This window comes from Puma concolor, chromosome B2, assembly GCF_028749965.1.
Source record: "Puma concolor isolate L17-30 chromosome B2, mPumCon1.1.hap2, whole genome shotgun sequence".
Classification (NCBI taxonomy): domain Eukaryota; kingdom Metazoa; phylum Chordata; class Mammalia; order Carnivora; family Felidae; genus Puma; species Puma concolor.
In genome coordinates, this window is record NC_141671.1 from 42,631,056 (window position 1) to 42,700,800 (window position 69,745).

Here is a 69,745-nt window from a genome sequence, read left to right on the forward strand (position 1 = left end):
TCCTTCCTTTCCTTCCTTCTTACCTTCCTTCCTTTTCTTTTCCTTCCTTCCTCTCTCTCTTTCTTTCCTTCCTTCCTTCCTTCCTTCCTTCCTTCCTTCCTTCCTTCCTTCTCTCTCTGCCTCCTACTTCTCATTCTCCTCCTCCTTTTTTTTTTTTAAGTTTATTTATTTATTTTTTTGAGACAGAGAAAGAGAGCACAAGAGGAGTGGTAGAAAGAATCCCAAGCAGGCTCCACACTGTCAGCACAGAGCCCGATGCAGGACTTGAACCCATGAACCGTGAGATCATGATCGGAGCTGAAATCAAGAGTCAGATGCTTAACTGACTGAGCCACCCAGGCGCCCTTTCTTCTTTACAGGGAGATGGGATAAACCCATTTCCCTAATTTTTTCTGTTTGACTTTAGTCAGATGATAGTGAGTTTGTGTTCTCTGAGTTTGCTCACTCATGGGGGTAGGGACAGAGAAAGGGAAGGGAAGTAACATGTATGTGATACTTGCTTTAGACCAGGAGCTTTGCTTATATTCACAGTCTCCATTTATTTTCTTACTACCCTGGGAGGTACAGCACCACAACTCCCATTTCACAGATGAGGAAACCAAGGCTCAGGCAGATGATGTGACTTGTTCAAAGTCTCCAGGCTTGGATGGGTGAACCAAGATTGAGTCCAGCCTGTGTGGCTTTTTCCATTACATGCCATGGGGGTGTAGGGGTGGGGCAGGGTAGCTGGTGGGGGCTTTTCACAGTGAGGGTTCACCAAGCCAGTGTCTTTTAAAAAAGGACAGAGATTCTAGTGTCCCAGGTAGGAGAGGAAGCAGTTCCCTACCTGCTGGGATTGGAGACGTTCCCTGGAACCACATCTCCTCTCCACCACTTGGTACTGTGCCCCAGATTTCACCCATCTTTGAATTAAGCATTGTCCTCTCCAAGGGAAGCCTTTCAAAATACACAGCCCCCTGGAAGATGTGACATTTTATATAAGTGATCTCAGTTGGAGTGTTTGATGGAGCTGTAACAGAGCCTTAAAGCTTAGGGAGTATAACCTCATGCTTTTACCTAGGAGGATCTTGAGGTCCAAAAAGGGACTGACTTGGCCAAGGTCACATGGCATGCAGCAGACTTGACTTCTCCTGGTGCTGTTTCCAGGTCTCTGCATGTCTGTGACAGGCAGACAGGAGACCTCTGGGCACCTGTTGGGGGGTAGGGAGGGGACAAAGCTGGAGAAAACCTCTTTCTGCTTTGTGCCCTGCCCCAGCTGAGTGGCCCTGTGCTTGTCATGGGCTGGTGTCCTCTGCCCTCTTCCTCTCACTCCTGGGCAAACAACAACAGTGCTAAATGTGCAAGCTGGACCTACCTCTAGTGTCTCCTTGTTTGTTTAAATTCTCTGGCAGAGACATCCTGTCCCAGAGGGCGGGGAAATCAGTGTGGGGCTCACCCCCTGAGGGAGCTGCATTGTCCCGGTGGGCTTTGGCTGGGAATGTTTCTGAAGAAGCCCTAATCCCCTGCCCTACCTAGCCTCAAAGTCTCTATCACCCCCAGAGGAGTACTGGGAGAGCCTTGTGAGCCATCAGAATCCTCCAGACCTCACTTCCCCTGCCTGCTCTTTATCCCTGTCCACTCAGCGGGCCAAACGCTGCTCTTCTATCTACACTCAAGTGTCCCCTCCTCCAGGAAGCCTTCTCCTACTCCCAGCAGTTACAGTGGCCCCCTCAGAGAGTTTTTATTTTCAGTTTACCCTGTGGTTCTTCCAGACAGAAAGCCCCTTCCACATTGTTGTAGCCCCAGGGCCCAGCCAACTCTGCCTTCATAGCACCTTGTGCCTCTCTCTTAGGGCCTCTTTCCTAATCCACCTGCCAGTGTAGCTGTGTGGATACCTGTCCGCATACAGCGACTCTCCAAGGCAGGCATTTGCCCTCCTGTCTTACAGACCAGGGGAACTGTGGGTCAGAGAGGCTGAGTAACTCGCCTAAGGTCACTCAGCTAAAGAATGGCAGCCAGGAGTGCCACTTGTGTCCATTTGGATCCAAAGGCCCTGCACTTTCCACTGCCTACTCCGGTGTCCCTGTATCTCCTATAGTCAGCACGGTGTCTGATGCCTGGTCGGCCTTGGGAAAGAGCCACGATGGGACAAGGCTCCGCTCCCAGGCAGGGCCCAGGTCTCAAGGGAGAGTACAGCTTTAGGACCTTAGTGGCCACCTCTTGCCACCACTCTTCCCAGCAGAGGGGCCCCCTCCAAGACTGAGTGGGGGTGTATGAACAGGAGCTGCAATGGGCAGGATGGGGGCCAGATTTTGAGGGGTAGCAAAGACTGGGTGTCAGGAAGTGAACATGTCTGGGGCTGGCAGGGAGAAGCCATCCAGGGGCTGTGAAACTGAGGCCTGTAAAGGACAGGCATAGACTTGGCTGATAGGGACGAGGACTGGCGTGGGCCGGCGTGCTCCCCACCCCCCCCACCCCCCCCCCCACCCCCCCCCCCGGTGACCCTGCCCCACGCCTCTGCCCCTTCTCCTGCTTGCTCGCCATCCCTCTTCCCTCCCCTTTTTCAGACTGACTTCTCTGGGGGAGTTACCCTCTTGGGCTTTCTCCGCTCCAATCTCGTTACCAGTCAGTATCCTTGCCTATCATGACCCCACGTCAAACCTCCAGCTCCAGAATGGGGCGCGAAGTTGGGAGAGAAAGGGGCCCTTCTTCCTTGCTTTTGCTTTGTCTTTCCATTGCTTTGTTGCCAAGACATAGTGGTAGAGAGAGGAGAGGGGTGGGGGGAGAAAGAGACAGAGACAGAGAGATTGACTTACCAACGGAGAGAGGGAATTGAAGGGAACCACTCCAATTCTCTCTCCTTCAATCCAACACGTTGGTATTCCTGCCCTTCCAGTGGATCCGATCTGTGTCCGGTTAGGTGTCTGGGAGTCAGGGGATGGTGTGAGGGAGGAGACCTTTCTTCCATCACAGCGGAACCACCTGGAGAAATGTTTGGGCAACAGCAAGAATCAGCAACTCTCTCCTCTCCTTGTTTCCTCACTTCGGAGGGGCTCTGTCCCTCCATCCGAGGGTTTGGAGGTTAATCGCCCACACCCACACAGGCAAGAGCTTCCCTGAACATCAGAGTAACAGGACGTTAGGACAAAGTACAACTATTGTGCCTTGGGCCTCATCACTACTTCTTTTGTCTGGGGCCACTGTTGGCTCCTGGCCACCTTTCACGCTCTTCTCTACCCCCACCCCCACCCCTCTCCTCACTTCCCCCTCACCTGGAACACCTTCCCCTTCCTCTTTGGCTCCTTTTGAACTGTCTCAGAGCCATAAGCTGAGACTGCCCTGGTCCTGAGGTGGGGCCCTGAGTGGGGCAGAGGATGCCCTTGGAGGGGACCCAGCACAACCTCTGTCTGGGCTGCTCTCTGCTCCGTGCCTCACGCCCCCCCCCCCCATGTTGTTAGGTGACCTTGGGTCCTTCTGTGTGCTTGGGATTCTCTGGGGGTTCAGTGTGTCCTGGGACTCCCAGCCCTTCAGCGACCTGTGGAGGGAGCATGTTGGGGGGATTAAGTCTGCCAGAGGAGATGGTGCTGGAGGGACACGATGTGGTCTACCGATTGTTGATTTGCATTCCTGATTCTGTGTCCTTCGTCCCCTTTTTTGGCGACCCAGGTGTGTCGGGCTCTCAATGCGATGCTCACGTGGGCACTGGCCGGGTATTGTACATCATTACAGCGTATTGTCGGGAAAGCTGGTGACACCGCCCTGGGGGATAGCATCCAGAGTTGACCCTCCTCTGAGTCACCACCAGGCTGTGTCTCTGAAATGAAGGGCGGGGCTGGGAGACCCCTCCCCACCCCAATGAAGCCTGCTCAAAAGCTCCTCAGGTCAGGGTGCAGTTCGGCCCCCTCATTCCCTTGGTTCCCTGGGCCAAGCCCACAGAGGGAATCTCACATAGGTAGCTGAAACACACCTTGCTGAATACCACCAAGGGGGATGTTTGGGTCAGTTTGGGGAGAGCCCTGGGATTATTATGACAATGACACCCACCTCCACCTTGGAACCCCTCCATTCTCCTCTCCAATTCAGGGTCTTTTACTATGACCCCTTCTTCTGGCCCCTGAGGGGCCAGGGAAGGCTGAGGTGAGAAGGATGCCGTGGAGGGGACCAGGGTGAGCCCCTGCTCGTGCTGCTGGGAGACTCTATCCTGGGCTCTGCCTGCTCCTTTGCTCTGCAGGGGTGAGGGAGGGGATCTCTGCCAAAGCCCCCACACATCTTGTGCTCTGGCTGCACTAGATGTAGACCAGGTTGGAAGGAGGATGTTTAAGGGCTTCGCTTCTATCTTCCATGCAGAGCTTGGAGCATGGAGCCTAGGTAAGGAGGGGGGCCCTGAGCCAGCAAATAAACATTTCCTAACTGGAAAGAGACCTCGTCCCTGTGCTGGGGAGCCTGCCAGGTGGTTGAGGCAGGACTGGAGGCATGAATGATGGAAAGGGTAGGATGGGATGGGGGTGGGCAGCCCTTCTGCTCATAGGGGCATCAGGACACCAGTCGTGTGGAATTGGGCTACTAAAAAGGGAACCTAGCACCATGTGCTGAGGCAGGGGGTTGGCTGAGTAACCTCCCTGGATCGTTTGGTCAATTTGGGGGATGCCGTCACAGCCCAGTTCTCAGCCCCGGCACTCACAGAGGCTACATCAGCCCTGGGCCTGGCACTGATCTGGATTCATAATGAGACTGGTTGGTCCCTCTCTCCCCTCAGGTATCAGAACCCCCTCTTTGTTCCCTGGGGGGAACCTGGGAGCTATTGGGTCAAAGCCCAACCAGGAATTTTTCCAGGCTGGTTCCTATATGTAAGGGTGGGGTGGGGGGCCTCGGGAGCACTCAGGGAAGACCGGGGGAGTTGGGGGAGAAGGGAGCTTTGAAGGAAGGGGGGGACTGGGGGAAAGAGGAGAGAGGCTGCCAGCTGGGAGAAGTAGGCAAGGGACCCTGGGGGTCTAGGGGTACCAAGGAGAAACCCCAATTCTGTTCAGAAGATGAGCTAAGAGCCTGGGCTGGGGCTGATAGAAGGCTTGGCCCCCAGCCTGGTGGGAGCTCCGGGCAGCTGGCCTACAGACGTTCCTTAGCGTTGGTGAGTAGGTTTGAATCATCACTTAGGCCCTGGCCTCCATCCGCCCCCACCAGCCCCCTGGCCTCAGTTCCCTGGCAACATCTGGGGTTGGGGGGGAGAGCAGGAACAAGGGCTTCTGTCTGCCCGGCTGCCTCTCCCTTTGGGCTCTGCCAGACTCCACAGTGCATACGTGGGCTCCAACAGGTCCTCTTTCCTCTGGGCCACTGACTAACCCCAGAACCACACGGCTTCCCATTTTCAGCCCCACAAACTTAGTGCCAAATAATTTTCCCCAGGAAAGTCTCCCTGGACACTTCCCAAAGGACCCCAGTCACCCCAGTCTGTTGGCTGTAGCTCACTCTGATGTCAGCAGGCCAGATGAGGTCTCCAGATGGGCACATTGTCCACATGGGTACATCATGTCTCCTGTGCCCAGCATTGGGCTCGCTGCACACGGGTCCATTCGAGTCCCAAACATGCCTCTGTTAGGGAGGGCAGAAACGAGGGAGTCAGGGGTAGTGTCCCTCCACCCTCTTCCTGAAGCCCATTCCCTCTTAAGCCAGAGCTGGGGTGTGCGGGCAGTAGTCACTAGGGGGCGCTCGGCCACCACAGGGAAGCTGGTGAACTTGGGAGAGCAGCGTCTGCGTGTGAGTGAGGACGCGTGTGTCAGTGTGAGTGTGTGTGTGTGTGGGGGGGGCGGGCTGAGAGTGCTGGAGTGGGAAGAAGGCCAGGGGTCACCCCAGGATTCCAATAGATCTGTATGTCCTTCTCCCCACCCGTCCCTATCCGACTCCCTGCCCGCCCCGACGCCCCTCCCTCCAATATTCCCAGCAAAGAAGGAATAGCTCTCGAGCCCTGTCCGCACATAACCTCACTTTCCTGTTCCCTTCCCCCCAATACCACGCGGGCGTGTGTGTGTCTGGGCAAAGGGGGGCGGATGGGTAATTTTCGGGCTGTGAACCTAGGTGGGGGTCGAGCTTCCCCTTTACGGGTAGGGGGGCAGGCTTTGCTACACGTCCCAGGGGAAGGCCCGAGGGGCACGCGGGGCAGCGGGAGAGGCGCCGAGACTGGGCCTGTCCCCGCCCCCAGGGCGTTCCAAGGGCGGGGTCCAGGCGGGGACAAGCCGGGTCTGATTTTTAAGCGGCCGCTAGTGGTGAGGAGCTCAGAGGCTTGGGGCAGCCGGGCTGCGAGGAGGCCGCGGCGCGGGGGGCGAGTGGAGCCGGCGGCAGCGGCGCTGGGTCGGGAGGCGCAGCGGCGAGGCGGACGAACCGGCGGGGTCACTAGCCAGAGGTCTCCGCACTGGAATTTGATATTCATTTATCCAGGGTTTACCCTCCTCTTTTTTTTTCTTAAGCAATTTAAAATATCCACATTTTTTCCCGTTTTAATTTATTTTTGCTTCCCATTCCCCGCTTAAATCGGGCCGACCGTTTGGGGAGATTGCTCCTTTACTTCTCCCAATCACTTCGGATTTTGGAAACCAGCAGAGAGAAGAAAGAGGTAGCAAGAGCTCCAGAGAGAAGTCGAGGAAGAGAGAGAGACGGGGTCAGAGAGCGCGCGCAGGCGAGCGAGCAACGACAGGGACAGGGGCAAAGTGAGTGACCTGCTTTTGGGGGTGACCGCCAGAGCGCGGCGTGAGCCCTCCCCCTTGGGATCCTGCATCGGACCAGCAGCGCTGACGGACAGACAGACAGACACCGCCCCCCGCCCCAGCGCCCACCTCCTCCCCGGCCGGCGGCCGAGGGTGGACGCGGCGGCGAGCCGCGGGCAAGAGCCGGAGCCCGCGCCTGGAGGCGGGGTGGAGGGGGTCGGGGCTCGCGGCATTGCAGTGAAACTTTTCGTCCAACTTCTGGGTTGTTCTCGCTCCGGAGGAGCCGTGGTCCGCGCCGGGGCAGCCGAGCCGAGCGGAACCGGGAGAAGTGCTAGCCCGGGCCGGGAGGAGCCGCAGTCGGAGGAGGGGGAGGAGGAAGAAGAGAAGGAAGAGGAGAGGGGGCCGCGGTGGCGACTCGGAGCTCGGAAGCCGGGCTCATGGACGGGTGAGGCGGCTGTGTGCGCAGACAGTGCCCCAGCCGCGCGCGCGACCCAGGCCCTGGCCCGGGCCTCGGCTCCGGGAGGAAGAGGAGCCCGCCTAGGCGCCGAGGAGAGCGGGCCGCCCCGCAGCCCGAGCCGGAGAGGGAGCGCTAGCCGCGCCGGCCCCGGCCGGGCCTCCGAAACCATGAACTTTCTGCTCTCTTGGGTGCATTGGAGCCTTGCCTTGCTGCTCTACCTCCACCATGCCAAGGTAAGCGGCCGTGCCCACCAGGCGTCGCGGGCCGCTTCGAGCGCCTCTCCCCGCTGGGGACGTGCGTGCGAGCGCGCGCGTGGGGGCTCCGTACCCCACGAGGGTCCTTGGGCACCGGGCGCGCGGCTACCCCCTCAATCCTCGTACGTGTAGGGGGAGGGGGCGCGCGCTAGGTGGGAGGGCACCAGGATAGAATCTCACCGCCCACGCGGGCCCTGCCCACCCACCAGAGTCACCGCACGTACGATCTGGGCCGACCAGCGGAGGGCGGGAGCCGGAGGAGGAGGCCGAGGGGGCTGGGCTTGCGCTGCCGCCGGCGGCTGAAGTTTGCTCCTGGCCGCTGGTCCCCGACGAACTGGAAGTCCAGGCAGCGGGGGCGGGAGCCGGAGCCCAACGGGCAGGGGGGTGCCCAGACCTTGGACCGAGGGAGGGCTGAGAGCGTGGAGGGGGCAGGGCGCGGGCGAGAGAGGGGGCTTGCTGTCACTGCAGCTCGATCTCTTCGGCCCTCGCCACGAGTTTGAGAAAAGTTTCGGGGTGGGTTGCCGAAGGGACCCCCGGTCTCCGCCGGGCCACCTGCGCCAAGGCACCCCCGCCCGTCCCCGCTCGCGTCCCGCTCGGTGCCCGCCCTCCCCCGCCCGGCCGGGCGCGCGCGGCGCGGAGCCGATTACATCAGCCCGGGCCTGGCCGGCCGCGTGTTCCCGGAGCCTCGGCGGCCCGAGCGGGGAGCCCCGGGCGGCGAGCGGCGCCCCTCCCCCCGCCGGCCCTCCACGGGAAGGTGACCTCTCGAGGTATCCCTAGCCAGAGGATCTGGAGAACCCCCCCCCCCGCCCCCCCCCACCGTCCCCAGCCCCTAGCCCTCTCCTGTGCTAGGAGGAAATTTCTTGACACCCCTTCCCCATTTCTTCCCTAAAGTGGAGAGAAGCCCCTGCCACCTTTCTACTTTTCACTACCCTCTGATGAGAAGACCCGTGTAACCCGCCTCTGACCCCAGAAGCCAGGGAAAGGATGATCACTGTCAGAGGTCGGGGTGCAAGGGCCCACCCTGGTGCTTTGTCAGACTACCTAAAGTCCGGACTCGGTGACAGTCTGCTTTGCTCCCCTCCCCCACACTTCCGAGCTGTGCCTTTAGCTTTTATAGGGATGGGCTAAGGGAGGAATTAAATAGTGTCATTATTCCACTTCACTTTACACTTTTTGGAAAGATGGCTTAAATTTTGCTGTGATACGGATAGTGTGGGACCAGCTTTCCCCGCACCTTTGGAAGGAGCTCCTGCCAGCCTTGCAAACACACTTTGTCCTGGTGAAATGGGGGGTGTTGGAGCAGGAGCAGGTGGTTTTTTGGAACTCCAAACTTGCCCACCCAACTTGCTTCTCGAAGTCACCGAAGGGGTCCTTTTATGCTCTTCTCTTGTACCTTCCCTCAGCCAGAGTCCCCTTGGAGAGAGGCAGAAGGAAGGAAATGGGCTGGGGTCCCTGCTGCCACTCTGAGTTCCTCAGACCCTGGCACAAAGGCCTTGGCTCCAGGCCTCCAAGGAGGGGGGGGGGGAGGGGGAGGAATGGCAGCCTGGCCACACTGTGACCTTCAGAGGCCCCCAGAGAAGGGCACCTGGCCTCTCCCTGCCTAGAGCCACCCCTCCCAGTGCCCCCTGGCCTTGGAGGGGGTTAAGAAGTTTCTGTCCCCTTTCCTCATTGGGGCCCAAGAGGAGTGGAGGACATAGAGAGAACATTGGCAGAAGGAAACCAGAGGGTATCGTTGGGATGGGTGAGAGGCAAAGTGGAGACTCCAGGGGGTCCCTGAGGGAGAGCTGCAATGGAAGTCTATCCAGCTGGGATCCTGGAAACTGTTACCTGACCTTGGCCCTAGGGACAAGGCTGGGGGATCTGGGGTGCCCTGGGGATGTGTGGGAAGGAGACAGACAGACAGACAGTGAGACTCTGTCAGGGGGGTCTGCAGTTCCGTGGGCTGGAGTACAGTTCTGCTGCTGGGGATCTGCCCCCAAAGAAGGGCAAGTGAGGTGGCCAGCTGGTGAGAACCAAAGGCCTCCTTGAAGGGCTGGGAGAAGCCTTTGCCTGCTCCTAGCTGTCAGGTCCACATGGTTGGGCTTGTTGACCTTCACAGCTTGTGGGGAGGGGAGGAATGATCTTGTGGGGGTGGGGAGGGATGGGGAGGATAGGGGAAGCCTCAGGCCTAGGAGGTGCAGGGGGCCCCCTAGGGGCTGGGTGGTGCTAAGGCATAGAAGGCTTTCCTGGTTGCCTTTGAGGAGAGTGCACAGCCAGGTGAGAGGGGCTTGAGACCCCCCTCAGTCTGGGAGGGAGAAGAAACCAGAGAGTGAGGTGGGAGTGTGAGGCTTGGGGCTCTGGAGATACATTCAGGCTCTGGGGAGATTTGTGTGCTGGGAGCAATGGGCTCTCCCCTCCTGCAGGGTTTCCTCCCTGGTTTTACCATCTAGACAACCTGTGGGTTTGCTGAATATACCTGAGGATATCTGCTGAATGTTCCCGAGGAAGGAGGAGTTTGGATGGGGGAGGGTGGTTGGCGCCCTTCGTTCCTCTGCACCCCCCCTCCCTCCCCAGCACCAGCTCACCCTGGTATTTGTCATGTCAGCAAGAGAAGGTCACCATGTTGTTTTTCTCGCCCCCAGTCTTTCCTTCCTGCCTCAGTCCAAATTTGTCCTCCTATTTGACCTTAATACTTACCGTGGCTTTGGACCAGGGAGTCAGGGGTCTGAGAAAATTAACTTAACTCAGCAATGGACCGTTGTGGCCAGGGGTGTGTGTGGGTGGGGGATGGGGAGTGGGGGGGAGCTGGGAGGGAGGTAATGTGGGGAAGGGGCGGGGACCTGGACAGCACAGCATTCTGGTGTTTTTCTCCTGTATTTTTAGTTTCCCACCCCCCAATATCTGCTTAGTTTCTTTCTTCCTTCAGAATTAGAGCAGCGCAGGGGTGGAGGGCATGCTCTGTGCTGTGGGGAGCCCTGCAGGTGCCTTGTTCCACTCAGCAGCCTTGGAGAAGCCAGAGGCTGCTGCCTGGGCGGGTGGCTGGGCCTTTGCATCCTGCTCATGCCCGTGTCTTGCTCTTTGTTTTGTCCTCAGTGGTCCCAGGCTGCACCCATGGCAGATGGAGAGCACAAACCCCACGAAGGTGAGTCCCTCTGGCTCTTGGGTGGGGTACCTGTCTCCCCAGGGGATGGGTGGGGAAGACCAATTCCTTTCTTTCAGGGCTATGGGGGCAGGAAGGGGTGCAGGGATGGGGATCAAGAAGGGAAGAGGGGAGCACCATGAGAGTAACCCTTTGTTCTGGAGGACTCTCTTTCCTAGTCAGGCCTCTGCTACAAATAGGACGTGTTGCCTTTTCCTTCTGCTCTTTCCAGTAAAATTTTACTTGGAGAGGCAGCCGTGAGCACAGACCAGGAAGGCAGTGTTCAAAGATCTCCGGTGTCAAGGGAGGTGTCCCTTGTCCCACCTGCCCTCAGGGGAGGATGGGTCTTCTCTGTCACATCCAACCCAGCTGCATCACACCTGTGGGGCCTCTGTGGAGGGGGCTGTGACCCTTGCTGTCCAGGAAACTAGCTGTGTGTGAGCTGGAGGTGCAGGGGGGCCCCACCTCGTGGGACCCCTCCCCACAGTCTGCATTCCTTAGCGGGTGGAGAGAAGGCCCTACAATCTCCTCTGCCCTCTGGGTGGGATAGGTTTAGGTGCTGTGAACTTCCCTCCTGGGCCAGCAGAGGGCTGGCTGTAGCTCCCAGGTGCCCCGCCCCCTGCCCAACTAGAGTCCGCCTGCCTTTTGTTCCTCTGTGGTTTGGAGCAGGGACCCTCCCATTTCTCCAGGGAAGCCCTGGCTCTCCCCCAACACTGAATGCGGCCTCTGCTTCAGCCTGGGGGAGGAATGCCTGATGCCACTCCCCCAGCTCCCCACCCCTGAGGAGAGAAGGCCCTGGGGTCTTCCTTGGGGTGCGTTTTCTGACCCAAATCCAGCGTGGCCCAGGGTAGTGGCCAGGGGCGGTGTTTGCACTCCCTGGGCCGGTGGTGATGCCCAGCCGGTTCTGCCTCCTTCCCTCAGGAGCTCTTTCCTTGGCCCGGGGCCTGGCTTCCCAGCCACTCCACAGCTTGTGCCACTGACAGCTCCTGGCTCCCAGTGTGTGCCCACCCGCCATCGGTCTCTCGGTGGTCTCTGTGGTCTGGGAGAGGCAAGCAAATGGTCTTTGTTTGCTTGGGGAAAAGATTGTCTTCAAGAAATAAGGAAAAGCAAGACAGCTTGATGTTGGAGTAGACGTATGTTTATGGCCTGTGCAGAAGTGGGACGGTTTTCCTTAGAGGCAGTGGCTGGGGCGTGAAGGGTTTAGGTGAGGTTCTCCCCTCTACCTTCCTCCGCCGCACGGCCCTTAGGGATTCCAGGGAGCTTTTCCAAGGAATTCCTCGCCTGTGTCTTTTTAGCTTCAGCAACCCACGGCCACGGCCCAGGCCAGACCTTTCTGCTTTCCTGTCTTGGGTGGGGCCCCAAACCTGGCCACCTGTGTCCCCAGCCATAACACAGTGTCAGGTCAAGAATTCTTCAGTCATCTTCGATATAGACTTGGATTAGAAAAGGGCTTCTTCAGATCCCTGGGCTTCATTCTTTTTGAAGGTGCTTTGCCTTAACCCCTCTGAGGGTGGAGGAGAGAATTCTATGCCTGTTGTCTGCATAGGGGAAGTAGATCTCAGGCAAGGCCAGGGACTATCCTGCTGTTGTCACAACTGTGGCCTTCCCCTCAGCTCCCAAATTTCGACCCACCTATTGTGTATATGCCCCCCAACCCTGCTCCCTGGGGCTCATCTTCCTTTACCCTCTGGAGGGAGGAGGAGGCTCAGCTTGTTTCTGGGAGAGGCAGGCTAGGGGGTGGCCCTTCACATGCCTTGGTGAGGTTCCAGACTGTTACCTGGGCTGAGAAAGAGTGCTTATTCACCGGGCTGGAAAGGGAAGACAAAACCCCACATTTCAGCCTCGCTCTCAGTGTCTTTAAACATGCCCCCCCCCCCCCCCCCCCACCGCCAACCCATTTACACAGATGTGCAGTCTGAGGCCCAGAGAGGGAGGAACTGGCCCAAGGTTACACCAAGTCATGGCCTGAGCTTGGACTACTTCGTGGCCTGGGTGCTGCTCCTTCTTCCTGTGCGGGGGAAATACATTTCAGGGACAGGATTACTGTGTGGTGTGTGTGTGTGTGTGTGTGTGTGTGTGTGTGTGTGTGTGTGTCAGAGAGAAAGGGAGAGAGGGAGAGTGGCAGTCTGGGCCACAATTTGGAGTCCTCAGTCCAGGTCCTGATTGCATCTATTCTCAAGGACCCCGCCCCTGTGGCCTAGAATTACCCCTTCATGCTCCAGTGCACCCCAGGCTCCACGGCCGGCCTGGGAAGCTGTCTTTACCCTGCTCTCCCTCCAGATCAGCTTCTAGAAACGCTCCGTGGCTGCAATGGCAGCACCGTTTTTTCCATGATGCAAGCAGTTTGCCCTCTTGGGCGGGGTTATCGGTGGCTGGCAGGGCCTGCATAGTGTGCCCACCCACTGCCACCTGCTGATTCCCGGCCGGCCCAGGCTCTGTGCTGATGCTTACCGCTTTCCCAGCCTGCGTCTGGGGAGGGGTCTGGCAGGTGGCACAGCGCCCCCTGCGGTGCTTCCCCTCTGTTTTCACACGATGTCGCCTGCCTTGGGAAGGCTTCCATGGCAGAACTGATTTGAACTCTAACACTTAGTGAAGTGTGGCCTTGGGGCAAGTTACTCAGCCTCTCTGAACCTCCAGTTCCCTCTTGGTAAAATGGGCCTCCTACTGGAACCCGATGGTGTTGTGCGGGGAGAATTGTTGGCCATGAAAACTATGGGCTACTGCACACCTTGCTCAGCATGTAATAAGTGCTCATTAATTGGCTGTTGGGGTGGAGGGTGGTGTGGCAGAGGTTGTAGGAAAACGGGGAGTAGGTTTGCCAAGCTGGCCGTTGCTCCTTTCACCGGCAACTTAGATCACCCCTCAACAAGTAAACTCGTGCTCGAACTATGTCCTGGCATCGAGGCTGACCCAAGAATGCGCTCGGCTGTCATGGCGAGGCAGCGGGATCACATGTGGCAGGTTATCTCTGGCAAAACCGGACAGCCTGGTGTGATCTTTGGAATAAAACCAGGCCTTCATCAGTGCTGATGGTGGAAAGCTTAGGGAAGGATGCCAACCACAGCCGGAGGGACTTAGGTTAGAGTTTTGGAAGGACCGGCCCGAAAGTGGGTACCTCTCACAGGCACTCTGAGGGGCGGCCTTCCCAAGCTGGGCGGAGTTAGGAGCCGGCCATCTCTCGTGTGACCTGCTGGGCTCACGTGTCACCCCATCCCACGCAGTGGTGAAGTTCATGGATGTCTACCAGCGCAGCTACTGCCGTCCCATCGAGACCCTGGTGGACATCTTCCAGGAGTACCCTGATGAGATCGAGTATATCTTCAAGCCATCCTGCGTGCCCCTGATGCGATGCGGGGGCTGTTGCAATGACGAGGGCCTGGAGTGTGTGCCCACGGAGGAGTTCAACATCACCATGCAGGTGAGCATCGGCAGGGAGTGGGGGTGGGAGGGGGGGTTAGACTTGGGGAACAGGTGGTCCCAGGCCCTTTGCTGGGCAGCTCTTGAGAGGAGGAGCCAGACGTGACTTGCTCCGCTCCTGCCCCTGAGTCCGTCGCAGGGACGTGTGGGGGAGTCTTGCTTTCTTTGGAGAAAAAGATGCCTACATTCCCCAGTCCCACAGGGGCTGACGCCTGTGACAGGAGGCCTTCTCTTCCTCTCTTGGAGGAAGAGGGCCCTTCCTCTTTGGGGGCTCTATCTGGGAAGCTAGATGAGCCTGGTCCATGGAGAGGTTTAAAAGCCAGTTGTTTGGTGCTTCGCAGCGACAGGGCACATCTCAGCTTGAACAGGGTGGGAGGGAGCTCTGAGACCCCAGGGAGGGTGGCTCTTGGGTAGCTACCAGGGATGAGGGTAAAGCCTAGAGGAAATAAAAGGAGGGGAGGGATTGGGACCGGTGAGAACCCAGGACCTGAATTCCCAGCCTGGCCAACCCGTGCAGCCATGTCTGCCCTCAAGAAGAACAGGGGCTCCTTGAGATCAGCAGGGTTGGGGACGTTGGGGTGGGCCCGAGGCTCTTTCTGGCGGAGCCCCTGGTCCCTCCTACCTCTGTCCCCCACCCCTGCTCTGTAGAACCCCTGGGTGCTGAGTGGCAAGAGCCATGGGGTGTCCCATCTGGGTATGGCTGGCTGGGTCACTAACCTCTGTGATCTGCTTCCTTTCCCTCTAGATTATGCGGATCAAACCTCATCAAGGCCAGCACATAGGGGAGATGAGCTTCCTACAGCATAGCAAATGTGAATGCAGGTGAGGATGGGGTCACGGGCTCATTCGTTCAGCACGTGGAGGCGGGGTTGAGCACGTGCCACGTGTTGGCCCATGTCCACCTTCCCACTGTGGCACCTTGGGCGACTTTAATTTTACCTCACTGTGCCTCAGTGTCTACATCTGGAAACGGGCATAATAACGCTAGGTACCCCATAGCATCGTTAGAAAGATTAAATGCGTTAGTTTGCGTCAAGAGATTAAAAGTGCGTTGATATGTCATAGTACTATGTGACTCTTCTTGTTGGTCTCATCACCATCTCAACCCTTCTCTGTTTTGTTCTTCTCTTTTTCTCTGCCCGCTGCAGACCAAAGAAAGATAGAGCGAAAGAAAAGTAAGTAGCCATGATTTTAGCTCCTCTCCCTCTCCTTGGCCCGTTATCTTGGTTTGGGGTTCTTGGCTTCCTCTGTTGGGCGGGGGGCGGTGTGGGGGGGGGTCTGATGGCTTCACTGGGTCAGGGAGTTGGTCTCCTGAGGACTTGTGGTGGTAGTAGTGGGATTGAGCAGACTCGAGGATTATGTCTCTAGAATTAGGGACAAAACCCAGCCTGGAGCCTGAAGCTTCCTTTGGAAGAGACAATGCATTCCAGGTCTCCGGGTCATTCCTGGCCGGGACTTGAAGTTTTGGTGTGTCAGGGGGCAGTGTGGACACTGGCTCCCTGGCTTGCTCTAGTCTCCCATCACCCACCGCAGGGAGAGGGAGTAGGTGACAGAGAGACCTTTCGTGTGCCAGGGGAAACGGCCTCTTACGGCGGCTGCTGTGATGGCGCAGTTGGACTTGGGTCCGGCTGAGATGTTTCCTTGGTGATGCCCTCCTGTAGCAGTAAGGCAGGCCAGAGACACTCAGCCCTCCTGGCCAGGGAGAAGTGAGTTGAATGTTGGTCATTTTCTGAGGCTTCCAGTTGCTCAGTGTGGAGGGTTGGGTCAGGATGGAGCAGGGGGGCATAGTCTGGGGGCAGTGAGGCTTCAAAACTGGGTGAGCAACTGGCAAGGGGGCAGGCCTGCAGGGAAAGAGAATGAGAGAGAGCACCTGTGCCCTTCCCTCCCCCACCTCACCATCCTGTCTGCCCCCAAAGCTCTAGGGACATAGAAACTCCTAGGCCCCAGCCCCTTACCTCTTCCCTAAGTCCCCAACTTCCAGAATTGCTGTGGCTACCAGAACAGTGGTTTGGGAGAGCAGGCTCAGAGAGAGAAAGCGAGAGAGAGTGAGTTTGTGTGTGTGTGTGTAGACCTTCCCCTTTCCCAGTGCTTTCTCCTGGAGGGAATAGTCTGGCCCTTCTTCTCAGTGCCTTCCCCTCATTGCTTCCCCATGTGGCAGACATTCTGGGCATCCTCTGGCCTGGCAGGTGTGGAGAGTGCTGGTTCCCTTGAGGGGGACAGGCTTCAGCCTGCCCCCCTTGCCGGTTTCCCAAATGCCTGCTTTGCCCACAGGGAGAGTGGGGGGCTCGCCTGGGCTCGGAAGAGAGTCTGGTGAGATGGTGTAGCAGGCTTTGACAGGCTGGGGAGAGAACTCCCTGCCAAGTAACGCCCAGGCTCCTCCTCCCATGCCTCCCTAACTCCCACCCCACCCTACCGCCTGCCTGGGGCTCTGAGGGCACCCGTCCCCGCCTCTCGGCCCAGGGTATGGCTGGGCAGGCTGGCGCCTTTCATGTGCCGCCCTTGGTCTTGTGCCAGCTCCCAATGTAGCTCCCCCCCCCCCCCCCGCCCCACGCTGGGATTTGCAGAGGCGGGGCCCCTGGAGGGACCCCTTTGCTGTTGCACTGGGAAATGAAGGCAGGTGTCTGAAGCACAGCCTGCCACCCCCCACCCCTGCTCCCATCACATCAAGTCTCTGCCCTCCCCAAACTCTGGCCTACCTTTTACAGTCCCCGACCTTCAGGGTCACACTTGCGCAGGGTTCTGGACAAAGATCCTGCCCAGGGGGCTTTGTGCCCTGCCAGGAGCTGCCAGGAGCATGCAGGCCTGTGGGTCCTGTGCCCTCCACCCAGCCTCTGCTTCCCATCCAAGCATTGCCGGAGGCTGGGTTGGCCACCCTAGGGTGGCCAAAACGAGAAGAAGGAGCCATTGAGTGTCTGCTACCCCAGCCTGTGCATGCGTGTTCGTGTGCAAGCTCTTTCCTGGAGTTCCCTAGCCTCCCGATGCCTCGTTCCGGGAAGTGTGCCCTCCTCACTGCTTCTTTTCCTCTCCCCTTCCCCCTCGCTCTCTCTTTGTCTGTCTCTGTTTTTTTATTTTCCAGAAAATCAGTTCGAGGAAAGGGAAAGGGGCAAAAAAGAAAGCGCAAGAAATCCCGGTATAAATCCTCGAGCGTGTACGTGGTGCCTCCGCTGTCTCATTGCCTGGAGCCTCCCTGGCCCCCAATCAAAGTCCCGCCTGCAGGACCCCCTAACCCTGCCCCTGCCTTCCTCTCCCAGCTTTCCTTCTCTTCTCCCCCCAGTGTCTCTCTCTCACTCTCGCTCCACTAATTGGCACCAGTGGCTAGACCTGGTGGTGGTGGTGCTGGTCCGGGGTCGGGGTGGGCAGGTGGGCAGAGCGGGCCTGGGGGATTCAAGGAGGGGACACCGGCTTGGCTGGGCACCACCTTTCTCTCACCCACTGGGCACTGGTGGCGGGCCCACGTTGGCACGGGTGCCAGGCACTGGTGCCTGCTCACCCAACTGGTTTCCACTGCTCCAGGCTTCTGCACTTGTCTGGAAGCTGAGGGTGGTGGGGAGGGCAGACGTGGCACGAGGAAGGGGCGCGAATGACGTGAGGCAGTGTATTGTCATCTGAGGGTGGGGTCAGGCACCATATGGCAGCCCCTTCTCGTGGATTTGGGGCCTCTGGAGGGGAGCCCCATATTCTGGTCGAACCCACGGCACCCAAAGAAACCTCCCTGTCGGTTTGGAGGCTCTTCCTCTGGGTCGGAGGCTGTGGTGGGCCCTTTGGTCACCAGTGGCCTGGCCGTGGGCGCTGCCTCCGGGCTTGGCCTGCCGACATATCCCACTTCGGCCCACCTTTGGTGGAGGGGCCTGGGTGTGAGTCCTTGCACGGGGAGAAGGCGGCTCAGATTGCTGTCGCCAGCAGGTGGAGAGTCAATGTGTGCTCCTTCTGGGGTGGTGGCTGTTGGGGGCCCTGTGGCTCAAGGCTTGTACTTGTCCCCAGGGGACAGCAGTCCCCTTATGGTGGCCCTCTCCTTGCACTCTCTGCCCATCTATGTCTGCCTCTTCCTGCAGGCAGGCTTCCTAGCCAGTGCTGCCTCTTTCCGCCGCTCTCTCTGTCTTCTGCTGCAGCACTTGGATCCTTCCAGGGCATGGAAGGGTATGGGGGCCAACAAGCTGGGTGGGGGCGTAGCTGCAGACTGTTAGGGGGTGTTGCATGGTTTTTTTTTTTTTTTTCTCTCTCTCTCTGCTGATGCTCTAGCTTAGATGTCTTTCCTTTTGCCTTTTTGCAGTCCCTGTGGGCCTTGCTCAGAGCGGAGAAAGCATTTGTTTGTACAAGATCCGCAGACGTGTAAATGTTCCTGCAAAAACACAGACTCGCGTTGCAAGGCGAGGCAGCTTGAGTTAAACGAACGTACTTGCAGGTTGGTTCCCAGAGGGGGAGCGAGTCAGAGAGGGGCTTCACACAGAGACCGGGAGAGAAAGGAAGAGAGAGAGAGTGCGCACGGGCGCATCTGAGAGGGGCCAGCTGCTTGCTCGGCTTCTAGCTGCCTGCCTGGTGACTGACCTCTGCCTTCTCTGCTCGCAAGGCCCCTGTGGTGGGCAGCAGGTGCTGGCCTGGCCTGGGAGGGCCTGTTCAGAGGTGGCCCTGGTTGCCTGAGGGGGCAGGCTGGTGTGGCTTAATGTGATGGTGTGGACGCAGGCTGAGTGTTGTGTCCTGTGGTCCTGAGGTGTCCTGTGGTGGCTGTTGGTCCTGACGTCGTTAGTACTACCTTTGCTGCTAGTATCGAGGGCCCTTCCTGGTGCGGGGGACGCTGCCGTCTACCAAGTGCAAACACTCTCGGGGGCCTTGCCACCACCCTCTGGAGTCCGCACCGCTGGGCATCTCATCCCCTCGGTGTCTCTCATAGGGGCAGGTCTGAGTCCCTCCTAGACTGGGGTCCCAGAGGGCACAGGCTCTGGCTGTTGGTTTAGGGTCGTTAAGATATTTAACATTTGGGGACACTAGATACCTTTAATACTCCAGTAGTCATGGTGACAGCCTCAAACAACCCACATATTTCCAGATGCCCCCAGGATGGGGTGGGGGGTGGGACGTGCCCACTTTCCTTTTTTTTTTTTTTTTATGTTTTTTTATTTATTTCTGAGAAAGAGAGAGTGCGAGCGGGGGAGGGGCAGAGAGAGAGGGAGACGCAGAATCGGAAGCAGGCTCCAGGCTCCGAGCTGTCAGCACAGAGCCCGAGGCAGGGCTCGAACTGGTGAGCCATGAGATCATGACCTGAGCCAAAGTTGGACGCTTTGACCGACTGAGCCACCCAGGCGCCCTGGCGTGCCCACTTTCCTGACATTAGATTGTGAACTCCTCATGGCAGGGCCTGGCTTTTATTCACCTGTGTAACCCTCCAGGCCTCTGTACCACTGTCCTTTGACCACAGTGAGGACCTAGAAAGTGGCAAGTGTGCAAGTGAATATATGACTGAGTTCAGGGGGGAAGGTCAGGAGCGCAGAGCCCTGACAGTTTGGCTGGCAATCTTGATGCCTTGAATGGAGCTTGTACCAGTCCGGCCTGGGCACAAAGGCTGGGAGCCCTCTGGGCCAGTGTAAACTTCACCTAGTGGGGAGCTTATGGGGACTCCTGGGCAGGGTCAGGGTACCCCCAGCTAGTCCAGATGTTCCATTTTCAAAGTTCTTTGAATGTGCTTGCCTCCCCCACCCCCATGTTCGTGTGGCTTGTGGATGTTCTGGGGGCGCTGGGGATGAGGCCCTGGGGTGTTTGTGCAGACTTCTGTCTGCCTTGGTAGTGGGTGAAGACAGGAAGTGTATATGAGTGCTGGGCTTGGGCTCTGCCCGCCTCCAGGGTCTGATGAGGGGTCTCCACATGCTCCAGGGACCTCAGGGTAGATAAGGGACTTGTCATTTTAGGATTTCTGTGGTGATGATTCTGCAGAGAGATGTCTGGGATGGGGTGTCTGAAGTGACCTGGGGGCTGACAGAAGTCACCCCAACCTCTAGAGCCCTCCCCTGTAAGGGGGAGCTTCAGTACCCCAAATTGGAGGCTTAGGATCCTCATTCCCAGGCTCTCAGAAGGGCAGGGCCAGTTGTGATCTCTCATAGTAGAGAAGGTAAAAGATAATCAGCCCCGGAGCCCGGGGCATGACGAGAAAGTTCTTGGCGTCCCCTCTGCTTAGACAGGAGCTTTCACAGTCGATGATCGTCTCTCCCCCACCATCAATTACACAGCACATGGGAAAGGAGGGGCACCCCGGTACCTGAGGCCTGCTGCTGCCAACATGCTCAAGAAAGATGGGGCCTGCAGCCGGAGCCTGGAGGGGAGGGCGTGGTGATGGGAGATGTGTCCCTCCCCACCTCTCTGGCTCCCGCTCCCGTGGGAGCCTCACTTTCCTGGGGGCAGCCCCACCCCTTGCTTGGGGTCCTCTCCCCACTCTGTTGTCCAAACCAGCCCCATAGAGGCAGAGCTGAAACCCCTCTTTCTGCGGGGACTCTTTGTTGACTAACTCGGTCCAACTTTGGTCACCACTAGCTCTGAAATGTCAAGTAGGGACTGTTCTTTAGTTCGTGCTCATTTGTTGCCTGTGATGAAATGTCCCCTCGTCCTTGTCTTGTCTCGACTAGACTGTAAGCTCTGGAGGGCAGATGGGAGTCTGGACGTAGCTACTGCTCCAGTGGGGCCTCCGTGGGCAGGGGCTGGCTCTCCCCTCAACGCTGGGCTCCTCCGGGCAGAACGATGCTTTCACCTTCCTCTCTGCTGCAGGGACTCGGGCTCCCAGGAAGGGGAGGCTGCCTGCCTCACCGCCGCGTCCCCTCGCCTGGCCCTAACCCCCGGGCTCTGTTTCCCATCTCCCGCAGATGTGACAAGCCCAGGCGGTGAGCCGGGCTGGAAGAAGGAGCCTCCCTCAGGGTTTCGGGAACCAGACCTCTCACCAGGAAAGACTGATACAGAACGACTGACACAGAAACCACGCCGCCGCCACGACCACCACCACACCGCCATCATCGTCAACAGAACAATCCTTAATCCAGAAACCTGAAATGAAGGAAGAGGAGACTCTGCGCAGAGCACTTTGGGTCCGGAGGCCGAGACTCCGGCAGAAGCATTCCCGGGCAGGTGACCAAGCACGGTCCCTCTTGGAATTGGATCGCCATTTTATTTTTCTTGCTGCTAAATCACCAAGCCCGGAAGATTAGAGAGTTTTATTTCTGGGATTCCTGTAGACACACCCACCCACATACATACATTTATATATATATATATTATATATATAAAAATAAATATATATATTTTATATATATATAAAATATATATATTCTTTTTTTAAATTAACATTGCTAATGTTATTGGTGTCTTCACTGGATGTATTTGACTGCTGTGGACTTGAGTTGGGAGGAGAATGTCCCCACCCAGATCCCAACAGGGAAGAGGATGGGAGGAGAGACTCTGGCATGATCTTTTGGTCCCTCTCGGGCAGGCCAGGGTCCCCTCCCCTGCCCAGAAGCGTGCATGGCCAGGGCATGGGGGCAAATTTGGCCTGCTTTTGGGAACACCGACAAACCCAGCCCTGGCCCTAAGCCTCTACCCCGAGTCACATGGACAGACGACAGGTACAGGGACGAGGACGCTGGCTCTGACCAGGAGTTTGGGGGAGCCTCAGGACACTGCTGTACTTTGGGGATCCTCTCCACATGCTGCACGGGCATCTTGCCCCCAGGGGCACTGCCTGCAAGATTCAGGAGACTGGGCAGCCTTCACCTCGTCTTCACTTGCTCTGAGATGCCCAGGAGGCTGCTGACAGATGTCTTGGCGAAGAGAAGAGAGACATTGATGGAGGAAGGGCCGCCTGGTGACAGCTTGTCCTCCAAGGGAAGGGCCTCCTGCCCTTCCCGGGTGCAGCCCAGGAGGGCCTGATGTCCTCAGACCATTGAAACCACTAGTTCTGTCCCCCCCCAGGAGACCTGGCTGTGTGTGTGTGAGTGGTTAACCTTCCTCTGTCCCCAGAACCGACCCTTCCCGCGGCACAGAGAGACAGGGCAGGATCCACGTGCCCACCGTGGAGGCAGAGAAAAGAGAAAGTGTTTTATATATGATACTTATTTAATACCCCTTTTTAATTAGAAATTAAAACAGTTAATTTAATTAAAGAGTAGGGTTTTTTTCAGTATTCTTGGTTAATATTTAATTTCAACTATTTATGAGATGTATCTCTTCTTGCTGTCTCTTGCACTCTTATTTGTACTGGTCTTTGTGTATAAAATTCATGTTTCCAATCTCTCTTTCCCTGATCGGGGACAGTCACTAGCTTGTCCTGAACAGATATTTAATTTTGCTAACACTCAGCTCTGCCCTCCCCTTTTCCCTGGTTCCCCACCACACATTCCTTTGAAATAAGGTTTCAATATACATCTACATACTATATATATATTTGGCAACTTGCGTTTTTGTGTATATATATATATATATATATATATGTTTATGTATATATGTGATTCTGATAAAATAGACATGGCTATTCTGTTTTTTATATGTAAAAACAAAACAAGAAAAAATAGAGAATTCTACATACTAAATCTCTCTCCTTTTTTAATTTTAATATTTGTTATCATTTATTTATTGGTGCTACTGTTTATCCGTAATAATTGTGGGAAAAAGATATTAACATCACATCTTTGTCTCTAGTACAGTTTTTCGAGATATTCCGTAGTACATATTTATTTTTAAACAACAACAAAGAAATACAGATATATCTTAAAAAAAGCATTTTGTATTAAAGAATTTAATTCTGATCTCAAAGCTCCTCCTGGTTTCTCCTTCTCCATTGGGTCCTTGTTCTGGACTCCCTCCTGCCCCCTTTCCCTCCTCCCTTGGGGAAAGTGGCATTTTGTCTTAGGTCTGGGAAAAGGGTCCCAGGTAGGTAGGCGATGGCGTGGCCCATCTTGTGCTGGGGGCCAGGGTGCTTCCATTCTGGCTGAGCTGGTCCTGGGGGACCCCGTTCACCCTCTGCCATGATGTGGGGGGGATGGGCTCTGAAATGGGGGACGGAGAGACAGCACCTTAGACAGGAGCAAGGGCCTACCGGGAGCAGTGCTGCCTTCAGGAATCACATGATCCAGGCCCGGTCCTTTGGTTGAGGGAGGAACCGGCCATGAGTCTGAGCTTACTGCCCCGGGGGACAGGAGAGGGCTGAGTTTGGCTATGTGGCCTTGGCTGCAGTAGGCTAGGGAGTGGTAAGGGGGTGCTCACGGGGGCCTGTGACTCCACGGTGTTGTTAAGTTTTACATAGAGTGTCCGGGAGTTCCTTAAGCCCTTGGGAAATGGACTCACAGCCCTGGTTGTTCCTGAGAGGACTCCCCACCCCGTCTTGCTGCATAGGCCCTTCTCTCCTGCGGTCCTGGCCAGGGCAGAAGCTGTCTGGGTCTTTGGCATTTATGAGCAATGCTACCAAATCCATTTCCTCCTGCCTCTCTTTTATTCCTTCAAATCGTATTTACTGGGCCAGCTACCACGCTAGGGGCACGGATGCTGTTACAAATAAGATGATTCTGCTCCTCAACGATCTGGTGAGGGTGGGTGGGCGAGGAGTCACAGAAACAGTCTATAAATCTGTCAGTAGAAAGATACGTAAAACGTGAGGGGGCATCTGATCCAGCTTGGCTGAATCTGGGGTCTTCTCTTGACCTGACCTCTTGGTAGCCCCATAAAGAATGGGCAGGAGAAGACAGAACAGGGACGGGGGGAGGTTGAAGTAGATGGTCCAGGCGGAAGGGATGGTATGAGCAAAGGTATGAGAGGGGACTCAGGTGCATAGGGGTGAGGGATATTGACAGGAGAGGGGCAGGGTTAGCTTACAGGGAGTCTGCAATGCCAAGAGGCTCTGGCCTGCCGGGGATGAGCAGCATTTGAGGGGTTTTAAAAGGAGCACCCCAGCAGTGTGTCAGGCAGGAGGCAGGGAGGCCCAAAGGAGGCTGTTGCACCCCTCTAGGGGGAGGTGCTGAGGGGGTGGTGGTGACTTCTGCCTCTCCTGGCTACATTGTGAGGAAGACAGAAGGCAAGGCCCCTGACCCACAGAGCTTTTGGTCTAGCAGCCACGCATCACACCTGCCGGCTTTTCCATTGGTTAACACAGAATCCACACCATAGCCCCGTGAGATAGAGGCTCTTGTCATCCCAAGTGAATATTTGCTGGAGCCTTCTAAACTGGCCTCCCAATTCTCCTCTCGCCACCGCCCCCCCCCCCCTTAAGTTGATTCTCACACAACAGCCAAAGTGAGCCTGTTAAACTGTGAGCCAAATCATGTCACCATTTGGCTCAAAACTCTGCAGAGACTCTATTTTACTCAGAGGAAAAAACAAAAGTTTACACAACAGCCTGAAAAGGCCCTGTACTCTCCGGGCAGCCTCTACCTCCCTGCCTCTCTGACTTCTGATCTGCCTTGGTCACTCAGCTCAACTACACTGGCCTCTCTGTTCCTCAGACTGCAGGCCCTCTCCCACCTCAGGGTCTTTGCACAGGCTGTCCCCTTTTCTTGGTGCACTCTTCTAGTTGGGGCAACGCGTGGCTCTCTTACTTTCAGTCTTGTTACCTTTTCAGTGAGGCTGCCTTGACCACTGCGTTTACAATCAACACCCCTTCCTCACTCTGCACTTGGATGCTCCTTTTCGCCATCCCTTCTTTTTTCTTACAGCGTGTGCCATCTTCTCGCTTACTCTAGAATTGAGAGGTCTAGTAGAACTGTAACGTGAGCCACATGTGTAATTTGAAATTTTCTAGGAGCCAGATTTAAAAAGTTAAAAAGAAACAGGTGAAATTAATTAAAAAAAACAAACCCTTTTTTTAGGGCATTTATTTTTTGAGAGAGAGAGAGAGAGAGAGAGAGAGCAGGGGAGGGGCAGAGAGAATCCTAAGCAGGCTCTGCACTGGCAGCTTAGAGCCCGATGTGGGGCTCGAACCCACGAGGACATGTCCTGAGCCGAAATCAAGAGTCAGACACTCAACTGACTGAGCCACAGGCACCCCCAGGAGAAATTAATTTTAATAATATATTTTACTTAACCCCAACATATCTAAAAATACCATTCCAACATTTAATCAATATAAAAATTATTAAGGAGAGATTTCACTTTTGTGTGGTACAAAATCTCTGAATCTGCTGTGTATTTTGTTCTTATCACACACCGCAGTTGGGAACAGCCGCATTTCAAGGGCTCAATATACACATGTGGCTAGTGGCTGCCATTTTGGACCACATGGCTCTAAAATTTACTTTCTCTTTTGTCTGCTTCCCCCCTGACCCCCCGCCACTCCCACTGGAATGCAGGCCACTCGAGGGCAGAGACTTTTGTCTGTTTTGTTCATCATTGTACCTCCAGCACCTAGAACAGTGCCTGGAACATAATTCATCCTCAGTTCACGTTTTTCAAGTGACTGCAAAACTGAGGCCTGGTGACTGAGGGTTTCATACCAAGGCTGTGGAGGTGAGTGAGGCCAGCAATGGTGGGGGTGGTTGGTGGAGGGGCTGACAGGTAGAGACGTGAACAGGGCTGGGCAAGGAGGGGACTCAGAATAGGTGGTAGGGATTAGGGACAAAGGCCTGTTGGTCAATGCCAGGCACTGTTTCCTCCTTTTAGCCACCCTGGAGATGGGGCTCATTATTTCTGCTTGGCAGATGGGAAGTAGGAGTCTCAGAGAAGGTAAATAACATGCCCGAATTTATGCACAGCCAGTAAATGGTCAAGCCAGAATTTAAACCAGCTTTCCTGACTCCAATTCTAGTGCTCTTTCCACCACACCATGGTTGCCCCAGGCTAAGGCAGAGCATCAACAAATAAAAATGAATCGTCTAGACTGAATACAAACAGCCAGAAGAAAAGTGGGACAGGGGGAGGATGTGGTGGTGGCCAAACCCAGGCTGAAATCCAGAGTTCCCCAAGTGTGGTAAGGCAAGGCAAGGCAAGAGATGTCTCTAGGGGCTGGGGCTTGTCATTGGAAGATCCGAAACCTAAGCACGAAAGAAATTGCAACATGCAGCCTTGGAGGAGAGAAGCAGTCTTTAAATAGACTATGGGGAAAAGAAGGATAAAATGAAAATACTGCATCCCTGGTTGTATAAGACCTGCTCATCCCCCACCCCAGAGGAAGGCCCAGTGCCAAGCTATCCCTGCTCATCTCCCCCTCGGGATTCACACCCTCCCCTCTGGCCTGACCACTTTTTTCCCTGGACATATACACTGCTCCTTCTCAACTCTGATCTGCCCAGCCTGAGTCCCTTTTCCTTTTTCCTAAGCAGTGACAGACCCTGGCCATAGCCCCAAAGGCCTTTGGAGTACTTGCTTCTCCAAGGAACCTCCAGCCTACCCACTTCCCTCCTGCAAGGAAGCTGGGTAGATTTATACAGACCTTGGTGATTCTGCATCAGTTTCATGTTAAGACCATTATGGTGGCCTGTGTGCAAACATGGCTGCCAACTGTTCTTCCCATCCCTGTGCACACGTGTCGCTCCTCCCATCAAGAAGTAGAGTCTATTTTCCTCCTTTGAATCTGGGCTGGCCGTATGACTTGCTTTGACTAGGAGGATGTGCCGAAAGAGCTGTTCTTGGACTTTTAGCCCTAGACTTTCAGGGACATTACAGTTTCCATTTTGTCCTCTTGGAAGGCAGCCGCCATGTTGTAAGGAAGCCCAACTACCATGTTGGAGAAAAAGGCCATGCAGGGAGACAGAGAGAGGCTGAGGCAGGAATGCTTCCCAGCTATTCCAACCACCCCAGGCTGAGGCACCAGACATATGAGCGAGGTCATTTTGGATTCTCTAGGCTTAAGGGAGCTGCTCTTGCCAACAACCATCTGTTGCCCAAATGTACACAGTTGTGAACAAATACATGGACTGTTGCTGTTTCAAGCTGTGAAGTTTTGGGATGGGTGTTACCTAGCGATTATAAATCATCCAACTAAACCATCACATCCTAGTGCTTGGACCTTTGTCCGTTCCTATCCATAGGGTTTTATTGGTATGTGTGATGGTCTCAGGGGGTAGAGCAAGGTTCAAGAAAGGAGGGATGTAGATATAACAGAATCAGAGACCAGGGGTCTGCCCTGGTAGGAAGTCTGGTGGGAAGAGTCAGGACAAGTGCTGCCCCAGGCAGGACAAAGTATTGTCCAATTTTGGGGGTGAGGAGAGCAAGTCAGTTCTAATGAGATCTCACCGGGAGAAAGTGGGCCTCATCTACAGCATGAGGGGAGAGGCTAGAGGATAAGAACAGGCTGAGAGAGAAGCATGAGGAATTTGAAGGAAAAACCTGTGGCATCTTTTCCTTCCCTTCCCTCCTTTCTCCCTCCCATCCTCAAGCATTTACGGAATACCAGGCATATGTGCTGTGCCTGGTATAGAATGACCTCTCTTTCACTAGGGGTGGCTTTAGCATAACACCAGCCTAGAGATTGGGGGTGGAGGAGGTGATCCTTGAGAGGCCCTGCAGGGCTGGACTCAGAATTGTTGGGAGAGAGACAACTCAGCCACATCCACGGGACATCATCCATCAGGACTCGGGAAATACGGGAGGGGAGGGAAGGAATCAGTAAATATTTATAATATTTATAATCTGCCTGGAAAGGGAAAATGCAAGGCAAAGATAGGACCTGGCTGAGCATCTGCAGAGGAAGGGATGGAAGCCAATCGGAAGGGGGAAGAGCTCGAATGGCGGGGAGCAGTCGTTCAACGGCAAAGGAACCATCAGGCCTTGGAGCCTATGGAAGGAGGGCGGGGCCTGGGTCTCCTCAGGACAAGAGGGCTGAGATCTGAAACAGATTTTAAAAAGTCGTTTTTGCCTTTTTTTTTTTTTTTGAAAGTTTATTTATTTATTTTGAGACAGAGAGGAAGGGAGGGAGGGAGAGCACAAATGGGCAGGGAGAGAGAGAGAGAGAGAGAGAGAGAGAGAGAATCCCAAGCAGGCTCCATGCTGTCAGTGCAGAACCCGACCCGGGCTCAAACTCACGAGACTGTGAGATCATGACCTGAGGTAAAATCAAGAGTTGGACACTCAACCGACTGAGCCATCCCGGTGCCCCAGTTGTATTTGCCTTTGATGGTGGCGGGGTGGAAGGGGGGTAGCCTATTAATGAAAGAAGTAAAGTACTGCCCTGAGGTAGCTCCCAGTCTGAGGGGGTGACATGGCCCTTGCCCTCAGGTTGTGCCCTGTCCTCACAGAGCTTCCGGTCTGAGGGAGGAGACAGAAGCCCTTCCAGCAGATGTTTCGTTGTCGATTAAGATGGAAACCACTCTCAAGAAGGCACTCCCTTGCCTTCATCTGGCCTGGTAGATGTTTGGAATCACCGGGTATCCGTGTCTGAGGAGCTCTTTTCAGGGCCTGAACCCTTCTCCTTCTCTCTTCTCCCAACACACATTTACAATCCCGCAAGGCTTCTCTTCCCATTTGTTAAGAGGCGAGCATAGCTCACCAGCCTGGGCCCTGACACACATCCCCTGTCAGCCTCTGGGTCTGGCTCCAAGTGGGACAGAAGCCAGCATGTGTCCTCCTCCTGGGGCCCTGCTTGTCTCCTCTGCTGGGGAGGTCTGAGAACCCCATTCACCACCTCCTCAGGCTGCAGGGAGACAGTGTCCCTGTTCCCCACCCTGTTTACAGCTATGCCATCATCGTAGGACTGGAAGTCTCTTGAGGCAACGGAGTGATGGTCTGTGAGGCCCTGCCTGGTGCCTCTGCAGAGCCCATCTGGGTTGCCCTGAGCCCCACCAAGACTTTGGACAGATCTAGGTTAGAATCCTGTGTCTGCCACTGGCTAAATTTCTTCTCTGGGCCTTAACTTTCTCTTCTCTAAGATGGGGACAATCACACCAGCATTGTGAGGTGGTGTTGATGTGTGAAAGCTAATATAGTGCTCAAGGTTGTGCTCAAAGCCGGTCTTTCTAATTATGCTGTTATGTCTAGTCCCCACGTCAATGCCCTTTTCTTCTCTGAGTTCCTACTTTGGTATAATTTGGTTGTTTTTCTCCCTCCTCACTTTTAAAATTTTAAACTGAAATCCCATAGCTGGGGTTTATACCGATCTTTGTTAAGTTTAGGGCCTTCCTGTCTCTCTGAGGAGTGAGGCAAGCCAGGGCAGATTCAGCCCAGAGCCCAGGAGTGGAGAAGCTGGGTTGTCCTGAGGGGAGGGAGGGTGTGGAGAGAGACCTTCTGGCCAGGGATGATGCCCTGTGGCTCCAAAACCAGGGCCAGGCACAAGGTGGGCATGCCATGAGTATTTGAGAAGTTAATGAGCCAATGAACAGGACCAGAGCACAAGGCCATTCTCGCCCTGTCCCCCCAAACACACCAAGAGCCTCCAGTCTGAAAGAGGACGCCTTGTGTCCACCCTTCTCTACACAGCTGGGCTTTGGGCAGAAAACCTGGAGGCCTGAGGCAGGGCTGCCTGGGCCGGCTTCTCTCAAACCGTTCCCAGCTTACATCTGAGGGGTCCACAGTGGAGGAGACTCTCGGGGGTCCATCTCAGAAGCACCCCAAGATTACAGTCCTGTTGTTCCAGGATCTTTGGGGGACAAGGTTTGTGGTACAGGTATGGGGAAAGATCTCTGGGATTGGGGCAGGGAGAGGAAGGCTTTCCCTGGGACTCTCAGAGCTGGAAGCTTCCATTTCCCAAGGAGGCCGCAGGAGGATGTCTTCTGGGGAAATATTCAGGGAGAGGGTTCGAGGCTCTTTTTGCCTCTGACAAGGAACCTGCATCCCCACTCTAGTTCCCTCTGCTCCCTTCCCTTAGGCTTCCCTCCCAGCGAATCCACCCTTACTCCCCTTCAGAAAGGGAGAGGGTGGCTGGGCCTGCCTTTAGGGCGTGCTGAGGCTAGGATCGGTGGGGGAAGGCCTTCCGCTGGCAGGACACCCTCGAGGCATCCTCTCACCCAGGGCTAGACAGGTCTTCCTCCACACAAGCACATCCACAAGCTCGCACACATGCAAGTGTGACAGGGGTCACCCCTCCCAGTCACGGGGCGGCCGCCTGGTTGGGTAAGGGCTCCCAGGGCAGGGGCTGTGAGGCCCAGCTGAGGGATCTGGCTTCTCAGGATGAGCCCCTGTGGGGCTGGGGGGTGGAGGGGGGGGGTGCTGACCTGGCTCTAATTCTGTGACCCAGAGCTGTCCTGTGGGAGCGACTGACTATTCTGCAATAGTCACCTCATGGATATTAATAACCCTCTATCTGGCAGCCACAGAATTGATAACGCCTGGTCACTTCTGGTCCTGCCTGGCCTGACCGCCTGGGTTCAAATCCCAGCTGCTAATTCTGGGTCCCCGCTGTCCAAAACCCAAACCTAAAACACAGCTCCAACCCTGACAGCCTCTAAATCGTGTCACAGGGCAAAATTACCTTTTTGAGCCTTAGTCGTTGTCTGTTAAACAGGTACCATGACTTGGGGCGCCTGGGTGGCTCAGTCGGTTGGGCTTCCGACTTCGGCCCAGGTCATGATCTCGCGGTTCGTGAGTTCGAGCCCCATGTCGGGCTCTGTGCTGACAGCTCAGAGCCTGGAGCCTGCTTTGGATTCTGTGTCTCCTCTCTCTCTGACCCTCCCCCATTCATGCTCTGTCTCAAAAATAAATAAACATTAAATAAAAATTAAAAAACAAAAACCGGTACCATTACACCTAAGGATCAGAGAACTGTGATCCCTGGGGGAAGGGTGAGTGACTGGCATGTTGTGAGTGCCCAGAAAAGGTCGTCAGTTGTCACTATCGTGACTGGGCACAGGGTGGTGGGAAGAGAGCATTGGGATCCAACAGAGCCTGGCTCCGCTTTTCCCATCAGTAGCATTTTCTGGCTATCTGACCCCGGGCAAGTCACTGACCTCTCTGGGCCTCATTGTCTCTACCTGTGAAATGGGCACGATACTACCTTTCTCCCAGCTGTTAATGTGGATTAAGTTAGATAAGGTAATATAAAGTGATTACCACTTAAGGGGGGGCTCAATAAATACAGTACTTGTTGAATGAAAGAATGAACATGAATCACACCGCTCTGTCAGGGTCCCAAAGGGGTGGGACAGATTCTCCGTCATCAGCCCGGGTGCTCCCTGAGGAAGGGGGTGCAACTTCTGGGCTTGCTTCCTTGAGGCTCATCTACAGAACCCAACGAGGCTCAGCATTTCAGATGATTTATTCCCTTGGTCCGTATGGAATGCGGAAACAGCCCGTGTAGAAACCCACAAGGGAAGACAGAAACAGCTTTTCCTTTCCTCTTAGTAACGGGGGACAAGCAGGGCCTGGGACCCAGCCCTTAGCTCTGCTCCCGGGCCTGGGAGAGGGGATGTTTGTGCCCGCAGAGGTTATGAGAGCATCAGGGCATGCCTTCCTGGTGAGGCCAGTGGGCTCACCCCCTTTCCTTCTGGCTGTGGCTGCTTCAGCCACACCCTTGGCACTGCCCAACTCTAGCGGCCATACTAAAAGCCCAAACTGTGGGGGAGGGAGGCGTGTTGGGGGCTGCAGGGAGGAAGGAGGGCAGAAGAGACATGAGCGGGGGGGGGGGGGGGGGGGGGTTGGGGGGGTGGGGAAGAGCTCAGCTTGATGCTGGTAAAACCCTCCCCCAGGCCCCATGACTTCAGAGAAACTGCCCACAGATGCCGGTGGTGTGCCTGGCCCAGCCGTTGGTTTGCCTGGCCCAGCCGTTGGTTTGTGCCTAAAAGGAAGTTTCCCCGAAGACTCTCTTATCTCAACCGGCCTGGTGCAGCTGCCGAGAAGGAACGAAGGAAACAATTTGCTCCCTGGCCCATCACCACATGCCCACTCCAAAGGCTCTTCCTGGCTTTCTGTGTCCCCGCCACACTTCTGAGGGAGGGAGGGGAGGCGGCTACTCAAGCTGGGGGTGTTTACGGGTCTGAGGGCTGCCGGGTCTGAGGGCTGCCTGCTGGCGGCTGAGAAGGTTCTAAGGGACTCTCGTTTCTGCCCCACCCCCCCTCCCGCCGAACAGTACCGGGTACCTGGAGACCTCAGCTTCTCCTGCTGTCCGTTAGTCCTACATGGGCCTCCTGGTCAGCCTGGCCCTTTCATGCCACGTCAGTCCTGGATGTGGGGTTGCCCGACACAGCAGATAAAAACACAGGACGCTCAGTTAAATCTTCATTGTCTGAAATTCAAATCCAACTGAGCATCCTGTACTTAGTCTGGCAACCCTACCTGAAAGGAGTGGCTGGAAACTTCCCCCTAGGTAATTCCTTCAGGTGCTTTGATGTTTCTCTCCTTCCTCCTCATCCTTCTTGTGGCTTTGCCAGTGAGGTTCCCGGTGTAGACACTGCATTTGGGTCCCTGTTCTGGAGATGTCCATAATTTCTACCTGCAGAAAGCCATGTGAAACAAATCAGGAGCTGTCTGAGGGCAGAGGCAGGGCCCTCCTCAGACTAGGGGCTCCCTGAGAGGGAGGGGCTTTGTGTCACCACTCCCCGCCCCCCCCCGCCCCCAGCCCCATCAGACTGGGAGCCTCTGTTTCTCCTCCCCATCATGATTGGGACCATTCTCTGGAGGAACTGAAACTGACCCCCAGGCCTGACCCTTTCCGTAGGCTCAATAGAGTCTTGAGTGCTGGGGCCTAGGGGAGTCCTAGCAGAGCCCGTTACTCAGCAAACCTCCATCTCCTCTCTTCTGATGGTCCGCCAGTGGTAATCCTCTCCCCCGGCCTTGTTTTTGCAGGCAGTGGTCTCAAGAAATCCCCAGGATCTGGAAGCTTACAGTGGAAATTCTGCTGTGGGAGCCTACTGAGCTCTGGCTGGGGCCAGGTCACAGAGCAGCCCTGCGACCTTGGGCAGGCTCTGGTTCCTCTTAGGGCCTCAATGTCTCTACAGGTACAATGGCAAGGTATTGCATACAGGTATCTAGCCTGCTGACCTTGGAGTAGTGTTTTCCAAACTGCAAACTGTGATCTGTCGGTGGGACATGAGGTCATTTTAGTGGTTTGCAACCAGTATTATGCTTTTTCTTAAATCTGAAAGAGAACAGAGGGGCACCTGTGTGGCTCAGTAGGTTAAGCATCTGGCTCTTGATTTCGGCTCAGGTCATGATTTTGAGTTTCATGAGACTGAGCCCCACATTGGGCTCTGTGTTGACAGCACAGAATTTGCTTGGGATTCTCTCTCTCTCCCTCTCTCCCTGCCCCTCCCCCGTGCTCCCCCCCACCACCTCTCTCTTTCAAAATAAATAAATTTAAGAAAAAAGAATTAAAAAAATGCAGACAGGCTTGCACGCAGTAAGGGTAGATATTGTTTGTTGAAACTCTTGAAATATGTGTGTTCGTATGTGTTCAGGGGTCACAGTGTAGGATGTATTTTTTCCCGTGGGTTATGGTAAAACAAAATGTCGGGAAGACAGTACCTTAGAAGGTATTGTGACAGAAGGTGGCAAGGGCAGTTGGAGACCCTGAAGTGGGTGTCTGCTACTTTTCTACCTCCTGGCTGCCAGATTGGCTGGCCACCCCCTCTCTGGGCTCTCTTTCACTCTCCTGGGCGGCCGTCGTCCTGCTGGCGTCTGTGGGCCCAGACCCACGCTCCCCAGAGACCAGGTCATCTCCCGGCTGAGAGCCCTCAGGGGCCTGATCTGGTCCCCTGGCCAATGCCACAGAAGAAGGTACTGGGATCCTCAGCCTGCCCAGCTGTCTGTCTCTGCCCAACAGTAATACTGTATTGGGAAACCGAAGCTCTGGCCAAATGGAGAAACACTGCTCCCTCCCTAGCTTTCCCAACTTCCCTCCACCCTACCAGGCCTAACACTCATTAACCCCTTCCTGGGGACTGGGGGAGGGGCCTTCTTCAGGGGTGGTGGGGTCTGGGTGGGTGGACAGGACAGAGAGGGTGAGGGCCTGGGGACCCTCTGCTGTGCTGACAAATCTCTGGCTTTCTGAAACTCACGGCTCTGTCTTTCCTCTGGGGAATAATATCCAGGTGTGACCCATATTCTGGGGGAGAATTTGAGGATGAAACAGGAGGAAGTTGGGAAAGACCTGGCAGATTGCTAGGATGTTATATCCCTGCTTGCCTCTATCTCTGCGGGTGCTGTCATCCTGGGGGCCAACGCACCTAGGGTAAAACAGGCAGAACGGGAATAGAGCCTGGAGTTGGGTCAGGCTCAGTCAAGGAGGGGAAGATTTGGTTTGGGGGGGAAAAAAAAAAAAGGTAAAACCAAAAGCTCTTAACCTGTGGGCTTTCAGTTTGAGGGAAAGAACCATCTTGTCTCAGGTCACCGGTCTGAGGGAGGGGATACAGTCCTTCCCTCAGGGAGCCCCAGTCTGAGGGAGGAGACACATCCCTGCCCTCAGGGGGCACCAGCCTGAGGGAGGAGACACAGCCCTGCCCTCAAGGAGCCCCAGTTTGAGGGGGAGACCTAGCCCTGCCCTCAGGGAAGCCCATTTTGAGGGGGAGGCCTGTGGAAGTCTATCTCCTTGATCCTTCTCCTTAGGATGGTGGCGACAGCAGGGCCCTGGAGGCTCTGAGCTGGCTGGTTTGACAAAGAGTATGGCAGGGCATTACTATCCTTTTCCCTGCAGTGTTTGCCTGTAGCCTCAGGAGCGGTATGGTCCGGAGAATGCCAGGGAAGAGTCCTTTCCCTCGGCCATACCCACCATCACCCTGCTAGCTCTCCCCATCACTGGCTGACTACAGGTCTGAAATCACTTCATTAAATCCCTCCTTAGATTTAGGGCTAGAAGGGATGTTGGAGGTCTGTGAGTCCCAGATCAGAGGAGGAAACTGAGGCCTAAAAAAGGGAATGAATGCTTCCTGAGGTCATACAAGGAAGTAACTGCAGACCCTAACTCCCAGGCATGTGCTCTGGGCTAGATGGAGACTCTGGGGGATCTGGGTCCACTCAGCACATGCGTGAGTGGGAAGGCACTGTGACCCGTGTGTGTATGTGTGCGTGTGAAGGCGGAAGGGGTCCAGTACAAGCTGCTCTGGGTCCTCTGTGAGCAGATGGGGGTCCTCCGTGAGGGGTCTGGCTATCTCTGTCTCGGGGCAGGGAGGGCAGGGACAGGCCTGTACCAGGGACACTGGACAGGTCTTATACGTACCATCCCCATGCCAAGGCCACCCGGCCCAACCCTCTTGGGACCGAGGGCAGAGGCCGATGAGTCACAGATGACTCAGGTGCTGGAGGCCACAGCCACGCGTGGCACATGATAGCTGAGAAGAGCTGGGCCTGTTCCTGGACAGATTGGTGACCTGGGAGGCTGACACTGTGAGTCTCCTTTCCTAGAGGACACCCAGTCAGAGCTTTGAGGCTGGGCCCCTGTGGTGGGGCTCTCCTTTCCGCCTGCATCTTTGATCCACTGGCCGCCCAAGCGGTCCTCTAGGGGGACAGAGGCGGAACTGTACCGAGCTGTCTCTGCTCCCCCCGAGGTATAGGGTTAGGGTTGCTCTTAATGGGAGAGAGTTTTCCCCGCCCCTGTGGAACCAGCACTCAGCGGCGCCCTGCCCTGCCCCTGCCCTTAGACGGTCGGTGTCAGAAACTCCACAGCCTTGACCCGCCGCTTGATCCTAAGGCCTGGGCCACAGGATGAGAAAGTGTGGGGCATAGACAGCATCCCGGGTTTGGGGAGGAGCAGACTGGGGATGGGAAGTCTCGGCCTGGCAGGGCATGCCCCAGGGTCTCCGTCCACCTGAGACACCCTCCTGATTACAGGGTGAGCAGCCACGACCAGACACTGTAATCTGCTATCCTCCCTCCCGCCAAGGGCCTGTGGCAGCCTTTCCGAGTGCTTTTTTCCAACTGTTTCTTAAGAACTCTGGGAAGGGGGAAGCCCTCATCCCCATGGGGTGAGGCCAAAGATAAAAAGAGGTGAGGAGAAGAAGGAGGGAGATGAGGAGAGAGGGAGGGTCAGCGAGGGGGCGGGGGAGGAAAGAGGGAGGGAGGGAGAGAGGATGAGGAGCAGAAAGGAGGGGTGAAGGGAGAAGAGAGAGGTGCAGTTCGACAGCAGAAGGCTTTCTCGGGTTGACAGACTGAGGAAGGGGGGGAAGGGAGGATGTCCATTCTCTGTCCCTCAGACCCCGGCTTAGATGCTCTTCCTTGGAGAGACCCACTCACCTCATGGCCTCAAGCAGCAGCCTCCTCCGCCATCACTTTCTACAATTACACCCTTTAGCGAGGAAAGGGTGGCTCAGATCTTGTCACTTTGGAGCTCAAATCCCTGCGGCAGCTCCTCATTTCCCTCAGAGTAAAGCCCTCACGTGGCCCTCAAGCACCTCCATGATCCCTTCCGGGACTGGCTGCCTCTCTGATTTCCATTTCCAGCTCCTCCCCTTCCATTGCTTTAACCCCACTGGCCTCCTTACTGTCCTTCAATCAGATCTCGCCTGCTCCTGCACGAGGACCTCTGCACGACCTTTCTCCTCTGCCTGGAATGTTTTTCTCCAGATATCTACAGGACTTACTCCCTCACCATCTTTCAGGGTTTTGCTCAAGCAGCACCTTCAAAATGAATCCTCTCCTGAGCCACCTGTTTAAAATGGCAACATTACCCACCCCACCCCCCATCTCTTACCTTACCCTTTTGCCTAAACTTTGATCCCTTCCTAATGCTCTCACATTATAAAACACACTTACTTGTTATGTGCACTATGTGTTGTCGGTCTCCCCGCAGCCAACTAGAATTTAAGTTCCACGAGGGCAAGCATCTCCGTCTATTTCGTTCACTGATGTATCTCTTAAGTCCCTGGAACAGCACCCAACACATAGTAGGTGCTCATTTTATGGAGGGAGTGACTAGCACTTACCCTGTTGGAGGGACCTGTTCTCTCTGCCTCTATCACTTATCCCCACTCACCCATCAATGCCTCTGTTTATAATCTGTCCCCCCACCTGGAATAACAGTTCCATGAGAGCTGGGGCCTTGTCTACCTTCTTCCCTGGTGTGATCCTGGCACCTCTTGGGCACAGAGTAGGCACTCAGTAAATATTTGATGGAAGGGACCTGAGGTGGAGACCAGGGAGAGTAGGAAGGCAGGACAGTGACCAGGAACAGACCCCTATGGGGGGTGGGGTTGGGGGTGGGGGGGTATTCCTGCAGAAGAGGATACAGGGGTATCCATCGGTCACTCGGAGGCCCCTTAAGAATCCCCCATTCTGAGTGGGGGACATACTCATCCAGGCCTGTACACACACACACACACACACACACACACACACACACACTCCAGGATGATCACACATCTGTGTACACAGCAGAGAGGGGGAAAAAAGGCCAGAAACTGTACGGCCAGGTTGATGATGGCATCAGCCTTAACCCCTGGGGGCTTTCTGGAGGAGGTGGCCTAGTGCTAGAGTGGCACATGAGGAAGACCATCTGACAACGCCAGTCAGAAGTAGACAAGGACCATGTGGAGGAACTGGGGTGGGGTAGAAAGAGGAAGGATGTGGCCGGGGTCAGCAGAGGCCTCAGGCAGAGCTGAGGCAGGGCTGAGATGGGCTGGTCCAGACCCCAAGGGCTTAGGTTTGGGGTCCAATGGGGCCTTACAAGATACAGAGGCGGAGGAAGAGGCTGGGTTTCCCAACCAGAATCCCTAGAGGAGGAATCTGTCGCCTTTCTCTGGGGTCTGCACGAACAAGCACAGGGGAGACGGTCAGCGTCGCCCTGCAACGCAGGAGGCTCCCAAGGGGAGCTCTGGTCGCAGGGTCTAAAGCCCGTGTCTCCCTCAGAAGGTGGCACCGAGAGTGTGGTTTCGTATTTGATCCCAGCTGGTAGTTTTTTTCCAGTAAAAAGAAACTCTTGGCTTATAAAAAAGAACCGTGCTCAAATCCAAATAATTGCACTTGTGTAACATGAAAATGGGCTGAGAGGGCGAGCAAGAGTTAAAGAACCACAAACACCAGGCATGAGGCTGTCCTGCCAGCCCCACTGCTCCTCTCCTTTGGCCCGAGGGGGAGGCCTGGCCGCCTGCCGCACGGTGTGGAAAACCCAGAAGGAAAACAATTTTGAAATTCTACTTGTGATGGATACACTTCTGGCCATTTTGGCCATTTTCAGAGCCAGGCCTCTTCTTCCCCATCCTCAGTCACAACCTCCTTTGAATTCTTTAAAAGGCTCTACCTTTTGTTGTCATGTGGGCTCACTGTTATATAGCACATTAAATGGAACAGGTTTGCGAGCAAAGGACATTGAGCTTTTTTCCTGAAATATGACTGGTAACCCTTGGCTTCCCTTGTAACCTGTGACTTTCCTATACCTGTAAATGGTCCTGCCGCCCCCATGTCGCTCAGGCCCAAAGCCTGGCTTTCGTATTTGATCTCCGCTTTTGCTTTATCCCCACATTCAAATCCATCAGCAATCCTGGGGCCTGTTTGACTTCAAAAATATTTCCGTCACTTGTCCACTCTTCCCACCATCTCTCCTGGGTTTTGTGGCTTCCTTGTTCCTCTCCGGTGCCTCCAATTCTGGCTGCTCCCGGCAGCCAGGATATGCTTTGACACAACACGTGGGATCATGCTGTCTCTCTGCCTAAACCCTCCACACTCAAGCCTGCCTTCCTCACCTGCCTCCTGACCACCCCTTCCTCCTCGAGGCCCTTCTTGCCTCCTGTACACACTGATCCCTCTGTTCCTTGGACGTATCAGTTTCATGTCTGCCTTAGGGACTTTGCACTTGCTGTTCCCTCCTTCCGGAACATTCTGGCTCCACCCCTTTGCATGGATGCCTCCTCCTCACCTTTAGGACTTGGCTCAAATATCACCTCCTCCAAGAGGCTTCCCCTGAGCACCTCCTCTTGACAATATCACTTACATCCACAATTATGTCACTTTTTAGTTTCTCTGGCTAAGTTAATTTTATTTGTTTACTTGTTTCTTGTCTTTCTCCCTCTCTAGGATTCCAGGAGAGCAGGGACCTCGTCTGGGTGATTTACCACTACATGCTCATGTCTAGCGTTTCAGGTTCAATACGTATTTGTTAAATGAATGAATGAACGAACGAATGTTCCGACTCTGCCTTTGCTAAACTTGTAGGGATTTTGCAACTTCTCTTACATAGTCAGGAGCTTGGTAATCTGTGTGCACTCTCATTCCAAGGATTTTAGGCTTGCCCGGCCAATCAAGTCACAGCTCATCAACTCTTGGTGGTCCCACCCCTGCCAGCAGGGCAGAGAGCACACGGTAGGTTCTCGGGGCACACTTGTGGGACTGAGCTGGTTACCTCAGCCTGGCTCCTGTGTTGATTTTCCTGGTGACTTCCAGTAAGTCAGTATATCTTTTGTTGTTTATATTCCACGTCTGGAAAGATAAAGAGGTTTGTACAGATAGTCTCTAAGATTCTGTTTGACTTTCAAGGACCAGGATGAATTAACTAGCTTAGGGAGGTTTTGTGCATTGGGAATGGGTGAGGGTAGGGAGAGGATGTGAGCAGTTTGGAGGAGGGCTCAGACAGGACTTCCTTCCCAGGGCCTTGAGGCCTGGCTTTGGGGGACCCTTTGGCTGAGATTTGCTCCCCCAAGTTTAGGATTTGCCCTTTGTAGCTTCCTGCTTCCTTGGGGCCGTGATCATGGAAGCATGGCTTCAGGACCGTGACAGTTTCTTTTTCTAGTCTGTCACAGAGCAAACATCTCCAACCTGAGGCAAATGAACGTCTGAAATTACTCACACGGGCTTGGGGATGTGCCAATGAATGTATCTGGGGGAGGGAAAGTTATTTGCTTTTGCCTTCTCCGAGGGATCTGTGCCCCCTAAAGTTTAGGAGCCCATATTTGGAAAGCGAGGTTGACTAAGATGCATAATAGAAGGAGGAGGAGGAAGAAGAGAGAGTACCCTACTTCCTAACCTTTTCATGTCTCTTTTGGACCCGTTTCCTGCTCAGTAAGTTAGACATTTGGGAGATACTAGAGTAGCATCCAGCTTTTAGAATCATGATGCCTACTTCTATTTCGTGTACGTTATCTCATTTATTCTCTCCAAAAGCCCTGTGAAAGTGTTCCCTGTCAGCATCCCTGTTTTCCAGATGACAAGGTTTGGTGAGGTTCGGTGACTGGCCTGAGGTCACAGAGCTTGTGGGTGGCAGATCAGGCGTGGAACCCAGCTTCTGGCTCTGGGGGGTCTCCTACTGGCAGTCTGGGCCAAGGAGAGTAAGGAGAAGGGAGAAGATGAGGAGGTGGAGTAGGGAGAGGTCACTCCCAGGTGGAAATCCTTGGTTCCTTCCGTTGAATCCAGTAGGCCTCCCGGAGGAAGGGGTGTTTGGGGAGCACAGGAGCTGGGCTGTGGAGTTGGGGAGGGGAGCAACTCCCAGGCGGCTGGAAGCATCCTTTCTGGTGGGTTCTCAGGTATTTATGGCTCTTCAGATGGCTGGAATGCAGGTGTGGGTTCGCTATCGGACTTTGGGCTCCTGCTGCCGGGCTCGGGCTGGGGAGACTTTTCGGAATGTGCCCCTTGCCTTCCAAAGCCACCTTTGGCCTCACCTGCTGTTTACCCTCCTCTTCCTCCCCCTCTACCCCCACCCCCTTGGCAGCCTGAGCCGGTGCCAGGAAATTGTTGGTCAAAGGTGAGGTCACCAAGAACCCGGAGAAACAACAGGTCCTCAATAACTTTGTTTTTCTGCCTTATAAGGTTCCTGCTGTCTTGTGTCTCTTGCCCCCTTAGAAGCTCAGATTCTACTAGCAGAGTTTGGTGGGTATTTCTTCCAGACTGAGTCTTCTGAGACGTTCCCCACTCTTCCGGTTTGTGGCATGTGGTCTATATATCTGTCAGGTCAGATCTCAGACTATGTGGTCACCTGAGTTTAGAGGCCAGCTTCCTAGTGAGGCTGTGAGCTACTGGTGGGAAGGGCAGTGTTTTGTTTGTTTGTTTGTTTTACCATTGTATCCTCAAAGCCCGGCTTGTGCCAATGTCTGTTTGAACCAATATGGGTGAATGGAGGAATGAGACTAGTGTTCTGGGTCTACAATTCAGAGCTCACCTCCTCTAGGAAACCTCCTGGGATTACTTCCACCCTGCTCTTATCATCCTCTCGTTCCTACCTTTGGTCTGCCTGTCTAGCCTGTCCTGACTTCTACTCACTGTTGCTATTATTTCAGATGTATGTTCAACCACGAGCGAGCTCTGTGAAGGCAGAGACCGTGTCTTCTAATTCTCTCATGTGGCCCCCTGACCACCCCCCCAACCCCAGTGCCGCTCACACAGCAGACCACTAACCGATGCTTACTAACTAACTGGCCTGTGGGATCTGTGCCAAAAGGGGGGCCAGGAAGGTCAGATTATTTCTCAAGGTCACCCAGCTTTTGAATGAAAGAGCTTGGGCCTGTCTTGGCCCAACCTGCATATCACGACTCAGATCTGGGGCTCCTTTTGTGTGTGGCGCTGATGTTTAAAAACCATTGATATTTATTCATTTTTCACTCAAAAGATGTTTGGCCAGAGCCTTCGATGGTAGGCTCCGGTTCTCAGAGATGGAGGTGATACAGTTCCTAACCTCAAGGAGGTGAGATATTTATCAGAGCAGTCCTCGGCGCTGGAACCAAATGTTGGGGCGGTCCGAGAAAGCTTCCCCGAGGAGGCGGCACGTAGGCCCTTAAAAGATTCTTACATAACCATTCATTTGGTGTAAGCTGTTTGAGAGAGTTCTTGCCCATCTCCGTTAGCCTGTGACCCGACTGGGGGCCTGGTTCATGGAGAGGAGGAGAATGGAGGTCATATCCTGTATCAGCAACCCCTGCTCCGTCTGGAGCCACACACACAAGCTAGCAATGAGAGGGCCCGTCCCCTGCAGGCAGACATGCTGGCTCAGAGATGGGCAGAGATACTCCTGAGGCCCGGCAGTGACTCAGGGTAGAACCGGGTCCAGAATCCAAGTGTTCCGACTCCCACCGGTGCTCTCTCCCAGAGATTGCCCAGCTCCCTTTGTCTTCACTAGGCCAGTGCCTTCACTGGGCTGCACGCAGGCTCTGGGCTGGGTGCTGGGCCCAGATAGGGTGGTCCTTACCAGGGTCCCCTCCTCGCACAGTGGTCAATGGTCATCGAAAGGACGGCTCAGGCTGAGATACCTGTTGGAAGGAGGTGGGGGTATGAACGAAGCCTAGTGATTGGGGCAGAGAGGATGCCCATCAGAGAGAAGACGCCTCTCGGAGACCTGCGTGCACAGCAGAGTCCCCATGTCTCAAGAGCAGAGGGCAAACCTGTCAGAGGAAGGGAGAGGGGAAGGGACTTCCTGGCTGTGGGCCTGCCTGAGCAGGCTGCATGCAGCTCCCAGGCCGTGTTTTCCCCAGCAGCCTCAGGGCACAAAGTCCAGTGGGGTGATTTTGTCATTTCTTCCCAGGGCAGCCTTAAAGGGCCAGGACCTTCTCTTGGGGTTAATGGTTACCTGTCCAGTCACCGATAGCCCCAGATGTCAGTGTTTATGAGGATGGGTGGGAGGTGGTGACAAAGGGGTGGCCTGGGGTGACACCCGAAGAAGAGGATGGTGGTGCTTTTGAACACATCCTCTCAGGGGCTTCCTCCTCTCCTGGCTGGCCTTGGGCCATGTGTGCCTTTAAGGGCAGATGGCCCGGGGAACTTGTGAGCCCAAAAGGGAGGGTAAAGTCCAGGGTGCTGTTCCCCCCAGCTCTGGCAGAAGAGAAGTTTGGGAGAGGAAAAACCTGCTGGGCTTAGGACTCCCACTGTAGGGGTGGGGGGTCTTCTAGCCAAATGAGAAGGTAGAACACGTCTTGGAACCTTAGGAGGTCAGGCCTTGGCTAGGCAGTTCCCGGCCCCTCACCCCCAACCACCAGACGTACTCGTGTCCCACACACTCGGAAGGTACCCCAACATCACTCCATCCTGACCTGGCAACACCCCAGTCCTTCCATTCTCCATCCCTGTCCCACCCCCCAGCCTTGAGAAGCAGAATCATGAGTAATAATATTGATTATAAGGGCCACCCTTTGTTGGGCCCTGGGGATATACGTAGATTCGTTTGTCATCCTTCCAACAGCCCTGGGAGAAGGGGACAAATCTCACCCCCCACGTTAACCGGAGTGGATAAGGGAGAGCTTATGTAACGGCTTGGGATCACACAAAGAGCCAGGGGCAGAGCAGGACTCGACCCCTGGTCTGTGTTGCATCAAAGTGTTGTACTTTTTGCCACTGTGGGTGATGGGCTGCGGCCCTGCTGTTTCTCCAGCAGGCTGGCTCAGCCAAGCCTCCAGAAGACTTTCATGATTTGCCCCATCCAGCCTGGAAATGGATGGACGAATAAGCAAAACACGGTCTATACTTGCAATGGAGTATTATTCAGCCCTCCAAAGGAAGGAAGTTCTAACATACCCTACGACGTGAATAAAACTTGAGGATATTTTGCTAAGTGCACTAAGCCAGTCACAAAAAGACAAAGCCACAGGAAGAGAAGGATTGGGTCACAATAACCCCAGTTGTTAGTGCTTGCAAGGATGGGTGGGAAGTGACGGGAATCCAGTGGCCCTGAGCTCAGCTATGTTGGGTTGTCTGTCACTGCCTTGGGCTCCGTGGTTGCATGTGGCTGTGTCCTCCCTGCAGCCTGGGGGCTCCCCAGGGGCAGAGGCAGGGGCTCTGAGGGGCTGTCCTGTAGCACAAGCCTGGAGGAGGCAGGGGGATGGACAAGAAGATGACCCTCACAGGAAAGCCTGGGGCCGACAGGGCTGTCTCTACTTCTGAGAAGCCTTCACCTCAAGCTCGCTCTTTCCTACTCACGGTTCCCAGAGCTCTTCATGAACCCTTTCGTCTTTTCTCAGGCATTGAAATCTAATGACTTCCACCAGATTCCTGCCTGTGGCTTTTAACCGTTAGCGTCTGGCTCAGAGACCGCAGGCCGGCAGGCAGCCTGTCCTTTCTCAAGCCCTTTGCACCCGCAGTATGGGCACGGCAGAGCAAGTTCCATTAACCCCACTAGACAGATGAGGACACTGAGCCCCGGAGCGAGGAAGTGACGCGGCCGGAACCTCGCCGGGGCCTGGTGGCAGAGACCAGGCCTTGCCTCACTCAGCTTCCCCCCTGTGTGGCCTCTCGCTGCCTCGGCACCGGCCCTGCCTCAGGGAACTTTCTCATCTTAGCCTCGCCAGCTTTGGAGTTACACTTGGCCTCGGATTCTTTTCCTTAATTTTTGTTTATTGTGGGAAAGTACACTTAACATAAAATTGACTGTCTTGACCACTCTAAAGCGTACGATTCGTTGACACGAAGTACATTCGTATCGTTGCGCCACCATCACCACCGTCCTTCTCGGGAGCTCTTTCGTCTTTTCCAACTGCAGTTGGGCGCCCATGAAACACCAGCGCCCCTTGTCCCCTGCCCCCGCTGCCCCCAGCCCTTGGCAACCGCCATTCTACTTCCTGTCTCTATGAATTGGACTACTGTAGGTACCTCAGGGAAGTGGAATCATACGGTATTTGTCATTAAAATTTTTTTATTTGAGAGAGAGAGAGAGAGCAGGGGGGAGGGGGAGAGATAGAGGAAGAAAGAACTAAAAATTTTTTTTTTTAACGTTTATTCATTTTTTTGGAGAGAGAGAGTGAGAGTGAGTGGGGGAGGGGAAGAGAGAGGGCGAGAATCTCTTCTTTAAATTTTTTTTTAACGTTTATTCATTTTTTTTTTTTTTTTTTGAGAGAGACAGAGCATGAGTAGGGGAGGGGCAGAGAGAGAGGGAGACCCAGAATCTGAAGCAGGCTCCAGGCTCTGAGCTGTCAGTACAGAACCCGACTTGGGGCTTAAACTCATGGACCGTGAAATCATGACCTGAGCCGAAGAAGTCTGATGCTTAACCGACTGAGCCACCCAGGCACCCCTCATTTTTTTTTTTTTTTTATCGATAGCTGTTATCCTGATGGGTGTGAGGAGGTACCTCACTGTAGTTTTGATGAGCATTTCCCTGAGGATGACTGATGTTGAGCATCTTTTCATGTGCTTATTGACCATCTGGATGTCTTCTTTGGGGAAATGTCTCTTCAAGTCCTTTACCCATTTTTGAATTGGGTTATTTTGTTGTTGTTGTTGTTGTTGTTGTTGTTGTTGTTGTTGAGTTTGGGGAGTTCTCTATATATTCCAGATATCAATCCCTTATCAGATATCAGATATGTGACTTACAAATATTTTCTCCCATTCTGTCGGTGGCCATTTTACTCTGTTGACAGTGTCTTTTGAGGCACCAAAGATTTTTTTTTTAAGTTTATTTATTTAACCAATCTCTACACCCAAAGTGGGGCTTGAACTCACAACCCCAAGGTCAAGAACCACATGCTCTAACGACTGAGCCCACCAGGCACCCTGATGCACAAAAGATTGTAAGTTTCACAAGTGACCCTTGTTCTTGAGGCTGTCATGCTTGGTGCTGGCTCCTTCGCTTGGGGTTCCAGAGTGTTCCATACCTATTTCTCCCTGCGTTGACGGCCACACTACCTGGCTGACCTCACCCACCAACCAGAGAGCTCCCTAGGGGTCAGGCCCCAGCCTGGCTGAGGTCGGCCTGGCCAGCACCAGCAGAGGGCCTACCCACAGCAAGTGCTCTGTGTGTGTCTGGTGAAAGGGTGAGGATAATCTGTCGTGACACATGATTTGGGATGGAGGTGGCATGGTGGGAGATGAGGGGCTCCCGGGGCCATGGAGAATGGCTGTGAGGTGGCCATCCAGGAGGGGGGAGCAAGATGGCAGTGAGCACAGACTCTGGGCCTCGTTCAAATCCTCCTCTTGGCCGTGCAGCCTTGGGCAGGTTACTTAACCCTTCTAGGCCTCGATTTCTTTGCCGTCTTTGAAATGGGAGTCATAACAGTATCTAGCTTAGAAGGTTAGTTATGAGAATCAGATGACTCATAAAACACTTAGAATAGGGCTTAACATATCATAAACATGATACAGGTACTGGGTCTTATTATTACTTTATTATAGTCTCAGGTCTTTGAGGTCAGAGAACACATTCCCTACGTCTCTGTGGCTCTAGCACCTAGCACAGTATCCAGTGCAGAACTGGTACTCGGTCGCTATTTGTTAATTGAATGAATTTAAGTGTCTTTTGTCGACCAGGCAGTCCTTCTTTACTCTACCCTCGTTTTCTCTTGCTGCGGTTCCCCCGCATGTTTAGTCCTGTTCTCCATCGTTCTGCTTCACAGTTGGGGCTTAGTCTCCTCCCACCCTGCCACAAGAGGTAAAAAAGCTGGTTCCCGACCCTTAATAAAGGGATCCTGAGGCTGGGCTAGGACAGGGCCTGGGCGGGCTGGGGTGGCTGGTCAAGAGGGGCTGCGGCTAGAGGAAGGTTCCCACTCCCCGTTTTCTTCCACCTCCATATCCCCTTGCCCCAAGTCACAGAATCATGGATTTTCAATTCTGTTTTTCTCCCACAGAAGGGCCTGGACCATTCTGCACCTGCTCTTATGGTCCTGTTGGCTGCCTGGTTCTCTGGAACCAGGGGATCAGGGAGAAGACTCTTAGGCATTCTGAATGGGTGTTGGCCGTGTCTCCTTCCAGACATTCTCTGATATGACTCTTTTGATGATCTCCTAGGCATTTTTTTTAAGTTTATTTATTTATTTTGAGAGAGAGAGAGAGAGAGAGAGAGAGAATGAGGGAAGGGCAGAGAGAGGGGGAGAGAGAGAATCCCAAGCAGGCTCCACACTGGGTGGAGCCAATATCAAGGGTTGGACACTCAACTGGCTGAGCCAGCAGGTGCCTCTCCTCGGCATCGATGTTACTCCCAGAGGCCCCCTGAAGCCAAGCCTTGGAGGGAGGGTGGAGAACCATCCCTGATACCTGGGACCCATCCCTCAGTCCAGTGGCCATGAGGCAGGCTCCTCTGTGGCCTGTCCCACTGCCCTCCATTCATAGGCACCGATGCCATGGTCAGCTGCGCCCGAGGGGTGCCAGGCCCCCATGGACCCGGGCAGTCAGCTGTGCGCTCGGCCCAGGGTTCAATCCTCCCTGGGTTCCTGATGTCTCAAGTCCCCTGACGTCACTTCAGATCCTGTGACTTGCCCCGCCTCGCTCAAGAGGGACCTTGTCCCTGAAGACTTTGGCCTTTCTTTGGATGTCGATGGGCAGTGTGGCAGGTAGGTCAGGTGCCAGTGGACAACAGTGGGGAGACTTGGAGGCTGGCTTGGGGCCGGGGCGCCCTGCACAGCTGGCTCTGGTTGTAAGAGCAGTGAGTCACATCTTTCAGGCAGTGGTGAGGAGAGAGAGCAGAGAGTGGTGAGGAGGGTGGGGAGCCCGGGTTATTCCCGTCTCTCACGATGCCTGGTAGCTGCACTGCATCTCTACGTGTGTGAGATGGGCTTGTGTAAGAGAGTGTGGTTCGCGAGTGTGAGTGCAGGGAGGGGAGGAGGGGGATTACACGAGGCGTGTGTTCAGCATGTAGCGTGTGTACGCGCGAGTGTGGTGGGTGAGGCGGGCTGTGTTGGTGATGGGGTGGGTACGGAGCGGGCTGCTGGGCTTGGGGGCTGCGTGGAGGCCAGAGCGGAGAGTGACCACAAAATTACAATGTACCTTGATCTCTCTTTATTTTAATTTAACCTCAGCCTCTGCCAGGGGTCAGGTTGCTGGGTAACTGTCGGGAGTGGGGGGAGAACTTAGGGCCTCCTGTTGCCACCCCAGCTGCTGCTTATCATCTGAATGATGATGTCTTAGGAGAAGAGAGATTTGCCCCCCTTGGCGACCATACCTCGGGCAGGGAGGGCCAGCCTTTTTTGGGGAATGCTCACACCCTGGCCCCTGGCCTCTGTGTGTTTGTGGCTGCGTGTGTGTGTGAGGTTTTAAGTCTGGCGTACCTTTCTGTGGCCTGTGGCCTATGATGGGCTCTGCATTTCGGTTTTGAGGGATGTGCGTTCACGTGTGTATACCCACGAGCAGTGCCATTGTATTTGATTTTACTCAAAAAATTTTTTTTTAATGTTGATTTATTTTTGAGAGACAGAGCATGAGCAGGGGAGGGGCAAAGAGAGAGAGGGAGACACAGAATCTGAAGTAGGTTCCAGGCTCTGAGCTGTCAGCACAGAGCCTGATGCGGGGCTCGAACCCACGGACCGTGAGATCATGACCTGAGCTGAAGACGCTTAACCGACTGAGCCACCCAGGTGCCCCTGATTTTACTTTTTGATTGGGGGAACACAGCAGTCACATTTTCACAATTACACAAACAGAAACAACATTCTAGAACTAAATTTTGACAGTCATTGTGACATTACTACATGCACATGTATGTGTGCATATTTTTATACCGTGTATTTGACAGATATCAAAATAAATGCCTTTGATATATTGTTGAAACTTAATTTTCTTTTTTTTGTTTAAAAAAATTTTTTTTTTAACGTTTATTTATTTTTGAGACAGAGAGAGACAGAGCATGAACAGGGGAGGGTCAGAGAGAGGTAGACACAGAATCTGAAACAGGCTCCAGGCTCTGAGCTGTCAGCACAGAGCCCGACGCGGGGCTCGAACTCACGGTCCGCGAGATCATGACCTGAGCCGAAGTCGGCCGCTTAACCGACTGAGCCACCCAGGCGCCCCGAAACTTAATTTTCTTAAACAAATAAAAATATCAATCATCTTTTCTTTTTCTTTTTTTTTTAATGTTTATTATTTATTTTTAAGAGAGAGAGAGAGATAGGGCTCAAGCAGGGGAGGGTCAGAGAGAGAGGGAGGCACAGAATCTGAAGCAGGCTCCAGGCTCTGAGCTGTCAGCACAGAGCCCGACGCGGGGCTCGAACCCACGAACCATGAAATCATGACCTGAGCCAAAGTCGGGTGTTTAACTGACTGAGCCACCCACGTGCCCCAAATATAAATCATTTTTTCTAATAATTTATTCTTCTGATGATAAAATGAATCCTATTTTGAACAGATGCTTTTATTACCACTGTCTGAAAAATATTATTTATTTAATTGTTTATTATCTTTCTTTCTCACTAGAAAATAATCTTTATGAGGGCGGGGATTTTGTCTGTCTTGCATATGTTATATTTCCAATGGCTAGAATAGTGCCCGGCATGTAGAAGGTGCTGAATAAACATTTTTTTTTTTTTTTTGTATAACTGAAAGAGAAACTATTCCTGAGAAAATGGCATTTAAGTAGAGGCCCGGAGGATGAGGAGGCATTTACCAGGTCAAGAGGGGTAAGGACTGTTCTAGGTGGCAGGCAGTATGTACAAAGGTCCTGAGGCAGGAGGGGGCAGAGTGCATTTTTTGAGGCGTCGACAGGTGACTGGTGCAGCTGGAGTGCTCTGTGTGTGCTTGAGTGCGTGTGTACATGCAGGCATCCATATAGGGCTTTCTCAGCTATTTTAAGGAGTTTGGAAAATTGCTAGAGAGGTTTTTTTTTAATTTTTCATTTTTTTAATGTTTTATTTATTTTTGAGACAGAGAGACAGAGCATGAGTGGGGGAGGGGCAGAGAGGGAGGGTGACATAGAATCTGAAGTAGGATCCGGGCTCTGAGCTGTCAGCACAGAGCCCGACACAGGGCTCGAACCCACAGACCACGAGATCATGACCTGAGCCGAAGTGGGACGTTTAATCAATTGAGCCACCCAGGTGCCCCTGGAGAGTTTTACATAAAGGAGTGACATGATCAGATTTGTGGGTTTTTTTTTTTTTAATTCTATTTTGAAAGAGAGAGAGAAAGAGAGGGAATCTCACGCGGGCTCCATCTCAAGCACTCAGCGTGGAGCCTGATGCGGGGCTCGAACTCACAACTGTGAAATCATGACCGGAGCTGAAATCAAGAGTCATACGCTTAACCACCTGAGCCACCCAGGCATCCCAGATTTGTGTTTTAAAAACATCCCTCTTGTTGCTGGAGGAGGCTGGACTCTGAGGTGGGGAGAATGAAAGCAGCAGGACTAGGTGGGGACCTGGTGCTGTCTACCAAGAGAAAGATGGTGAGGACGTGGCGTAGGTAGCTGTTGTGGGGATGGAGCCCCTAGGACAGAGTCAGGGGGTTTTCAGGAGCAGACGGGGCGGGCTCTCCGGGGCTCAGCTGGGTGGCATTGGGAGGTGTCGGAGAGGGAGCTGCCTGGAGTGGTTCCGAGATTTCTCACTTGCTTCATTGGTTGGCATTGAGTGCTTACTATGTGCTGGGTGCTTGGCTAACCACATCACTCTCCTAGTTAATCTTCACAGCCGTCTGAGGCAGGTCGGATGTCATCCATGAGGAAACAGAGGCTCAGAGTGCTAAGTCCTGTGCTGTAGGATTTACACTTGGCACAGTGAAGCCCTCCTAACACCTAATACCATCAAGGCTTGTAGTTGGCTTGTGAGAACGGGGATCATAGTGGGGTGCCTGGGTAGCTCAGTCTGACTTTGGCTCCGGTCGTGTTCTCGCAGTCAGTCCGTGAGTTCGAGCCCCACGTTGGGCTCTGTGCTGACAGTTTAGAACCTGGATCCTACTTCGGATCCTGTGTCTCCCTCTCTCTCTACCTCTCCTCTGCTCCTGCTCTGTCTCTCTCTCTCTCAAAAATAAATAAAAATAAAATTTTAAAAAAGAACAGGGATCATAGACACGTACAGGGTAAATATTTCATTTTAACTGGAGACTTACAAATGTGCTAACATTTGCTAGCCTTTGGATGTGTGGCTGAGGCCTCCCCTGGGCACAGGCCTTCCTGAGCCTTGAATGTTCTTTCTGTATAAACCACCTGGTGACACTCTGTCTTCTTTGGGTTCCAGTTTTGATCTAAAATAGTGCAAGAACTTCACACCTCTTAAGAACCGATCAAGGGCAGGATTCTTCCAGATTTTCAGCACCCCCAACCGCTTGGCCTGCCAGCCCCACTCTTTATGGTCTGACTTTCTCACGTCTGACTCGATGGTAATGTTTTCAGCGGTTCGTGTTAGCAGACTTTTCCAAAGCGTTCAACTTGGATTTCTGAGAAAGCAAGAAAGTTCTTTCTTTTCACAGTCCTCTTTCATTGTTTTGTGTTGTATTTAAACCAAATTATGTAATTACAGTAACAAGAGCAACTGGCAAACAGGTTTGGGGACAAACACAGTGGCTCTTGGGACACACATGGCTTGGCTGTGGGAACAGAAGTGGACAGGCACGCTGGCGATCCCCTGGGCGGGAAAGGTAGAGAGCTGTCCTGGGGTGACATTCTCTGCTATGTTTTACCAGAAGACGAAGTCCGTGTTTAGTATTTAGTACACGTATTTGGAGCCCTCGGAAATCAATGTGAAATGCTATCAGTGTTTTAAATGCTCGGTGTCGATTAGTTTAATTTTTTTTTTTTACATTTATGTATTTTTGAGAGACAGAGAGAGAGCACAAGTGGGGAAGGGGCAGAGAGAGAGGGAGACACAGAATCTGAAGCAGGCTCCAGGCTCTGAGCTGTCAGCACAGAGCCCGATGCAGGGCTCGAATCCACAAACCACAAGATCGTGACCTGAGCTGAAGTTGGATGCTTCACCAACTGAGCCACTCAGGCATCCCCAATTAGTTTTAAAAACTATGCTTGGGGCACCTGCATGGCTCAGTTGATTAAGTATCTGGCTTTGGTTCATGATCTTAAGGTTCGTGGGTTCAAGCCCCAAATCGGGCTCTGTGCTGACAGCTGGGAGGCTGGAGCTTGCTTTGGATTCTGTGTTTCCCTCTCTCTCTCTCTCTCTGCCCCTCCCCCACTTGCACTCTCTCTCTCTGTCTCTGTCTCTCTCTGTCTCTCAAAAATAAAAATAAAATGTTTAAAAAAACCAATCTATGCTTTGTGGGGCACCTGGGTAGTTCAGTCAGTTGAGCATCCAACTCTTGATTTTGGTTCAGATCATGATCTCATGATCATGAGATCGAGCCCCATGGAGGGCTCCACACTGGGTGTGGAGCCTGCTTGGGATTCTCTCTCTCCCCCTCTGCCCCTCCCCCCAGCTTGCACACACATACACACACGCACATGCACACACTCTCTCTCTTTAAAATTAAAAAAAAATTAAAAACTATGCTTTATACCTTAAATAATTGATTCCATTGATAACGAGCCGGACTGAGGCACGGGGCTGGGAGTTCATTCTGGAACTTCACATTTTCCTGAGCCAAACACAGTGAGAGGCAGAGTAGTAGGTAGTGTAGTTGGGGGTGGCTGAGGCAGTGCCCTCTTTGTTACTTAGGGGTCTGCAACTGGGTAGGCTGGGGTCCATCCTGAAAGCCAGGTTTCTGCCTTCAAAGAACTTCTGTTCCTAAAGAGAGTGAAGATGAGCTTCCCTGAGGCCGTCTGGATCGGGTCCAGACTCCAGAAAGGAGTGACCTTCTGGTCAGTGCTGACGGGGTGCCCTGTCCCCTACCTGTAGGGACAGCAGAAGGACAGGGATTGGTGCTTTCTTGCTACACAGTGCCCACCTGGCCCAGGGCAGGACACGGTAGGTGGGCACCTTATCTGTGAAGCCTTGCCAGGCATCTGACTAGGTTTTGACTGGTGCTGGGGACCACTTCATCTCTCAGAGGATTGAGGGAAGTGAGTGAAGGAAAAAGGATTGCATTGGCAGAGTGGCAGTGATTGAGGAAACGTGGGATAAAAGTGTACCTGCCCCTTATTCAGAATAGTCAAGGAACAGAATTTGGTCCAGTTCAGTTGGACCAGCATTTTTTTTTTTTTTAACGTTTATTTATCTTTGAGACAGAGAGAGACAGAGCATGAACAGGGGAGGGGCAGAGAGAGAGGGAGACACAGAATCTGAAACAGGCTCCAGGCTCTGAGCGGTCAGCACAGAGCCCGATGCGGGGCTCGAACTCACGGACCGTGAGATCATGACCTGAGCCGAAGTCGGACGCTTAACCGACCAAGCCACCCAGGTGCCTCTGGACCATCATTTTTTGAGTCATTGTGTTAGTTTCTGGGAACACCAAGAGGAATAAGATGCCGTTCTTGACCTCCAGAACCTATCATATAGCCATGGAGACAGACTCCGACTAGAGCATCCCCCATAACATGCTGTGGCTCCAGGTTTGGTGAAAGGACTCAGTGATGTTATCAAAATCTCAGGCTTTTTCTAGCTTTCTGCTCTGCTCTCCTCAACACATTTATTGTCCACGCGCTTGTTGCCTCACAGTCGCAAGATGGCGGTTACGGAACCTCCTACAGTTATATTCAAGGGAGAAAAGAAAAAGGCCAAGGAGAAAGGGCTGTATTTTTATCCGGGAAGAAAAGTGCTTCCCAGAAACCCCCTCAGAAAATGACCTCTTGTGTCTCATTGGCCAGGACTAAAAGGAAACGCTGCAAAGGGGATGGGGAAGGTGAGGGTCAGGTGGGGGTGGGGGAACAGGGTGCTTGCGATAGCTTAGATGAGCCTTGATTCACCCCTGGGGCCTGGATACATTGCCACCTGAAAGGTGGGGTTTCTGGAGGAAGGGGTGGAGTGGAATGACAGTTGGCTAAAATACAGTTCATTTTAGTAAGAGCTAAGATCGGGCCTGGGATGCAACAAGCCACAGGAGGAGCAGAGTTAGCCCTACCTGAGGGGTCAGAGAAGTTTCCTGGAAAAGGTGATCCCTGAACGAGGTCTTGAACACCCCGATCAAGACCCGTTGGAAGGTCAACCTCGGTAGAAGGAACAGCAGGAACAGAAGCACAGAGATGTGAATAGTATAGTGTGTCCAGGGTAGATATTTAGTTAAAGGATGAAGTTAGGGAGGTAGAGGTGGGTGCAGGTGGAGACGTGGTAAGAGACCAGACCATGGTGGGCTTTGCAAGTCCGGCCGCAGACTTGGATTCTACCCTGTAGAGTCTTGAGTGGCTCTCGGCCATGGAGGAGCATGGTTAGCTGTGATTTTAGAAAGGTTCTGGTGTGGAAAATGGATGGGAGAGGCTGAGAGATGCTCAGACTGAAGCCGGGAGGTTTTTGCACCATCCAGACGGGCCCGTAGTAAGATTTTCCAAACCGGTCTGCCAATATTTCAGCGACAAGATAGGAAGGATTCCATGGCATGAATCTCTGGAGGGACAGATGTCTCAAGAGGGCTGGGAAGCTCCCCAAAATGTACATCAGATTGTGAAATCACACACAGGGTTGTCTGTGTCCCAGGGATGAAGAAAGAGGGGAGGTGGCTAAGGAGATCAGTGGGCAGCATGGCGGCTTTTTGCTGGGCTGCTGTTTTAAGAAGGTCCGAACAGAGAGAAGGGAAGGCCAAATACGAGACAGGGCTGTGAGCCTATAAACGTGGTGCCTGGTAGACAAAGATAGGCAAAACTTTGTGAAAGATACTAGGGGCAACCCAAGCTTGTTTGGCCAAGATCAGAGCCCGTGGAGACCAGGGCAGCAAGGGGCTGTGGCTGGGCCTACATAATGGTGCTCCCGGGGCTGTATTGTTAGTCTGTCAGAGACCAGAGGTGGGGCCACACTGGGAGAGGAAAGAGAAGCCCAGGGGCCCCTGGAGGTGGGAGGAGCCCCTCCCCACCAGCTGCTCCTGGGGTGTGTAGGGAGCCTCTCCCCATAAAACCACATTTCAGGTACAGGAGAAGCTTCTGGACAAGACCGCTGGGTCTTCTGAGGATTCTCAGAGCACAGGGCTGGGTGCAGGGAAATGTGCCTCTGAGTTTCACAAAGAGGAGGAGTTTGGAATCTGTAACCACACAGCTGAGGGCAGTCCTGGGCCAGGATCCTTGCAGACTGGGAAAGGAATGGTTCATGAGCTTAGAAAAGGAGGGGGTGCCCAGGGGTCAGCACGGGCTCACCAGAACTAGTATGTCAGGCCAATTAAAGACAAGAGTGTTGTGAAATAGATGAGAAATATCCGTAGAATAAAATTCAAAAAGTACCAAAGAGTATACAGTGAAAAGTCCCCCTCTCACCCCTGCCTTCTAGTCCCCTAGATGCCCTCCTCAAAGGCAACCAGTGTAGGGGTGCCCGGGTGGCTCAGTCGGTTAAGCATCCGACTCTTGGTTTCGGCTCAGGTCATGATCTCATGGTTTCGTGAGTTCGAGCCCTGCATCCGGCTTCGCGCTGACAGTGGAGAGCCAGCTTGGGATTCTCTTTCTCCCTCTCTCTCCTCCTCCCCCACTCATGCGGTCTCTGTCTCTCTCAAAATAAATAAATAAGCCTAAAAAAAAAAAAAGGCAACCAGCGTTACCATTGCTTATATATATTATCCACCTATCTACCTACCCTTTAAAAAAGGCAAATTGTGGCATATTTCACTTGCCAGGTTTTATCTAACTTTCTTTTCCTCTAACAGTAGATTGTGGAGACTTTTACACAACAGTGCATGTGCGTCGTTCTCTCAACACTGTGGGAGTACTGTGGTATGGCCCAATGTCATTGATTCAACCAGCCCCCCATACGTTCTGTCGATTTTTGTCCCCATCCTAGTACGCGAGAGGGTCTGCTTCCCCATATTTTTCGGCTAACCGTGCGTGTTCAAACTTTCAGGTCTTACTGCTGCTTGGTGGTCAGAGAGAAGGAAGCTCTAGTTTTAACGGGTGTTTCTCTTAAGATTTCTGACTAATGGATTTTCTGACTCTCAAGAAGATTGGAGACTGGCAGATGCAGAAATTGTGGGCAGTGTGGGAACTCCACAAAGGCCTTGATAAAGTCTCTCCGGTACTTTGACGGGCAAGATGGAGAAATATAGCTGTGATCCTGAAGTAGTTTTATGGATCAGTAGCTGGAAAGATGGTCATCCATTCATTTAGCAAACATTCACGGAGCTTACGTTCTACAGAAGGAGACAGATGATGAATGAAAACCGGAATAAATAAGTAAATTGTGTGGTGTATTAGAAGGCCACACGCCAAGGGTATTGCTTAATAAATCCGCATTGGTCTAGAAAAGGACAATAGATGCCGTGGGGGCCAGGGCTCTGTCATTAGTCCCGTCTTGCAGTGATTCAATATCTACTATGTGCCAGGTGCTACTTTAGGAACTAGGGATACAGCTGTGAACAAGTCAGACAGAAATCCCTGCCCTCCTGGAGCTCATACTCCGGGGGTAGGAGACGGACAATGAGAAAATGCGTAAGAAAAGTATATGGGGTGTTAGAGAGGGAAGAAAAAGTGCTACGGAGAAAAAGGAAGTGGGAAAGGATGATAGTGGCAGAGAGTGGGTTGCAGTTTCTTTTTTTTTTTTTTAATTTTTTTTTTTCAACGTTTATTTATTTTTGGGACAGAGAGAGACAGAGCATGAACGGGGGAGGGGCAGAGAGAGAGGGAGACACAGAATCGGAAACAGGCTCCAGGATCTGAGCCGTCAGCCCAGAGCCCGACGCGGGGCTCGAACTCCCGGACCGCCGAGATCGTGACCTGGCTGAAGTCGGACGCTCGACCGACTGCGCCACCCAGGCGCCCCAAAGTGGGTTGCAGTTTCAAACGACGGGTCAGGAAAGGCCTCACTCAGAAGGTGGCGTTTGAGAAGAGACCTGAAGGAGAAGGGGAGCCGGGAGGCTTTCTGGAGAGAGAAGGCAGCTGTAAAGCCCTGGAGACTGAAGCAATGCTTGGGGTACTGGAGGAGCAGAGAGCAAGGGGGAGCATGGAGGAGATGGGATGGAGAGGGAAAGTGGGGAGCTGGATCTTGTGGGGCATGGGGGCCTCCAGCAGCTTCTACCGTGTGTGAGGTGGGACCCATTGGAGAGGCTGCGCAGAGGAGGGTTAGCGTCTGAACTGGCTTTTACTAGGACGGTTCTGGCTGCTGTGCTGAGACCAGACTGAGGGCAGAACAGGGAAACTGTGGTGATCCAAAGGGCAAGGGCAAAAGTCAGGAGGCTCTTGCAAAAATCCAAGCGAGAAATGACAGTGGCTTGAATCTGACTGGAAGTGATGGAGAAAATGGTTGGATTTTGATACGTTTTGGAGATGGAGCCAACAGGAATTGCTGACACGTTACCTATGACAAAGATGAGTGAGGTATTTGGTTTGAGCAAAGGTGTTTGGTTTAAGCGGCCAGAAGGATGGAGTGGAGTGGACCTGACTGGAGATCCCGAGACGGTGGGGCCTGTAGGTGAACGGGGTGCCTGGGATGGGGCAGGCTGGGAGGCTAGGTTTGGAAGGCTGAGTAGGAGATGCAGGAGACACCCGGGTGTCAATGAGAGGGGAGCACGGGACACATCAGTCTGGGAATCAGAGGAGAGCGTTGGGCTGGAGATTGAAGTCTGGGAGCCAGCAATTTATAAATCATATTGAAAGCCTCTCATCTGGATGAGATCGCCCAGGGAGTGAGTGAAGACAAGGACGAGAAGAGTTCCAAGCACCAGCCCTGGGGCCTTCCAGTGTCACAGAGTTGGGGAACCGAGAAGTACCAGCACTGGAGGCTGAGAAGGAGTGGCCGGGAGGTGGGAGGGAGACCAGGAGAGTGTGACAGAGCATGACTTGAAAATCAAGGGAAAAAACGGTTCCCATGAGAGGCGTGACCAACCTTTCCAAATGGGGAGAACCGGGACGAAGACTGGGGATAGACCCTGGGAGGGACCGGAACACCGTGTGTGCGAGTGGCCGGGGTGAAATCTGGCCAGCCACTAGCTGGGACTTGGAGGAGGGTCTGTGCCTTACGCCGATCCCATTGGGAGGGAAAGTGAACCATCAGGGAGGGAATTGGGACCCAGAAGGGCCGTGACAGGTGGCCGTGAGGGATGCAGTGATACACGATGGCATTTGCCAGGCTCTGCCCTGAGGTCTCCAATGCCAACTGTCTCAGTACAAAAGACCTGGAGTCTTGCTGACAGCTCGTGGAGTGTCAGCAGTGACGTGTAGTGATCCGAAGAACAAGGCAATCACAAGCTGGGTTAATGGACATATCATATCCAGAACGAGGGAGGTGACTGAACTGCTGGGCTCAGCAGGGGAACTGGGTTCCTCTGGGGGAGGGGAGGGGGGAAGTAGGCACAGCAAGTCTGTGCAGGGAGCGCACAGAGGGCTAAGTGCCTGGAAAAGAGTGGACTTTGTCAGGGTTGGGGGGGGGGGCGGGTCTACTATTCCAAGAAAAGCTCTCCTATGAAGGTCTGTGTGTCTCAAAGTGGTGGGCACAAGGCTGAGTGCATGGAAGTTGGCAGGTGACAGGCTTTGTGCTGTGACGTTTCCTATATTGATTGTGGATTTTCTGTGAAAAACTTTGTAATCTGTGAGCATTTCAAACCATTTCTGACCCAGGCGTGACCCACCACTTGATGAATGCCTGAATCTCAAGTCTTGGGAAAACAATGCCTCCTCTTAAGAGCAGCGGAATGAAATGAACAACTTCTAATCTGATCATCAGTCAAAGCAGAGGAGGTTTATGATGGTAGGCCACAGGGCGGGGGGCTTGGCCTTCTCTGGAACATGCCCTCACTGACTTGGCAGAGGGCGTGGACAGCCAGCTTCCACACGGCCGCCTCTGTCCCTTCCCAGATGTCTGGGGACCGCGGTGAAATTAGGAGACAGCAGAGAACTGGCTCCCATCCTCAGAGGGCCCCCAGTCTGATAGGGGGAGGTACAACAGGCTCCAGGGCCTGGAGGAAATGGTGTGACCATACCCCAGGTCTGGCAGGAGGGGGAGGTTACAGCCTCCGAGGTATAATTCCTATAACCTTCCCGGTCAGTGCTGTCCCACAGACCTATAATGTGAGCCACATCTGTATTTAAAGATTTTCTAGTTAAAAAAAAAAAAAAAAAAAGATTTCTGGGGCACCTGGGTGGCTCAGTCAGATAAGCATCCGACTTCGGCTCAGGTCATGATCTCACGGTTCCTGGGGTTTGAGCCCCGTGTCGGGCTCCGTGCTGACAGCTCGGAGCCTGGAGCCTGCTTCGGATTCTGTGTCTCCCTCTCTTTCTCTCTCTGCCCCTCCCCTGCTCATGTTCTGTCTCTCTCTCTCTCTCTCAAAAATAAATAAACATTAAAAAAAATTTTTTTTAAGAAGATTTTCTAGTAAGCCACATTCAAAGGGTAAAATGAACAGGTGAGATACATTTTCATACATTTTCTGTATTTAATACACATGTAACCAAAATATCCAAAAAATATGATCATTTCAACAGGTAATCGATATATGAAAACTTACGGAGATATTTACATGATTTTTTCAGGCTAAGTTCTTCACAATCTGTGTGCATTCTATACTTACTTACAGCACCTCTCGATTGGGACCAGCCACGTGTGGCGGGCAGGGAGGGCTCGGTCATCTGTCTCATGCTCTCCCCTGTGCTTGACGGAGCCGGTGCTGCTAGTGGGTGGGCAGGGGCTTGGTGCCGGTGCCTGCCTGGCTGTGGAAGGGGCTCAAGGGGCCCCTCGGACGCGACCTGCCGCGTGTGGTGTTTGCAGGCCCCCGCGTGCGTTACTGGGTGGTAGGTGGCCGGTGTGGTGTGTGTGTGTCTGCTGTTCTCCGGCTACGGTAAATATTAACGAAGCGGTGGGAGGCAGGCCCGCTGGGAGGCCTGGGCTCCCCCTCCCTGCGGGAGGAATGGAGATAATGCTGTGTACCTTAGATAGGGCTAGCCCCGGCCTCCGAGGCTGCTGGACCCTGAGCTGCTGGGGAAACACGGGCATGACTTCTGTTTCCAGGACCAGGACGCCTTGTTGGGAGGGTCTCAGAACCCGCAGACCTCAGAAGTGCCACTTGCCTCTATGTGTGCCTTGGCCTCACCCCGCCCCTCAATCTCTCTCACAAACTGCCTCTTTGCTTGAAGACCTCTTCTCTCCAGATCCACTTGCCAACAGGCCCAGCTAAGCCTGATTTAAGGGCATAGGGAACACATGGAGTTCAGATAATATTTTCTTAAAAAAAAAAAAAATCCCAAACCAACCAGCACTCATTTATTGAGCACTTGCTGTATGCTGGGCCATTACATAGGCCGCCTCCTTCCTCATAGCGCACAGGGCCTCAGGCAGGTTGTCGCCTCCGACTCAGGAGAGGGGCCTGAAAGTCAAACAGGTCAGCGTCACATGGGATACAAACCTGGGCTTTTGATTGGACTAATTCTAGCTACCAGAAAGTTCTCTCCGGGGAAGGGAAAGCAGGAATATTTACTTGTATTTGCATAACCAAACATTGGAAGGAAACAAAAAAGCTAACGTGATTACAAATGGTGGACGGATGGGGGGAGGAATGGAAATATTGGGCGTGAGAAGTCCCAAGATATATCCCTGTGTATTACCTTGATATTAGAACCACTTAGATATATTATCTAATTTTAGAAACAAATGAGAGGGGCGCCTGGGTGGCTTGGTCAGTTAAGCGTCCGACTTCGGCCTAGGTCATGATCTCGTGATTCGTGAGTTTGAGCCCCACGTCGGGCTCGGTGCTGACAGCTCAGAGCCTGGAGCCTGCTTTGGATTCTGTGTCTCCCTCTCTCTCTGCCCCTCCCCTGCTCATGCTCTGTGTCTCAAAAATAAATAAATGTTAAAAAAATTTTTTTTAAACAAATGGGATGAAATTTTAACTTCATTTTTCTCCTCCTGGTAGAGGAAGATGTGTTTCTCAGAGTAAGATGAGCCTGATGGCTAGGCTGAAAAATTTTTGCTATCCAAAATGTGTGTGAGCCTTATTTTCCATAAAGATCAATTAATCAATTTAGATGACACAAAAGAAAACACTGGCTTTTTCCTGTTCATGGCTTGGAATTGGTCTTCTTGAACTTATATCCTTGGCTCCTATTTCCTATTCTATTTTTTTTAATGTTTATTTTTGAGAGAGAGAGAGAGAGAGAGAGAGAGAGAGCGCACGTGCACGCGCACGTGCACGCGCGCGCGCGCGCACACACACACACACACACACACACACACACACACACACCACACAGTGAGAGGGTGACAGACAGAGGATCTGAAGTGGGCCCTGTTCTGACAGCAGAGAGCCAGAAACGGAGCGTGCGCTCACAAACTGTGAGATCATGACCCAAGCTGAGTTGGATGCTTAACCAACTGAACCACCCAGGCTCCCCCTATTTCCTGTTCCAGAAGCTTCCAGTCTGATGAGGAAAACAACCTATTTCTACCCCTCAAAAACAACCCAGTCTGAGGGGGAGACACAGCCCTGCCCTCAGGGAGCACCTGAGGGAGGAGGCAGCCCTGTGTTCACAGAGTTTGCAAGCCCAGCTCCTCTGGACCATGTGAGAGAAATGGAGGGGTTCCTCTGTGTTCTGAAGCACCCACTTCTGCCCTGGGCCTGGCTCATCCTTCCCATGCCAGGAAACCTCCTTCATTCTTCACCTGCTCAGTGTGTCAACATTTGATTCATTTCCCTTGAATGCTTGTTCCTGGTTCCCAGAAGGCGTCTGTGTCTCTTTCCTTGCTTCCAGTCTCTCCTGGAACCAGGGAGTGCATGTCCTGAGGGCATGGGGGAGATGGGTGCCTCCTTGAGAATCCCCCCTGCAAGACACAGATTCTGCGAGCAACACTCAGACTGAGCTCGGCTGAGCAAGGGTGGGCCAGAGTGCTGGTCTGTATGGGCATCTGGGGGTTGCCCTGCCCTTTTCCCAAGCAGCGCATTGGCAGTGAGAGTGCACGGGCAGGAGGCCTCTCCTCACTTGCGGATCTCAAGTCAGTGAGTCTGACCTGGAGGCGGTCGAAGGACGGGAGGCCTTGAGTATTCTCAGAGTTCCAGAGGTCATTGACCTGGGCAAGGGTGAACCTGAGGTTGGGCAGGCCGGGGCTTATACGCACACGGGCTGTGTTTCCTTCTAAGCAGAAGGTGTGCCCTTGGCAGAACTGGAGGCGCCCATCCCCATTCCCAGCCAGGGGTCCTCAGCATCCTTGAGGCAGGCCAGGCTGTGAGGCCGGTGGGCTACAGCCAACCACACCCTACCCTGCCCCATGAAGGTGCTCACTCCACCCCACCCCTGCCTACATTCCCTTTTCTTTCCCCACTGGCAGTGGGGTCCTAGGGGTCTGGACCAAGCCTTTGAGGCTAGAACAGTACGTGGGGATGGAATGATGGAAATCTGGTTGGGAGAATTGGGGGTGGCAAGGGAGTGAATCCCTTGAATACCCCGTTTGTCTTCCCGTCTCCCATCTTGACCTCCTCCTCCCAACCTGGCTGTGAAATTGAGAGGGAGACCCCAGCTGCCTATGGGGTCCCAGAAACTCCAGGTGGGGGCAGCGGCTGCTCTGTCACGAGGGTCTGAGATTCCTAGCCGCCAGCACCTCAGAGGTACAGAGGAAGGGTCTTGGCATGATCCAGTCCAATGCCCTCATTGAACGGTAGGGTAACTGGGGCCTACGGAGGTTTTTTGAAAACATCCTGGAGAAGCCACAGAAGAGAGGGCCCTGGGACTAGGACAGAGGGCCCTGGGACTAGGACCTAGAAAGCAATTTGCTGGGATGATGCGAGGTTAGGGTGAAAAAGGTGGGAAAGGAGAAAGATATCCAATGGGGAGAGGGGCCAGTGGTGTTTGCCCAGAGTATCAGGCCTGCAGGAAAAAAAATAAAAAAACAAAAAAACCAAAGCATTTGGGATCTTGGAAGACAAGACCCCAAGTAACCCCACGGCTCAGCGGTCAGCCCCCTAGGAATGTCCGTCAGTTAGCAGCACCTTTGCCTCAGCACCTTTGCTCTGCGGCCCAGAGTGACTTTGTGCAAGCCACAAGGGCCTCAGTGTCCCCATCCGTAAAAGGAGATTGGTACCCAGCCTTCTTAAAGAACTTCCCATCTCTATATGTTTATATCCAGAGGCCCAACGACATGATATCTTTGAGAGGCTTTTCTCTCTCTGGCATTTCTCCCTCTCCCTGGGAGTCCATTTCTGCATCTGTAAACTGGGGATAAAACGTAATACGTCTCTCCCAAGCTTGTTGTGAGGATTCAATGAGTTAATATATGTAAAGCAACTAGAGCCTGGCACATAAAAAGCTCTTAATAAATGTTACTTATCATCATCATTATTAATAATTAGGAGAGTAGTTGTCCTTGGCCTGTAGTGGGTTTCTTTTTTAAAGAATGGCCTGAGGAAAGGGCCTCCGTGGGGGCACTTTAAAGGCAGCCTGGCTCCAGGGAGGCCCACATCCAGGCTGGAGAGCCCAGAGGACAGTGAGACCCAGGCCTCGGAGCCCCTGGAACTTCAGGGCAGGACCACTGAGGTGGCACAGGGTTTCTGGGCCTTGCGCCCCAGAGGGAGAGCCAGCCTCCCCCTCCCCCCACCTCAGCTGGAGGCACCCTGCTGGGAGGCTGGCTGGAGACAGGGGAACAGCGAGAGGCATCCCGTGGAGGGCTTTCAAGAGGCTGCCCTTCTCAGGGTCAATATTTGTTCAGCTCTTGGGCTGGCGTGGTCCATCACTGCCTCTGGTCTCACATTCCAACCATCGCACCCCTATCTCAGGAACGCGCTCCCATTGACTTAGGGGACCACACCCGACATCGGTAGCGGTCTGCCCTGGTCTGCTGCCGCCACCACCCCCATTCCCAGGCAGGTGCACGGAGGATGCAGGCCAGGTGTGGGCTCTGGGCCCTGCCCCATCTGCTTCCCCACGTTGCCAACTGCAATCAATGACAGGACCTTGCCTGCTTGCCGCTGAGATTCCTACTGAAATCAGATAATTACTTGGGCAAACATTTCCTAAGCACCTACTGTGTTCCCAAGAAGGTATCCCTTTCCACCTCTCTCACTAAAAAAGAAGGAAAGGCTTCTTCTAGGCCCCTGAGAAGCTTGTAATCAAACAGATTTTTCTCAACCGTGAATAACGTCTAGGGCCCCATTTCAAGGGGAAAATATTCTCATGGGGCCCCAGTAAGCTGAATTCAGGTTTGCTTAGATATATGCAGACATACAACTGGATATAAAATACCTTTCACTTTTGGCTTATGCACAACTCAAAAACGAAAATCAACTTGCGGTTTAAGTACAAAGAAAACAATACGAGCACAATCGATTTCAAACGAGGACATACACTCTAAACCATCGCTTGCGGTGTGAACAGCCCAGGGACCGCCAGAATACAGGGTTTTCCTTCCTTTGAAGGAGGGGACGGGGAGTCCTTGGCGCTTACTGGACCGAATACCTTATTTACATATTAAGCCCCGCCCCTGATCTTTCCTCCTTGGCCCAGGACAACTGGTCCTAATAAGGTCAGGGGCAGAGAGCTGAGGCTAGCCTTTAAATGCCAAGGCCCTGGGGCGCCTGGGTGGCGCAGTCGGTTGGGCGTCCGACTTCAGCCAGGTCACGATCTCACGGTCCGTGAGTTCGAGCCCCGCATCAGGCTCTGGGCTGATGGCTCAGGGCCTGGAGCCTGTTTCCGATTCTGTGTCTCCCTCTCTCTCTGCCCCTCCCCCGTTCATGCTCTGTCTCTCTCTGTCCGAAAAATAAATAAAAAACGTTGAAAAAAAAAAAAATAAATGCCAAGACCCTAAGGGGTAAGGAGGAGGTCTGAGGACAGGATTAATTGCAGCCAGGTTCTAGCCAGGCCTTCCCCTGGTCCCTGACGGTGTCCAGAGCTCTTGACTTTCACCCATTAGCTCATTTGCTTCTTATCCCAAGGTGGAGAAGTGGGCAAGGCAGGTTGGTTCCAAGTCTCATGAGTTGTTACCCTGTGTCAGTGAGGGAAGGCATGAATTTTTAAATTTCTATTCTTATTTTTTCCCTTTTCTCCACAAAAGGTAGTGTACTTTACACATAGTTCTGGACCTTACCTCTTCAGTTCATTCCACCTTGGAGGGCTCTTGATAATGATATGTAAAGAATGTCTGGATTCCCACCCCCCCCCCCATTTTTTTTTTTACAGCTGCATAATATTCCATTGTATGGCTGATCTGTCATTTATTCAACCAGTCCTTTGTTGAGTTAGGTCATTTCCTTCTTTAGTTTTTACAAACAATGCTGCAGTGAATAACCTTGTACATGCGTCATTTCCCACGTACTAGGTATATCTGCAGCATCAATTCTCAGACCTGGAATTGTTGGTCAATGGGTATATGCATTTGTAATCTTGATACATATTGCCAAATTGTTCTCCACAGAGATTTGAACAATTAAACTCCCGCCAGCAATGGATGAGTGTGATCATTTCCCCACAGCCTGGCCAATAAAGTGTGCTATCAAGAAAAAAAAATTTTTTTTTTTTTGGATTTTTACCAATCTGATAGGTGAAAAATTATATCTTACTATAGTTCTAATTTGGACATGCTTTTATTTACAAGGTGTCCGGCTGGGAGTGAAGGATTTCCCAGGGCCAAGCTGTTGAGGCAGGGCCCAAGCTCCTGACCTTATTTGCTTTAATGTGTGGACACCTGGCCCAGGGGGAGACTCTAACTGTGGCAGGACCCACCCAAGTCATCTCCAGATCCGAAGGCTCCTGGAAAAGTCACATCAGCTTATCCTCACCTATGGATGGGTTGGGTGGGGCCTTGAGTGTATTCTCCCAAAACATGACCAGGTCGCTGGGACCTCACACTAGTGGGGGAGTTTCCCTGAGGTTTAACCTCCTCCTCCAAAGACTATGCCGTTTTTCCAGGCTGCTCCCCTATTGTATGGGAAAATCACAAGATGAAAGGCGCCAATGAATGATTAGATGCTCATAAGCCCCTTCTGGTCTTGCTAGAATCACAATATCCATGGTGTTCCTCAGGACCAGAGACCCCATAGAAGGGAGAAGCAAGGTTAACTTCATGATTTGTTCTATGTGAACCCACTCCTGCTCCCGGGGATTACCGCTCTTCCCTGAGATTCATTCCTCAAGGTGAGGTCAGAGACAACCTCACCCTAAAAGTGTGAGCCTGGCATTGCTGAGGCATGGGAGGCTCAGAGAAGGGGCAGTGTAGGATGTTATCCCCCCTGGAAACTGCTTGAATGTTCAGATGCTGGGCCTCCTTTCTTCTGAATGCCATAGTGTTTATAGCAACACCTTGGCCCTAGCCTGGGACCTCAGAGCAGCTTAGTGTGATTCGTGGGTCAGCACCCCAGAATCTCTGGACTGAAGAATCTTGGACACAAAGCAGCTCACACTTAGAATGCAAAACACCAGAGTTGAGGGGTGCCTGGGTGGCTCAGTCAATTAAGCATCTAACTCTTGATTTCAGCTCAGGTCATGATCTCACGGTTCGCGAGTTTCGAGCCCTGCATCAGGCTCTGCTCTGACAGCACGGACCCTGTTTAGGATTCTCTGTCTCCTCTCTCTCTGCCCCTCTCCTGCTCCTTCTCCCTCTCTCTCCCTCTCTCTCTCCCCCCGCCCCAAATAAATAACCTTTAATAAGTAAATAAAACACCAGAGTTGAAGTGACCCTAGACAGTACCCAGTTCTTTTATGGTACAGCTGGGGAAACTGAGTCACATGTAGGGTAGAGACTCACCCAAGTTCCCCTAACTAGCAGATGGCAGAACCAGGCAGGACACAAGCATCCGGCCTCCCAGGCTAGGCCTCTCTGAGCTCAGTTCTAAAGGGTGGGGTCTGAGCCTCAGGACAAGCCCTTTCTGGCTGAGGGTGGGTGCCCAGGATGGTGGGTGCCACTGCCTGGATGGCTGCCAGCTAAGGCAGGACCCCCAGAAGCCAGGGTGGACAAGGGCATTTACAGAGCCCACTGTCAGCATGCCCAGATTTGCTTCCTGCCTGCTTTTAATTGCACCTAATGATCAGCAGAGGAACCGAGAGAAACCCTGGCCCCTTCCTTCTGCCTCCCTCCCTTCTCCAGACGTGGGGAGAGGGGCAGGTGGAGGCCTCGGTCTTCCCAGAAATCAGCCTAATCCCCTTGCCTGTCTTGGGAAAGCTCTTAATGAGGCTTGTTCCAAAGGGCGGGGTGGGGAGGGAGGGGGCAGGGGGCTTGCTTCTCTGCCAGTGCATGGAATTTCTGAGAAGCCCCTCCCCCCCCAAGATGCCAAGCCCCAAGTTTAGCTGCCAAGGATCTGGATTCAAGGAAAGAGGAACCTGTGAACCAGGCATGGAAAAGGGAAAACCCCTTGTGGCAGGGATAAGATGTGTCACTCAGTGCTTCCTCAATGTTCTCTCGATTGGTCGCCCTATTTCCAGTGTCCCCACCTTTGCTTGTGTCCTTCCTTCTCCTGGGAATTCCGTCTCTATTGCTGGCTGCCTGTTCCACCCTGGCCCGCCCAGAATGGCCCAGTTCAAGCCACCTCCTCAGGAACCTTCTGCCACTGCTCCGGCCCGGTGAGGTTTCTGCTCTTTGAACCCCCCATGGCTGGGGCATAGATGTTGCTCAATAGACCCTCATTAATTAGAATATGTTGAGCACCTAACATATGTCAGTATCTCGGGCTGGCTCCTCCTCGAGATGAGGATTTGAGCGCCAGTAGCTGATTTGGGAGGTGATCCCATGAAAGGGTCGGTGGTCAGGGAGTGAGGAAGTGAAGTAAGGAAAGGAAGGAAGCCAATAAAATATGTGTGATTTGGGCAGGTGCCCGCTGCGGGCTGCAGCTGGGGACCCCCTGGAGGCTGGGTAGAAAAGTCACCTCAAAATGACCATCCAAGGGGAAGTGAGCTCAGGTATTATCCCTCCCCCCCGTGCCCCCCCCCCCAATCCTGTGATCATTGGTCGAGGGGTCCTGGGGAAGGGGAGGGGTTTGGCATCACTCCCTGGCACTCCAGGCCTGCCCTGTACGTGAAGCCGAGAGGCTCAAAACATCGGCACGGGGATACAGGTGGGTATGTCCGTGTCTGTGTGTTCTGGTGGCTGGGGATCCAAAAATGAGTATTGCAACCCTGTAAGAGTCCACAGTCTAGCAAGGGAGCAGAGGGTTAAACACATCATGCCAGCACGACGTGGTAAATACCAGAATGGAGGTTTCCAGCTTGGGCTGTGGGAGCTTAGAGGTGAGACACAGGAACAGCCGGAGACCCAGGGAAGATGTCCTGGAGAAGAGAAGAGAGCTGGAGCGTGGGGGGATGGTTTGTTGTCGGGCAGAAAAAAGTGGCAGGGCGATCCACGGAGCACGGCAAAGTCCCGAGGGTGGTCGGGGGCATGTTGAGCCCGTTGTCAGCTGACGTCACCAGCTCTGCCACCATCTCTGCCCTAGCATCAGGGTCGGCTCAAGTTCAAACGAATTTTGAGACGGCAACTAATCTCAACATTAACCTGGAAGGACTGGCTGATGCTGAATTTGCAAACACAGTGACGGTTGCTCATTTAAGGAGCTTAGTTAGCAATGTGTCACCCAGACTCTTTAAGTAGATCAGTGGTCTCCAAAACAGGGTGGGCAAGACTGGTCCATCAATATTTGGGAAGGCGCTGGAAGCTTACTTCTATTTATTTTTTCTTTCATCCTTTTAAAATGTCTATTTGGGGGTGTGTTTTTCAATAATGTACATAATGTATTAGTATGGCAGTGCGTGTACGTTGAAACAAAAAAATATACATATGTGGGCACACATCACACACTTTTTATTAATAGAGGCACGTGATCAGAAGAATCAGGAGCCTATTGAAGTGGATGGTGGCTGGGGCCTGCTTGGGATGTGCCACAGGAAGAAGTTTCTAAGAACCTGCTGTTTTCTACCCATCAGCAAGAGGTTCGGGTTGGGCTCTCCAGTGGCATCCCCAGTGCTTTGTCAATATCCCTGTGCCCACTGACCCATCAGGGGTTTGCACCCTCTTTGGTTGCAGGAGCCTCTGTTTGGAGCTGTTTCCATGGTAACAAGGCTGAAGCCATCATTTGCTGTCTCTGCTCCCGGGCCCCCTTCCCTCGGCCCTGAGGTTCCCAGGCCTGGCCCAGGCCCCGTGTGCTCATGCTTTCTGGCTGATTCACAGCCTCCCCAGCCCCACTCCAGCCCCTGCACCTTGTCCTGGCCTGGCCCCTCTGTCCCTGACTGATGGCTACAGTCACTAATTACCTTAGTCATCTTTCCATCCATGCTTGTTGAGCTAATGGGGAAGGCAAACAGAAATCTCAGCACATGTGGAAAATTCCTGCTGACATGGCTAGAGGCCGTGCCCAGATTTGAGGGGGGGGATAAGACCTTCCCCTTTGAGGCTGCGGGGATGGACCCCCAGTGCCGAGCACTTCCCATTGTTTAATCGGGGGGGTGGGGGGTGGCAGGCAGCTTTCTTGGTCAGCGCCCTGTCCCCCAGCTGGAGGTTCATCTTATCAAACATGAAGCAAGGTTGGCTCCGAGTGGGGGGACAGGGGGGCATTACTCAGGCCTGGGGCCGTCTCCAGGTGGGACTCAGCTCTGGGCCCCCTAGGATGCCCAGCTGGCCCAGTCAGCTGACTTGGGAGGGTGGGGCCTTGGCCTCAGGCTCCCTCACACCTGAGGCCTGTTAATAATTACCCCTGGGGAGGGCAGGTCCCCAGAAGACATCACTAATGAGCCAGCTAAGTGACAGCTGGACCCTTTCCTCCTCACCTGCTCTGGAAAACAAGATCTGACCAAGGAATTATTTAACCCTCTTTGGGCTGGGAGCTCCCTGAGGACAAGGGCCGTATCCCTTCCTCAGATGGGGCTCCCTGAGTCCTTGGAGGCTTCTTCGTTGTCAGTACCAGACTTCTGTTCTTGTTGTAGATGCCGGAATTTCTGCCTGGCGTGGGTCCATCCTCACCCGTAGAAGGTTGCCCTGCCTGGTACTTGGTACTCAGTACTCGGTACTCGGTACTCGGTACTCAGTCTAAGTAGAGCTGTCCAAGAGAATAGATGGTGGCAGTGTTCTGGATCTGCGCTTTGAATACAGTAGCCACCAGCCCCCCGGGCACTTAAACTGTGCAGGCGAATGACTGCATTTGTAAAAGCTAATTTTCATTACTTTAAAATTAAATGGCCACATGTGGCTAGTGGCTACCATACTTCACAGCACAGGTCTATAAAGTTTCACCGGGGGGGACCTGAACGGGTGACAAGCAAATTTATGCCACATGACACTCCGAGCTGCCTTGCCATTGGTGAGTGAGCACCCCTCTGGTTGCCCTGGAAGGCCTGAAGGGGTCCAAGGTCATTTTCTTTGGAGAAGCCTCCGAGGAGGCTGGAGGGTTTCCTCCCCCAACCTCAAGGACCACCCCCCCAGCAGTTGAGGGGCCCGGAGGAGCAGGGAGCTGGCCAGAAAGCACCTGTTCTTAATGAGGGTCCCCAAGAGCCAGGCCGCCCTCC

General features: G+C 53.5%; 1 protein-coding gene and 1 long non-coding RNA gene across 2 annotated transcripts; one reads left to right on the forward strand and one right to left on the reverse strand.

Annotated features, from left to right (window-relative positions):
* The first annotated feature begins 4,336 nt into the window (after nucleotides 1-4,336).
* Nucleotides 4,337-22,697, forward strand: VEGFA (vascular endothelial growth factor A). The gene is made up of 10 exons (XM_086708386.1): nucleotides 4,337-4,347; nucleotides 5,643-5,754; nucleotides 6,588-7,364; nucleotides 10,458-10,506; nucleotides 13,725-13,921; nucleotides 14,666-14,742; nucleotides 15,069-15,095; nucleotides 16,997-17,068; nucleotides 18,191-18,322; nucleotides 20,766-22,697. Exons 1-10 carry the CDS (start codon nucleotides 4,337-4,339, stop codon nucleotides 20,785-20,787), a joined length of 1,476 nt encoding a protein of 491 aa, XP_086564512.1. The 3' UTR covers nucleotides 20,788-22,697.
* A 9,179-nt stretch (nucleotides 22,698-31,876) lies between these two features.
* On the reverse strand, nucleotides 31,877-32,883 carry LOC147580959 (uncharacterized). The gene is made up of 3 exons (XR_015250803.1): nucleotides 32,785-32,883; nucleotides 32,080-32,236; nucleotides 31,877-31,965 (listed from the first exon to the last, which is right to left on the reverse strand). It is a non-coding gene; the product is annotated as an uncharacterized LOC147580959 (long non-coding RNA).
* Nucleotides 32,884-69,745: the final 36,862 nt, after the last annotated feature.

What these genes read in the sequence shown, in the direction of transcription:
- VEGFA (XM_086708386.1), top strand. An exon ending in AAAGATAGAGCGAAAGAAAA is followed by an intron (nt 15,096 to 16,996) that starts GTAAGTAGCCAT and finishes TTTATTTTCCAG; the next exon opens with AAAATCAGTTCGAGGAAAGG. An exon ending in CGGTATAAATCCTCGAGCGT is followed by an intron (nt 17,069 to 18,190) that starts GTACGTGGTGCC and finishes GCCTTTTTGCAG; the next exon opens with TCCCTGTGGGCCTTGCTCAG.